The following is a 72,089-nucleotide window of genomic DNA, read 5'->3' on the forward strand; positions in this document are numbered from 1 at the left end:
TTACTGATTTGCTCATAACATATAATAAATGTCAAGGTGTTTTATACATCTAATTAAGTTTTGTCTCAGCACTGAAGTAATAAATACAGATCTGTAATTCCTTGGATGACCCATGCTGACATTTAAGAAAGAAAAAAAGTGAATTTATTATTTTTAGTTCTTTAATGGAGGTCTGAAGCTTCTTTTTCAAAGACATTTTTAATGCAAGATGTACATTACTTAAACGAATAGCCCAAGAACTATTTAATTTACTAATGGATTTACATGTTAATGCATCCTCTTTTAATATTTAACTTTCTGATTGTTTTGTTAGTTTAACTACCTGAAAGAATGTAGTCAGAATATTTATCTACTATTTTCCTGTGGTGAAGACAAATACTTGAAAACTTAATTTGTTAACATTTCATTCTTTTTCTTTCTTCTGATAGATTAAACAGTATTTTATATTGATTCCTTTTAGTCATTCACATTTGTAGGTTATAGGACATTGTAAACATTCTCTTGATTTGTTTTGCACTTCAAGCTTTTGATGAGCCATCTTGCCTAGGGACATTAGCATTGTGTGTTATTATACAACATAAAACATTCAAATAATTTCATAATCTTCATCTTTATAACAATGTTGTGACACAACGCAGCCGCGCGAGCGATGTGGGTGCACCTCGGTACACCCACGTTACACCTATCCTCCGCGAGCTGCACTGGTTACCGATCAGTCTCCGGATACGCTTCAAAGTGCTAGTCGTAACTTATAAAGCCCTTCATGGTATTGGATCTGGGTACTTGAGAGACCGCCTGCTGCCAATTACCTCCCACAGACCCATTAGATCTCACAGGGTTGGCTTCCTCTGGGTTCCATCTGCTAGCCAATGCCATCTGGCTACTACCCGGGGGAGGGCCTTCTCTGTGGCAGCTCCGGCCCTCTGGAATGAACTCCCCGCAGGGATTCAGACCCTCACCTCTCTCCAGGCCTTCCGAAAAGCCGTTAAAACCTGGCTTTGCCGGCAGGCCTGGGGGTGATGAGTTCCCTCCCCTCTCGACTTGTATGGTTGTGCGACTCTTGCTTATTTTAATTATTTGTACTTCGTTTTATGTTCCCCTTTTCCCCTTTTGAATTGTTCGCTGCCCTGAGTCCTCCCGGAGAAGGGCGGCATATAAATAATAAAATTCAATTCAATTCAATTCAATAGACACAATGTGCAGATGGAGAGTTAAATTAGACAAGGTATGATTTTTGTAATAATTACTAGGTAAAAAGGGAACATGAAAACACTTGAAATTGTTTTCATCTTCATTGGAACCTGATGGATTACATCCCAGAGATCTAAAAGACCTGGCAAATGTGATCTCAGGACCATCGAACCATATTTTTCAAAGATCCTGGACCACCAGGGAACTACTAGAGGACTGAAGAACTGATATAGCTCCCATATTTAAAACAGGTAATAAAACATATCCAGGAAACTACAGACCAATCAGCATCATATCAATACCTGGGACAATCCTGGAAAAGATAATCAAGCAGCAGATCTGCAAATACCCAGAAACAAGCAAAAACAGATCATGCCAAACAACTCTTATTTCATTCTTTCACAAACTGACTAAATTAGTGGACCGGCAAAGTGCAGTGGATATAGTATACTTGGATTTCAGCAAGGCATTTGACAAAGCAGACCATAATCTAATTCTTGGTAAGCTAAAAAAAAAAGTGAGATAAACAGCATCACCACCAGATGGACTTGTAACTTGCTGACAAATCACACTCAAGGTGTAGTCCTCAATGGAACTGTGTCTATATGGAAGGAAGGAAGCAGTGGGGTATCCCAAGGTTCCATTTTAGGCCCAGTACACTTCAACATCTTCATAATTGATTTAGATCAGGGAATAGAAGGAGAACTCATCAGATTTGCAGACAACACTATACTGGCAGGAATAGCCAACACTCCAAAAGACAGGCACAAGATCCAGATAGATCCCAACAGACTTGCGCACTGGGCCCTATCTAGCAAAATGAAATGCAATGGGTAGAAAAGTAAGATTTTACACTCGGGCAGGAAAAAAAATGAATGCACAGTACAGATTAAGGGAAATCTGGCTCAAAAGCTGTAACTGTGAGCAGGCTCTTGGGTTCCTAGTGGACAATCATTTAAATATGAACCATCAGTGTGTGACAGCAGCCCCAAAAGCCAAAAAATCAATATAGGTTGCATTAATAGAGGGATAGAATCTAGATCATGTGAAGTATTAGTAGTACTTTATAAGGCCACACTTGGAATACTACATCCAGTTTTGGCTACCATATTATAAAAAAGATGTAGAGACTCTGCAAATAGTAAGGAAGAGGGCAGCAAAGATTATTATGGATCTGGAGGCTAAACACACACATATAAAGAATGGTTGCAGGAATTGGGATTGTCTAGTCTCGAGAAAGATGAGGGTGATAGCAGTGTTCCAAAATTTGAGGAGCTGCCACAAAGAAGAGAGGGTCAAACTATTTTTCAAAGCATCAGAAGGCAAGACAAGAAACCATGGATGAAAACTAATCAAGATGACCTAGAACTAGGGAGAAATTTCCTAACAGTGTGAACAATCAACCAGTGGGATGGCTTGTCTTCAGAAGTTGTGGATGCCACATCATTGGACGTTTTTAAGAAGAGATTGGACAGCCACTTGTCTGGAATGATATGGGGTCTCCTACTTGAGCGGGAGGTTGCACTAGAAAACCTCCAACGTTCCTTCCAAGTCTGTTAATCTGTTAAAACCCTCCTGTTCTTCCTTGTTACCAATGTGATGATGCCTCTTCAGTTGTGAGGTTCCCCTTTGATGGGCTTGTGACAAAGCAAAGAAATACTGGGGTAAGATTAGGGATGGTATTTACTTACCTTCCCTACCGGTTCACAAATGTGAGCACATGTGCATGCTTGCTTCATTTGCTCATGCCACCTCCATGCATGTGCTAAGCGTTCCGCGCATGTGCTTTTCACTAAAAAAGGCCTAAATGGGATGCCATAGAACTGGGGTGGGTGGGCACGTCCACCCACGATTTCTGCTACTGGTTCAGGTCAGGGGTGGGTTCTGGATTCTTTTACTGCTGGTTTGCTCATGGACATGCTTTGGGCATGCACATGCTTGATGTGGACTATGTGCGCATGGACAGTTGTGAAAAACAAGATGGCTGATAGAACAGGTTCGAGGTTATGTGCGGCTGAGTTACTACCTACTCGGCCAAACCGGTCCGAACCGTTAGCAAACCATCTCTGGTTCAGGTGAACCAGTCCAAACAGGTAGAATATCACCTTTGAGTGGGATTAATCTTTTAATACAGAAAATTCTTAAAGTGAATATGAAAATTAAACCAGAGACTTTTCTTTTTGGCTGGCTAGACAGAGAACTTGACAAAAATCTGGAACCTTGCTGTTTTATATGTTGACAGCAGCAAAAATGCTTTATGACAAAAATGGAAAGGTACTTTAATTCCCACAATTGATGGATGCTGGAAAAACTGATGGGACTCACAGAGATGGTTAAATTAACTGCTCTAATAAAAAAAACCCTTCATTTCCAACTTTGTTCCTACTTGGAAACTACTTCTGGATTTTGGGCCTGAGACGGAGAAAAATGAAACGTTGACTTTGGATTTTGCTGATTAGGTAAGTTTGTTGTTATAGAAATAGCTAGTACATGTTAAGTATGTAAAAGTAAAAGAAATGAAACTGTAATGTTATTTTATTCTAAAGTTGGAGTTGGAAGTCAATGCTTTTCTTTCTTTTTCCCCTTTTCCCCTAGACATCTTTCTCTCCCCATTTCCTCCATCTTCTCAATATTTTCATTTTCATTTGTATTTTATGCTTTGATAAGCTTGAGAAAACTATTTTAAAAACCGCTGAGGGTCCTAGAACTAGAAGATATATAAGTTGCTTTGGATGTATGTAATCCTATTTAGGTTTGCAACATTTTATGAAGGAGGTTGACAACCTATGACATGCCAGAGTAACCTATGGCACTGGTGCTGGAAGTGGCACACAGAGCCAACTCTCTGGGCACACGAGCCATCGCCCGTTGCTCTTCTGGGTTCTGGTGTGCTGGGCAGCTGGTTTTCATGCACGTGTAAGTGTTGGAAACTGGAAGAACAGCTGCCCGGTGCATATGTATGTGCTGGGAAAATGATCTTCTGGTTTCCGGTGCACGCTTGTGCATCAGTCAGCTGGTCTTTGCATGCATATGCATGCCAGAAACTGGAAGACCAGGTGGCCAATGCGCATGCATGCAATGGAAACCAGAAGATCATCCTTCCGGCACATGCATGCACACCCGCCAGCTGGTCTTTGCATGTTCATGCATGCCAGAACACTGGCTTAAACAAAATTATAAGGAAAGGATTGGTTATGTTTAGGGTGGAGGAAAAATTAGGAACGATGTTATCAGTCTTCAGATATTTCAGTGCAAAAACTGCAGTGAAAGATGCAGCTATGGCTTTTTGTTGTTATGCCGCTTCCTGTATCTGTAAACATGGAGGGGATTGAAGGAAGAAAGGGCACTTCTCACTCAGCCACTGCATTAATGGTGATCCTGGGAAGCCACTAGATACCAGCAACAACACACACAAAGATCAACACTCTTCACTTTAGTTGTCTGGATTGTTGGCCTACTTATAGGCTATCATCTCCCAGCTTTCTACAAGTCAACAAAACACCAGTGAAATGCAATTGAGTCAATCAGAGGGGAAAAGGAAACACATAAAAACATCTGCCAAGACCAGAGGCTGGTTGGCAATCCTAAAGGGATGGAGCTTCCAGCTCTTATATCAACCTTCAGTCTAAGTTGAATCACTGTTGATGCAGCAGCCCTGTTATAGCTCCTAGCAGTAAGATGAAACCTTCCTCAATCTGCCAGTTAGCTATTCAGCTTCTACTTATATACTTCAGTGTGAAATGTGCTACTGTCAAATGCATAAGTGCCAGAAGTGGCATGCAGAGCCATCTCTCAGGGCATGCGAGCTATCACCCGTTGCTCTTCCAGGTTCCAGCATGCCGGCCTGCTGGTCTTTACACATGTGGGAGTACCGAAAACCAGAAGAGCAGTCTCCTGGGGCATATGCATGTGTCAGGAAGATGATCTTCCAGTTTACAACACGTGCATGCATACCAGCTAGCTGGTCTTCATGTGCAGATGTGTGCCAGAAACTGGAGGATCAGGTGGCTGATGCACATGCATGCACCAAAAACCAGAAGATAATCTTCCCAGCACATGAATGCACACCTGGCAGCTGCTCTTCTGGTTTCTGGTGCACACAAGTGCACGAAGACCAGGTGGTCTTCAAATATAAATGCGCGCCAGGAATCAGAAGACCAGGTGGCCAGTGCAAATGCATGTGTCAGAAATGGAAGGTTATCTTCCCGGCATGTGCATGTGCACTGGGCAGTTGCTCTTCTAGTTTCTGGCATGTGTGCACGCTCCTGTTTTGGCACTTGGTGCCAAAAAGGTTCACCAACACTGATATAGGCAAAGCTGCCTATTGATAAGCAGCTGTTGCATCCTATAACACAGCATAGGGAAAGAGTTGAAGCACTGAATTAGATAACATTTCCATAATTTACAGTTGATATCTGCCATTGAAGTAAACTTTTAATATAGAACTACAGCAATAACAGGAAAATAATCTTTTTCTTTAATGGAACCTGCTGTTCCATTGTAAAAATAATGGATGTAGGCTTGAAAACAACTCAGCAATTTAACTAGTAACAAAATGTGCAGGGCCCAGCAGCCATTTTTCCTGCTACAGATTTACTTCCTTAATTCAAATATTGTCTGCTATTAGAAAGAATTTTGCTTCTTATTTAAAATACCAACAATAACAAAAGCCAATTGATTTTTTCTTTAGTAGTAATGGATTCATTCTCTGCAAAAAAAACCTTAGCTGAAAAATAAGTTTTTATTGTTCATAAAAACTTGTTTGGCTAAGTATCTTGGAAGGGGAAGTGCAAAGAAGAAGAAGAAACTGCTTAATAAAGAGCTAAAATCTTGAAAACTTTGTAACATTTTGTAGGGATCGGTCTTCATCGCACTGATCCATGCTATTAAAACTGTATACTATTTAGTCTTTTTAATGTGATTGCTAGCAGCAATTTATGCATCATTAGCCAAACTGCCACTTGATTTATTACATACGAAGATACACATTCACCGGTTCCCATCATTCTGCTCAGCAGCAAGATCAGAGCCAGCTGACAAGAACTCTGAACTTCAGTATTGAGTGAATGAACTTCCTTATTAACATCGCAGCAGGTATTGGACAGAGATTTGTGTGGAATTATTGAATGAAAGAGGTCCCCCATTATGATGTACTCATCTATTGGGAGGAGTACTGAGAGTTTATGACAATAATGTGATTGCTTAATCCTTAATGGGCCTTTGCCTGGGTCAATAATTTTGGTGACTATTGTTGCTGTTGTTAGTGGTGGTGGTTGCACAGTCAGCCAGATGTTTAGATTGGATTTGGCATTTTTGTCACGCATCAAGTCCTTCTGAAGACCTGAGATAGGTTGCTGTTTCATGGTGTTAAAAGTATTGTCACAGGGTATAAGCTATACTTGTCTATTTGAATTTTAAAGACCCACAACACTTTCACATCTTTATTTTTTGTTACTTTGTTTTGTGGTCCCATCAGCTCTTGCATGCGGGCAAGTATTTCTTGTGGCTATTCCAATGCATCATCGTTGCTCTTGCATGCCATTATTGGTAATCAGTCTGTGTGATCTTCTTGCAATTATTAGCATTATGTGAGGAATAGCAATGTTACAGAACTTTATGTTGCACAGAAAAGTCTCAGTAGACATTGAACTTGCCCTGCCTCCTAACTGTCATTCTTGCCACCTGGTTGCTGAACAGATAGAATAAATCAAATACAGCAGCTTACATAGCATGTTATCATCTTGAGTGTGCCTGCCACATCCCTGTTTTGATGTGAAACAGAGAAGTGGAATGAAGCATTTCTTATTGGACAGCAGGTGAGTCCTGACCAGTGGAGAATAATCTGGGTAAAATTTATTGGTTAGGAACAGCAAGTTCTGATTGGCTGTTCCAACAAGCATTATAAATTTGAAAACAAATAATTCTATCCCAAAGCATTATGGTGGTTACGTGATTGTGGAATGAAAGGATATGGGTGATGATGGTCTCTTAAAAGTGTCCATCTACAAGTATCTAAATGTTACCAGTGGAGGTGGGTGGGTGCGTTCCACTTTTGAGAGCAGATCTACTTTTATGGAACTTGACATTAAGAAGCAAATATTTTGAGCTTTTGACAGCTCTCAACTTTCTAACAACTGAAGAAGTGTGAGTAAAGAAAATGGTCAAGGAGCACTCTTATTTGATTTAAAAAAATAGAACTAGAAGAACAGATAAGATGATGATGACAAAACATAGGAAAATTGGGAGATCAGAAAGTTCTTAAAAATGTTTATTTCAGTCATGACATCCTTTGACTTCAGGTTGTGCCCCGAAGCCTTTCATGTCTTTAAAGCAGAATGCATTTGCCATGAATCTTTCATTGCTTCCTTTCCAAAACAAACAAGTCAAGGCTTTCACACTGAGACAATTAGACAGAAAACCTTGCAGAGTCTTTCCTCTGTCTCAAGGGTTTTTTTCTCTGAGACCAGCAGAAGTAAGACAGGGGTGTTGTCATTGCTTAAGCATGCCTATGATCCAGTACTGCTGCTCAGTTAACCTTGGACTGCCTGTATATGCATTCTTGCAAACTCACTGAAGTTAGTTCCTCTAGAAGTGGTAAATAAGCAAACAATGGGAAGGCTACTCTCAGAAAAGGTACAACAGCAGGGATGGACAAATATTTTTGTCCTCTTTTGTTTGGCATAGTCAGAATGAAGGATCTCTGGTGCTCTGATGATGTTACCTAATTTGGTAATGAAACATCTGCAAGAAAGCAACCAAGCTCAGAGGGCACCAAGGGCCCCTCATTTCAACCCTGAACTACAAATGATCTCTTCTATTGATATATTGAATTGTTTATCATCCACTTTTTAATGCCCTCGTAAGGGGAATTATCCCAATAGAAAAAAAGCTACCGATTTTCAAAAGGAACTTCCTTTGATTTATTTTTATCCTAGAGTATCTCACAGGAAACATTTGATCTTCAAAGTCATATCATGTTCATTATTTGAAGTGGGGAAGAAGGAAAAAAAAGGTCAAGGTGGAAGTTATGGAAGTGTGATTGAAGCCCAACTCCTTTGGCACATTTGTTGATATTGCTCGTACATCCAGAATGGAACTTTCATCCTGCTATTAGGCCATGTTGCTTCTCCACCCTCACTCCTCCCGCTGCCTAAACCACTATGCTGGAATGCCTGTTTGTTGAAGTTGTCATTTAAAGATATATTTTTAACAGCTCTTGGAAAGATATTAGATTATATTACTCTTTTAACTTTAACTGCTATAGATTTCAGTCAATATCATGCATTGAAAAGTAGTATTGGAAGTAGCATTGAAAAAGTAGCATTGGAAAAGGGTACCCAAGTTCTGCTCCTTAAAAAGCATATAGAAACAATCTGTACCCATGTTGCATTTTATTCAAAAGTACCTAGAGGTCAATGCACGAATGCATAAATACTTTATACAGTATTTTTCTTTTTTAATAGATATTTTTATTTGACATTTTCCAAACATTAAAACCACAATGACACTTTTACAGCTTTCTGTTATTGGTATTTCTTTTTCTCTTCTGATTTTGGGATTTCCATTTTCCATTCTATTATCTTATACATATTCTTCTTTGTTTCATACTTTCTCATTCACCATTCTGTTAAGAATGGTGAAATACAAGTGAAATATAATAGAAGGGGAAACAATATAAGGTGAGCGATATCGATTGGCAATTGCTATTAGAAAGAACAGGAAGCTCCTGTTCGTATTGTATTGTGTAAATGTGGTGTACGTCTAAGTTTTGTGTATGTGTATTTTACATGTTTGTAAATAAAATTTAAAACTATTTAAAAAAACCAAAAAAATACAATATTTCCATCTCTATTGCTTTCTAAGTATACGCCATCTTTATACAGTACTTTACAATATTCAAAGCACTTTGACACGATGGCAATGGTGACACGATTCTCGATAAGTGACTGTAATATTATTGATAATGTATGGAATCATATCTCTCCTGTTATGTAAATGATTTGTCAGACCAAGAAAGCAAAAGCTATAGTAACTGGAACATGCATGTTTGAGTGTGCTTGCTCCCTCTGTCACTCGATGTTCTTGTGAATCAGGGAAAAGCTTGTCTGAGGTGTTTTTTTCTCAAATAAGTTGCTTGTAATGAGCTTGAGTCCCGCTTATTTGATTGTGGCTCTTCTCCTATCTTTCAAAGATGTTCCCTATGCTGAGCCATGGATTAACCATAAACTAAATAAGCATGTACTTAGTGCTTACATCATCAAGGCTAATGGGACGTACAGAGTTTTCCCCCTAGCAATCGTGGCCTAAACACTTCACTGCCACACTTGACCTTAGCTAAACTTTTGTAATTGTCCTTATCTGCCACGTACAACTTTAATTTTCATTGTTAAAACATTATTTTCTTTGGCATGGTGAGTAACTAAGTTTGGAGTCTTGTCAGTTAAGCAATAGAAATCGGCCTCATTTTGGTTCTACCTATGCCCTCTATATTATCAATATTTTCTTTTTTAGGGCTTTTACCCCTCTCTCCCAAATTAAGTTCAAAACAGTCAACGATAATGCAGGATTTAGAGCAGGCTGGAAAAATGGACACCTAACATCAAAAACTCCATCAAAAAAGCACAGCAAAGAATGTTCTTTCTGCGCCAACTCAGAAAGCTCAAACTGCCCAAAGAGCTGCTGATTCAGTTCTACAGAGGAATTATTGAGTCTGTCATCTGCACCTCCATAACTGTCTGGTTTGGCTCTGCAACCAAACAAGACAAACATAGACTTCAACTGATAATTAGAACTGCAGAAAAAACAATTGCTACCCATCTGCCTTCCATTGAGAACCTGTATACTGCATGAGTCAAAAAAAGGGCTGTAGAAAATATTTACAGATCCCTCACATAAATTGTTTCAACTTCTACCCTCTACGCACGTGATGGTGAACCTATAGCATGCTTGCCATAGGTGGCATGCGGAGCCATTTGTTAGGACATGTGAGGTGTTTCCCTGTCAGCTCCAGTGTGCAATGTGTGTACTGGCACCTGACTTTGGCCTTCTTTTGAGGCCATTTTTCACCCTCTGGAGGCTTCCTTGAAGTGACTTCCGATATGTCCGTAGGGCCATTTTTCACCCTCTGGAGGCTTCCCTGAAGGCTCCAGAGGGCAAAAAACGGCCCTATGGACAAACCGCAAGTCACTGTTCCTGAACATATGAGTTTCCCCTAAGGCCATTTTTTTGCTCTCTGGAGCCTTCAAGAGGCTTCCCTGAAAGCTCCGGAGGGCCTCCAGGGGAGCGAGGGAGGCTGATTTTACCCTTCCCAGGCTCCTAGAAAGCCTCTGGGGCCTGGGGAGGAGAAAAAAGCATGCCAAAAGTGGGGGGGGGGGAGAGAGCACTGGTCATGCGCACATGCACACTGGGGTTGCATGCCCATGCATGCTGGGGTCGTGCATATAGCATTATGGATGTGGCACGCTCATGCACAACCCTCTGCGCTCTCCCCACTTTTGGCACAGCAGCCAAAAAAGGTTACCCATCACTGCTCTATGCCATAGGGCACTGCACACCAGAACAACTAGACACAAAGACAATTTCCCCGAATGCCATCACTCTGCTTAACAACTAATTCCCAGAACATTATCAATAATTTACTAAGAATGTATTACTATTATACTTCTCTTCCTTCCTAGTACCTATCTCTCCCCACTTATGACTATAACCATGTTGCTTGTATTTTTCGATTTGTATGGTTTTTATTTGTTTCCTAATACGATTTGATAGCTTATTAGTAACACTGACTATTACTAAGTGTTGTATCTTTTTATTTTTGATGAAAGTATTTTATTCTCCTTACAGAATGTACATCGGCCACAGGGGTGGGTTTCAACCGGTTCGCGGCGGTCCCCGCGAACCGGTTGGTCGGCGAACCCGGAAGTAAGTAACTTCCGGGAACGGCGAAGGGCCCACCCGCCCACCCGCGCTCCTTACCGGTCTTTGAAGACTTCTGCGCTTCCACGCAGGCGCATGGCACATACAGCGCCTGCGCGATTCTCCGCGAGCAGCTGGATGGCACATACAGCGCCTGCGCGAGTCTCCGCGAGCAGCTGGAGCATCGCGCAGGCGCTAAGACGCATGCGTGAACTGTGCATGTGCACGAGGACGCCGCCGGCCCCGTTCCAACCGAACCGGTTGGAACGGGATTAGCAACCCACCTCTGATTGGCCAATAAAGAATTCTGTTCTATTCTTCTTTATAAATATCCACGTTTCTGTTGCTGAAAAGATTTGGGGTGAGAAATGAAATGCAAAAATGTGCTAAGCCTCCAGTAGGCTTTACTCATTTAAAAACATGAAAACCAGCCTATGAAATTATCACTCTACTGCCTCAGGTGATGTCACTGCACTGCAGAAGTCCTTCAGGGACTTCTTAGCCTCAAAAAGTTCTTGCCTTTGATTAAAAGCCTGTGATAACTAATAAACTCCACTATAATGGTTGAATTCCAATTATTTTAAAAACTATCACAAGCTATAAATTTATTGAGGCCAATAGCCTCAGAAATAAAAGAAACAATAGTTTACAAATATCTTATCCAAAACTGGTTATCACGGCATTGTTTCTACTTTTTGGTAAAAAAATATGTGCCCTTTTGACAATGTCTATTGCAATAATTTTCTATGAATCATATTATCTTTGGTAATAATAGAGATTTTGTCCCCTTATCTTTACAGACCTTACAGCTTAGTTTCCTGTTTGCAACTTGCTTTCTAATTTATTTACAGCCTGATCTCTATCATGTTTTCTGGGAATTCGTTGTGCCATATGATCATAAACATGTTTACTCAGAAAAAAGTTATTCTGAGTTCAAAGTATGCATTTTTAATTAAGCAGATGTAACAACAACAATAGAGCTAGCTACAAGAAGCTGGTTGCAAAAATCCAGATGCCAATTAGATGGCAGCCAAGGGAAACAGAAAATCCAAATACAAACACACACACACACACACAAATGCACAAACACACATACAGACACACAAGTGAAATCACAGGTGATATTCAGCCGGTTCTGACAGGTTCTAGCGAATTGGTAGTGGAAATTTTGAGTACTTCGGAGAACTGGTAAATACCACCTCTGGCTGGCCATCCCAGCTGATCTGTGTGGCTGGTCTATTGCTGCCTCCCAGCTTCCCAGCTGATTGGCTGGGTCTTCTTTTGTTGATCTGCACAGGAGAATGGAGCTGGAAAGCAGGTTAGTGGGGTGGGAAAGGAATGGGGATTTTGCAGTAACCTTCCCCAGGAGTGAGGAGGGAATGGAAATTTCGTCTGCCATGCCCACCAAGCCACTACACCCACCAACCCATACCACATGCACCAAACCATGGCCACAGAATGATAGTAATTTTTTTTGAACCCCACCAGTGGGTGAAATATACTACACAGTGAATTATATTATGTTTTCACATCAAAATATACCCTGGTAGAGTCACTTAAAAGGGTAACTTTAGTTTCTTGCAATTAGGGAGCAATCAAACAAGGATTTGGGGCTGTTGTAGTGCCCTTAGAAAGGAAACAGAAAGTAGTGGAGACCTGCTGATGGCAGTAGCATAATTTAGGTGGCCCAATAGACCAACAGAAAGACCCATGGATCTGAACTTTGCAATTAGTACTATAATAGATTTTGAAATGAGATGCTCCTGGGATCGGATATTTCAGGTAGATTTCCTTGAACTCTTTCAAGTAGTCTACCTGGAAGCAGCTAGTTTAACCTCCTCCAAGTTGCAGAGCTGAGTCAATCAGAATGATAGTAGATACCAGAACAGTTTTGGGAATATAAAAAATGCACCTATATATTCTTGACCTCTGTATTTTTAAATTAGCTTTTCAGCATACCATATATGACGTTCACAATATGCTCTACAGCTGTGATGGCGAACCTATGGCAAGTGTGCCAGAGGTGGCATGCAGAGCCCTCTCTGTGGGCATGTGTGGCATTGCCAGCTGCTCTTTGGGATTCTGGTGTGCGCATGTGCACCGGCCAGCTGATTTTTGAGTGTGCCAGAGCCCCGGAAATCTAAAGACCAGCTGGCCAATGCTCATCCGTGCGCTGGCCACCTGGTCTTCGGGTTTCTAGTGCTCTGGCATGTGGAAAGACCAGCTGGCCAGTATACATGTGTGAAGACCAGTTGGCTGACATGCATACACATTGCTGGAAACCCGAAGACCAGGTGGCCAGCGCGTGTGCACGCACTAGCCAGCTAGTCTGTGGGTTTCCAGGGCTGTGGTGCGTTCTGGTTTGGGCACTCAGTGCCGAAAGTTTCACCATCACTGCTCTACAGTATTTTCATGTTTCCATTCAGACTTAAATAGTGTTGCCGTTGGAACTGGTTTCCTTGGATTTTCTTTTTTTTATAAACATGATCTTTTTAGGAGGTAATATTGATCTTTTGAATTTTTAAAGTAAGCTACTAATGAAGATTTGATTTACTTAAATTTTAACACTATTGTGTAATCTTCCTGGAAGTCAATATGATTGAAGCAGAGGCAGCATGCAATCATCAAACAACTAATCTAAATGAACTATAACAAGAGACATTTTCTCCAGTATAAATGCTTATCTATTTCATATTTGCAGCTGCATAAAATTTGTATCAGATAATTTGGGCTTGCTTTCTTTCCCCTACATCTCCAAATTATATAATATTAAGGACTTCCCTAAAGCCAAGGTATTGAACTGAATGGGATATGTTTGCTGTTTACTTAAAAAAAAAGAAACAATGCAATGACTGAGATACCATATGGAGTTTCACCCACTGTAATTTTTCTGAAGGCTTGAAAAAATGAATAAAAAAAAACACTTCACTATGCTTAGTTCTAATAGAAAAAATTTACCAGCACCTACTTCCATTTATAGGCTGTTCAAAGGTGTAGGTTGACATAGGCTTGTCAAAAAGTTCAAACTAGAGATAACTCAATGACAGGTGTACGCTGGCCAATTTTACCTAGGAGAGTTGCTTGACTTCCACCTGAGGGTAAGTGACACAAAATGTCTGGCCAGCACAGTGCAGTCCAATCTCTGACAAGGATTCCAACATTTTTGGATGACAATCAAGTGACAGTGAATACTTGTTTGTCAGATGCCTTATTTAGACAACCTCATTCATCCTGATTAAACTGATCACTCTGAACTTGGCCTTTATTCTATTGATCTTCATACTGAGGCTTCTCAAGGAGACAATCAGTTCATGTAAGTAGACTTTTATGATCTTATAATGAATGTCCTCATCCTGACTCTCCAAGGTGCTGAGTGCCATTGCTGGAAGAGGAGGCATATGGCATTTTTTCAAGGTGATATTTTAGTACATCAGACAATATTGCCAGATGTTGCAAATTATGTCAATGTCCTGCTTTTTCTTGTCTTTATAAACAGTCACTTTCTTTGAATAATAGCCTTCCTCTTATACCAGCTGCTTATGAAAGTGTGTGTGAGAGAGAGAGAAAGAGAGGGAGAGAGGAAGAGAGAGGGAGGGAAGGAGAGAGAGAGGGAAGGAGAGAGAGAGGGAGAGACAGAGAGGGAGAGGGGGAGAAAGAGAGAGGGAGAAAGGGAGAGAAAGGGAGAGGGAGAGAGGGAGTGCAGGGACACCATAATGAAATAAATTCTTGTTTTGAATTGTAGGGATTTCAGATGGTTGCCACAGAGGCAGGAGTGGGTTGCTGCCGGCATTACTGCTGGTTTGCTTTGCGTGCATGCTGCTCTCTTTGCGTGCATGCTGCTCGCTTCACTCGTGGGCGCGCCCACCACACATTGTTTGGCTTTGTGCAGTTGCCTATAAATTGTTCTGCTCATGCGCAGAACATTATAAAGTGACTTTAAAACATGCTGGCAATGGGATAGGTGACCAGGGAACCGGTTCAGGGGTGTGGCGAGCCTATCATTGCTACCAGTTTGGTGACCCAGTTGCGATTTCCACTACTGTTTCGCCTAAACTGGTGCAAACTGGTAGCAACCCACCTCTGCACAGATGGTAGTGGTACTGGTAGTATGCTTTCTTTTTTAAAAATGTTTTGATACTACTAGTTGGCAATATTCTGCTGATGGAAACTAGGATGTTTTAAATGTTATATTTAAACAAAAGCACTTGCCTGATTTAAATCTCTACAGGTATAAAATAGAGGTAATAAGAACAAGCAATACAATCATTCCAAACCAATGTGGATTCAGAAGTGTCAGACCATTTATTTTTAATGTGATCGGTTTATATTAAGTGTGAAATCTGATTTCGATTAACTGTCTGTATTTTTCAGAATAGCATTGAGAAAACTTGTGAGAATCAACTCTAATCTGATTTAAAATAGAAATCTGAGATTCAAAGAGATCATGATTCAATTTCAAGAGCAAACCAATTTGATTCAACCCATTTCAGGATATAATCTTCAATCAAGCTTCAATCACGTGGAATTTAAAGATAAGGCTTGATCCAAGTGCTGAGAGCTGAATTTGAACTCTTATTCATGTTGGACCTACCAGCCCAAAATTATATCATGTCATTAGCATAAGAGAGAGCAACATCAGAGCTTGTAGCCATTAAAGCTGTTGAAAGCTGAGAAAGGAAATGAAGACCAGAACTCTATTAGCTTTGTTATCCCAAAAGAACTCTGATAGGTAGACAATTTAATCAGATTATTAAATATTAACCAGTAACATGTGAATCTAGAATATTTTTTCAATATCCCAAGTATTCCCCATGTATGAAGATCAAGTTCAACCATTATATACTGTATTGTTATTAACAATTCTAATAATTGTAACGTGATAACGTGGGTTGATTTAGCATTGGCCACAATTCACGAAACAGGAAGGTCATCACATCTACAAAGTGCTTTAAAAGACTACAGAGAATTTCTTCACCATCTGAATTAAAAGCACGAGGTTCCTGTTTTGATTTGAGATGCCTTCCATGGGATGCTCTATTTGAAAAGCTTCAAAACACTCCCAGCGTTTATGAACAGAAAGTAGGCCAATGTCAGGGGAGCTCCTGGTAAGTCCACAAAGCCTCAAGATCTAAGATCAATTTTCATCTCCTCTGTTGCCACCTTTGAGTCCTCCCCTCCCCAATAAAGATATGGGAGAGAAAATGATCTCACTCTTTTCCCTCAGAAAAAAGATATCCTAATCAGGATTTGCCTCCAAAGGACTGTCTCTTTCAAACTGTTGGAACAGGTCACTGGTGCTGTGACACAGGCTTGGTTGTTCTTCCTGTGGTTCTCCAAGGACTAGACCTGATAACTGTTGTGTTATACTGTAGTTGCACGGTCATTTTTCTTCTGTTATATGTAGGATTTAAAGCTGGAGATTTTGTGCAGAGAGGGACCAAAAAGACTTCTAAAAAAATGCAGCAACCTCTTAATATAGGAAGTGAGAATTTCTCCATTAAATGTTCTTCAGTTCACCAGCACTGTCGTACTGTGATTTTCTTAACAACTCCACAAGTGTTGACCTGGAGTCAACTTGGGTGGGCTTCCCTGCTGAGCCAAGGAAAGCAACAGCTGATTATTGTGCCAATTTCAACTCAGCAATGATGAGGAGTAACAATTATGCAGAATTGAAATGCCCTTGTTTGTGCTGTCCCAAGTGCATTCCTTACTCTTCCGTATGCCAATCATTTCCTTTCAGTTGCTTTTCTATCAAGGCTTCATTTAATCATTTCTCCCCCAAATTAAAAAGCTCCTGCCTTCACAATCTTTCTTTATAGGAGCACATTTTCTGTTATCTATAACCCTTCCCCTGGTGTATCTTTGGGCCTCTTCTATTTCCATGATAGTGTATTCATAATTAAGTTCAGCCTTCCATGTATAACAATGATTAATATAATAAGCTATAATGTTGTCAGTCTTATCCCATGAGTGATTACTGTTAATTTAAATCTCCAGTTTTAGAAAGTACAGCATTGTACAGATGGGTCTAGAAATTAAAACACACGCATGCGTGCTCACACGCGCACACAGACATACACTCAAAACGTAACTACTATCATAACATTTCTGAAATCAAAATTTCTCTATTGGTTTCAATTAATTTTGGATGGTAATCAAGGAGAAAGAGGAACGAAGGGAGGGAAGTTATGCACTAATTGCTTGAAAAAGAACAACACAAATGTCTTCAAAAATAAGAAGCTCAATCTTAATACACATTTACACCCTCCCCCTACAAATGCTAAGGAAATAATTCAATATATTTCATTAGCAGAAAGTGGAATTTTAAATACTGGCTTTGTTTGAACATAACTCTAAAGGAGAGATCATAACTTCTTCAATAAATTGATTGATTGATTGATTCAGTTTGTATGCCGCCCTTTTCCCGAGAGACTCAGGGTGGCTAACAATCAAAAAGGGAGGGGGATACAGAATAAAAATAAAAAGACAAACACATTTAAAAACCACAACAGTCATAACCTCGGATGGGGCTGGAAAATTCAACAGCCCCAGGCCTGCCGGAACAGCCAGGTCTTAAGTGCTTTGCGGTAAGCTGGAAGGGTAGTGAGGGTCCGGATATCAATGGGGAGATAGTTCTAGAGGGCCGGAGCAGCCACAGAGAAGGCCCTCCCCCGAGGAGTTGCCAGTCGACACTGGCCGGCAGATGGAATTTGGAGGAGGCCTAGTCTGTGGGATCTGATAGGTCTTTGGGAGGTAATTGACAGGAGGAGGTCTCTCAAGTACCCAGGTCCGATACCATGTAGGGCTTTAAAAGTAATGACTAGCACCTTGAAGCGTGTCCGGAGACCAACGGGCAGCCAGTGCAGCTCACGGAGGATAGGTGTGATGTGGGTGTACTGAGGTGCACCCACAATCGCTCATGCGGCTGCATTCTGGACAAGCTGAAGTCTCCGAATACTCTTCAAGGGCAGCCCCATGTAGAGAGTGTTATAGTAGTCCAGTCTTGAGGTCACGAGGGCGTGAGTGACTATTCAAAGGGCCTCCCGGTCCAGATAGGGTCGCAATTGGTGCACCAGGCGAACCTGGGCAAGCCGACAAATGGTGTTCTAAAGTCAGCTGCGGGTCCAGGAGGATTCCCAAATTGCGAACCCTTTCTGAGGGGCGTATAATTTCACCCCCCAGGCTGAGAGATGGAATAGCTGGACCATCCCTGGGAGGGAGCATCAATAGCCACTCGGTCTTGTCGGGATTGAGCGCAAGCTTGTTCGTTCCCATCCAGACCCTGACAGCCTCCAGGCACTGGCACATCACTTCAACTGCTTCACTGAGTTGGCACGGGGCGGACAGATACAACTGTGTATTGTCCGCGTATTGATGGTATTTGATCCCGTGCCATCGTATGATCTCATCCAGTGGCTTCATGTAGATGTTAAATAGGAGGGGGGACAGGACCGAACCCTGTGGCACCCCATACTTGAGGGGCCTAGGGGTCGATCTCTGCTCGCCGACCAACACCGACTGCGACCTGTCCGAGAGGTAGGAGGAGAACCACCGAAGAACGGTGCTTCCCACTCCCACCTCCCGCAACTGTCGCAGAAGGATACCATGGTCGAAGGTACCAAAGGCCGCTAAGAGGTCAAGGAGCACTAGGATAGAGGCGTGGCCCCTATCCCTGACTCTCCATAGATCATCGATCAGCATGACCAAAGCAGTTTCTGTGCTGTAGCCAGGCCTGAATCCAGACTGAAAGGAATCCAGATAATCGGTTTCATCCAAGGACCGCCAGAGTTGAAAGGCCACCACTTTCTCAACAACCTTCCCTACAAAGGGGAGGTTGGAGACTGGACAATAGTTACTCAAGATGGCTGAATCCAGAGACGGTTTCTTCAGGAGGGGTCTCACCACCGCTTCCTTTAGGAGGAGCGGGAAGGACCCCTCCCGGAGAGAGGTGTTAACTATCGTCTGGATCCAGCCGCGTGTCACCTCCCTGCTGGTCGAGGCCAGCCAGGAGGCGCACGGGTACAGTATACAAGTGGAGGCACTCACTGCTCCCATGGCCTTGTCCACTTCCTAAGGAGCGACAAGTTGAAACTCAGTCCATAAACTCCGCTCAAGACCTTTCCCCGGTACCTCGGCTGGCACCGAGCAATTGGAGTCCAGGTCCGTCCAAATCCGAGCGACTTTATCCGCTAAAAACTGAACAAATTCCTCAGCTCTACCTTGTAAAGGGTCATCAGCTTCCCTCCCTTTCAAGAGGGAGCGGATTATTCTAAACAAGGTGCCTGGGCGCGATTCAGTAGACGCAATAAGAGCGGCAAAATGCGCACATTTCGCCGCCCATATTGCCACGAGATAGGTTTTGACATAAGCTCTCATCAGTGCTCGGTCTGACTCAGAGTTACTGGCCCTCCAGCGGCACTCTAGATGTCTCTTTTGGCGCTTCATCTCCCGGAGTTCCTCGGTAAACCAAGGAGCCCTCCTGGATCCGCTGTCTCGGAGAGACCGTAAAGGCGCAATCCGGTTTAGAGTCCGCGCCGCCACTGTATTCCAGGCAGCGACCAAGGACTCCACCGGACTGTGGACGAGAGCGTCAGGTATTTCTCCAAGCGCCGTCTGAAATCCCATAGGGTCCATCAGGCTCCTGGGGCGGAACCACCTAATCGGTTCCTCTTCCCTACAGTGGGGGATTGGTTTCCGAAAGTCAAGCCTCAGTAGGAAGTGATCAGACCATGACAAGGGCAAGATCTTAATACCCCTCAAATCTAGATCACGTCTCCACTGCTTCAGGAGAAATACGAGGTCAAGTGTGTGACCCGCTCAATATGGACAACACTCACACAAAATATATTCCTTTTACTTTACATATAATTAAAATGGAGCCTTGGGTCTCAGATGATGAATCTAATCCCTGATGTATTTTAATAGAATAATACTCAGTTTAGGAGAGCTTTCTATGAACCCCTATTTGATCCCAATCTAATTGTAGATGTGTGGTGGCATTGTAGTGGAAACTTATTTTTACGTTTAATTAATTAATTGCTGTAATTTACTGGCATGTCTGAACCTGGAGGAAGTGTGGTTAGTTCTCTTGCTTAAGATTTAGTAAACCAATCTAATCTTCAATTGGCTTGTTTCTATAAAGCACAGATAAACGTATATGCAGGTCACAGTGCTAACAGTTTTGTTAGATTAACAGTTTTGTTTAAATTAAAATACATTGGTCTGGTTTCGGCAGTTATGATGTACTTGGAAGGTAGTGGCTTACTGAACTTCATTCAGTTAACAATAAACCTTAATGAAGCACAGTCTTACTCATTAGGGAAATACAATCTGAACACATCTGGAAAGGAATGGACAAAGGGGGGCTGTATTAGCACAATGTCCATATGGAACCAATGATTCTTTGCAATTAAACTGCAAGATCCATCAGTAATTGGTTACTTTCATCAATACTAAATGTCAAAGTTAAGAGATAGAAATGCACATTATTTATCCCCCCCCCCCAAAAAATAAGAATCATGGGACTTGTCCTGGGAACCTTGGAGATGAGAGGGAGAACATGAACAAGATTTCCATGAACAAGATTTCCATGATGAGAGGTCAAAAAAGTCAAGAAATTGTCCATGGCTGCATGATATATGATGCCCAAACAAGCCACGTTTCTTGTTTTGTTAATCTTATATAAAAAGGGGCTAGTTGCATTTGCAATCTTCATTTTTTTGATATCTCTCTTTCTACTGTGGATGCCTGTTGTCTGTACATTGGGAATGGATTGCAATAAGATGACTAGCTAGTTAGAACTGGGACAAGGTTGTGGCATTTTGTTCTGAATAGTTTATCTTATTTTTATCCTCCCCACCTGCATATAACCAGAACAAAAAGAGAATATTCCTTCCACCTAGGAGTGAAACTACTGCAAAAATATAGCAAAAGTCATTCATTTGGCTCAGCCACCAAGAAAGCAGCCTTATTAAAAATCCACAAAGGGTTCCTTTAGAAACGTGTGCATGTTAATGCTCTTTTCTATTCTTTAAATAATCCCTATGGATGCTTTGGCCTGCATAGAAAGGAAGCCTCACTCCATTAGGAAATGGAGTTTTACAACAGAGATGTCCTGATATTTACTATTAAGCCCTGTCATATCTTTTGTGTGGTGATGAACAGGTGTTAATCTGCTTTGAGAAAGAGGCCGAGAGTTTGGCTTTGTTCCTAATCAAAGCCATTGGCAGTCATGCAGCAATTCTAGCCTCTTCTTTCATAAATTGGCTATGAATATTTAAGAGGAACTGTTCTTTTTTGCAGCACTTCAGACTAATGTGCATCTCCACAACTATTTCTTAATAAAGTCACCACACCATAAAAACAAGGTGGTTTTTTTCCAGGTCACTGTTGAAAATCACACTGAATGCTGAATGAGCTAAGAGAGAAGGCAGAGAGGGAAAACACTGTGTGGTTCGCTCTTATATCAGAATCATCTTTCCAGATCATGATGCTCTTCACAGACTTGGGTTTAACTCCTGCCATCCCTTGCCACCATGGCTTGTTCATCCCACTAGTGATGTGGGAGGGGATGCAAATCAGCACATCTACCAGGTTGAAAGATCTGATCCAAAGGATCTCACAGCGAGCAGAATACTAAGACCAATTCAAGCTTCCAGTATGAAGCCAGAATGGATTTGCTGCCGACATTTTCAGAATGCAGAGACGGAGGAATGGAGCTTTGCATAACAATTGAAGCCTCAGGACTCCTGCTGACTGCATCCCAAATCATCAAGCACTGAACACAAAATATAAAGGGGAGTGTTGGCATATATGGTTGAACAGGTTTAGAATTCCCTATGGCACTATTGGCTTAGCTGCATATGGAAAGGAAGGAAGAAAATAGTGAAGAGAGCTACATACAACCACAAGGTCCACTTCTGGGCAAGGGAGCAGGGTGTTTCTCACCAATCAGTCTGGATTAGACATTGGCTAAAATGTTATCTGGATATGGATATTGTGTGCACAATTTACATGTGGACATTATCAGTCACTTTGGGCTATACATAGGTAAGTTTTTTGGGGAATGCTCATTTTTTCCTTCTGGCCATTAGGCATACTATGCTTTTTAAAATAGAGGGCATATTATTTTAGAGCTGGAAGCCATAAATAAAGTTTTATTTTAAAGAAGCATTCTTGAATAGACTGAAATGTAGAATAAAAAGAACCATGGGCTTACAATAAGCTAGAAGACAAATGGAAAGAGGTGACTGCCATTAGGGAAGAAAATATAACAGGCTTGGGTAAACATCTTAACATTGAAAGCACATATGAATTGACAACTGTTGAAAATCACAAAAAAGAAGAAATGAATGGATAGTAAAAAGAAACATCTGGCCTTATCTGAAATCTGTTGGCTCCAGTTACCAAATGTACAATTGACATCTAGAATATTAAAAAAAATTTGTATGTTCCACCAAATTACAAAAAAATATATTAAAATAGCTTTGAAGCTTTTGGGGGTAAAACATTAATTGGTCTAAATTTTTCTGAACTGATGTCAAAATAAAAATTCAAGATATACTGGACATGTAACTTGAAAACAAGACCAGTTTATATTCCTTAGCAACTTCTATCAAACCATGAATCATACTAAGGACAGATATTAAGGATTCAAGATGATAATCCAAAAACAAAAAAGACCACTTAGCTGTATGCTTTTTTCCCCTAGAAAATAAAACACAATTAGTACTAATTTGTGTTTTTGGAGACGAATTAATGGCATGAATTTCTAAGGAAAAGAAACTCTTAACAAACAATGTTTATGAAAGGTCATCTCTGCTTTCAGTGAAATAATTTGAACATATATACTTGATCGAGATGTATACCACTTGCTGCTACTTCTGGAGTTCATTAACAAATATTTCAAATAATATTTTAACCAGATTCAAACACTATCCTTATCAAAATGCTAAAATGTAAGAATCAAGATATGGGTATACAGTATACTCTATTGCATTCTATAGAAAAAGTATTTGACCCTAGCATTTTAACATTTTTCATAGTTTTTGTATTTTGATTTTTGTCACCTAAATAGAAGCTATCTAATTTTGTTGATTGTTCAAATACAGAAGATTCAGTATTAATTGGAAGAAAATTCTTATTAATGGAGCCATGGTGGCACAGTGGTTAGAATGCAGTATTGCAGGCTAATTCTGCTGACTGCCAGCAGTTTGATTCTCACCGGCTCAAGGATGACTCAGTTTCCATCCTTCCGAGGTGGATAAAATGAGGACCCAGATTGTTGGGGCAATATGCTGATTCTGTAAACCACTTAGAGAAGGCTATAAAAGCACTATGAAGTGGAATGTAAGTCTAAGTGCTATTGCTAATTCGTTCAAACATTTATCTCTGAGGAAATTTTTCTTCTGTGCAACTGGATCTTCATGCATAAGTCTATTTAGGTTTGCATCATGCAGATGAAATCATGCATCTTTGCTTAGGGCATAAAATATTTTCTCCTTGCTTCACCTTGTAATCAGGTTAGGCTGGTACTTGGTTTTGACTAGAGCAGAAAATAACCATTAAATTTCAGTTTCTTGAAAAGTTAGCACTGTGATGGCTGACCACTTGTGTCTCAAGTAAGTTGAAAGCAATGGGTTATGAATTTTTAAAGCAAATAAAAAAAGAAAGAATATTTAAAAGCTTTGTTGGACTGGGCCAGATCTTTCCCAAAGCAACAGAGTAAGTATGTAAATGTGACATGCGGTGCTTTCTAAAATATAAAATCCAAAGAAGTTCATTCTGTCTCAGTAGTCAGGCATGAGATGTATCTAAAAACATATAATGGGAAGCCATAGGGAGTCTGTAATGAAAATGTGAAACTGTGATATTTTGCTGGACCAAAGAACACCGAAGTTGGTTTTCTGAGTTTCCCCTGACAATGAGTTTATTAGAAGCACCAGGTTTATTGATTGATATCACACTGGCTTACTGTCATCTTTAATATTATGTGAAACAACTAAAATACAGTCAATGGTGCAGACTGTGAAAGACCATGAAACCTGATGCCTACAACTGGTTCACTCAGCCTTTCCTCTTTTGATTGCTTAAAAAATATTTAGCAGCAAATACATAATTGGACTTTGGTAGAAATCACAGGATCTAAAATGACAAGAAGAGGGGGCTTTGAAACATGCTTCAGTAACATTGGATTTATGATTGTGGATTTGTCCCTGAATTTTCCTCAAAATGCATGAATGATTTGTTAGCCTTTTGGACTAAAAACATCAGTTTCTAGATACTGTAAGAATGGAATGGAAACTGAGAAAGTGTATGTGGAGAAGCTAAGCCTTGTGAGAGAGTAAGTTAGTCTTTCAGGGGCCAAAATACTTTCTGTTTTTAATACATGTGAATCAGTGGCTAACATGCCCTCTAGTTCTTCGCTTTGTGTACTGAAATGGGACCCCTCACATTATGAATTTCTCCTGAAAAGTATTTTTTTCTCCAGGTGCAGACTTCCTTCTTTTCAGAGCTGAATTGAATTGAATTGAATAGGTTTATTTATAGGCCGCCCTTTTCCCTGAGGGGACTCAGGGCGGCTAACAACTCATAGGAAGGGGGATACAGACAATAACATATAACATTACATATAATTAAAAAGTAAACAACATTCATCCAACATTCGGGTGGGGGCAGATCAATCTCTACCCCCAGGCCTGGCAGGATAGCCAGTTCTTGAGGGCTGCGCGGAAGGTCTGAAGGGTGGTGAGGGTACTGATCCCCACGGGGAGCTCGTTCCAGAGGGTCGGAGCTACCACTGAAAAGGCTCTCCTCCGCGTAGTGGCCAGCCGGCACTGGCTGGCAGATGGCACTCGGAGGAGGCCTAATCCATGAGATCTAATCGGTCTCGAGGAGGTAATCGGCAGGAGGCGGTCTCCCAAGTACCCAGATCCACTACCATGGAGGGCTTTATAGGTGGTAAGAAGCACCTTGAAGCGCACACGGAGATCAACAGGTAGCCAGTGCAGCTCGCGGAGGATAGGTGTTATGTGGGTGGACCGAGGTGCACCCACAATCACTCGCGCGGCCGCATTCTGGACTAGCTGAAGTCGCCGGATGCTCTTCAAGGGCAGACCCATGTAGAGCACGTTGCAGTATTCCAGCCTAGAGGTCACGAGGGCACGAGTGACTGTTGTGAGTGCCTCCCGATTCAGGTAGGGTCGCAACTGGCGCACCAGGCGAACCTGGGCGAATGCCCCCCTGGTCACAGCCGACAGGTGGTGATCAAAGGTCAGCTGTGGATCCAGGAGGACTCCCAAGTTGCGAACCCTGTCTGAGGGGTGTAAAATTTGGCCCCCCAGCCTGAGTGATGGAATGCTAGCCAAATTGTTGGGAGGGAAACACAACAGCCACTCGGTCTTTTCTGGGTTGAGTACAAGCTTGTTAGCCCGCATCCAGTCTCTAACGGCCTCAAGACCCTGGTTCATCACGCCCACCGCTTCATTGAGTTGGCACGGGGCGGACAGATACAGCTGTGTATCGTCCGCATATTGATGGTATCTTATCCCGTGCCTCCGAATGATCTCGCCCAGCGGTTTCATGTAGATGTTAAATAGTACGGGGGACAGGACCGACCCCTGCGGCACCCCATATATTAGGGGCCTCATGGTCGATCTCTGTCCCCCGACCAACACCGACTGCGACCTGTCCGAGAGGTAGGAGGAGAACCACTGCAAAACAGTGCCTCCCACCCCCACCTCCGGCAGTCGTCGCAGAAGGATACCATGGTCGATGGTATCGAAAGCCGCTGAGAGGTCAAGAAGAACCAAGATGGAGGGATGACCTCCATCCCTGGCTCTCCAGAGATCATCGGTCAATGCGACCAAAGCGGTTTCTGTGCTGTAACCAGGTCTGAAGCCGGACTGGAAGGGGTCCAGATAATCGGCTTCCTCCAAGGACCGCTGAAGCTGGTAGGCCACCACCTTCTCAACAACCTTCCCAATAAACGGGAGGTTGGAGACTGGATGATAGTTGTTAAGTACAGCTGGATCCAGAGATGGTTTCTTCAGGAGGGGTCTCACCACCGCCGTTTTAAGTGTGGCGGGGAAGTGCCCCTCCTGAAGCGAGGCGGTAATAACCGCTTGGATCCAGCTCCATGTCACCTCCCTGCTGTTAGCTACCAGCCAGGAGGGACACGGGTCCAGTACACAGGTGGAGGCACTCACAGCCCTCATGGCCTTGTCCACGTCCCCGGGGGTAACGTCCTGAAACTCAACCCAGCGCTGGTCTACCAAGTTGTCCACTCGTGCCTCGGCTGGGTCTGCAAGGGTGGAGTCCAGATCCGACCGAAACCGAGCAACTTTGTCCGCCAAGAACTGGGCATAGTCTTCAGCCCTACCCTGCAAGGGGTCCCCCGTATCCCTCTTATTTAAGAGGGAACGGGTTATCCTAAACAGGGCGGCTGGACGGGACTCGGCGGACGCAACCAAGGAGGCAATGTATGCTCTTTTTGTTGCCCTAAGTGCCCTGATGTATTCCTTGGTGCAGGTTGTTAAAAGTGCTCGGTTCGATTCGGATCTATCGGACCTCCACAGGTGCTCTAGGCGTCTCCTTCGGCGTTTCCTCTCCTGGAGCTCCTCGGTGAACCAAGGAGGCCTCCGGGATCCACCACCTCGGAGTGGCCGTAGTGGCGCAATCCGGTCAAGGGACTCCGATGCTGCCGAGTGCCAGGCAGCAACCAGAGTTTCTACCGGATTGTGGGCGAGAGTGTCAGGAATAACCCCAAGCTCCGTCTGGAACCTCAAGGGGTCCATAAGTCGCTTGGGGCGGAACCACTTGGTCGGTTCCTCCTCCCTACAGTGGGGGTTTGGTCTCCGGAAGTCAAGCCTCAGTAGTCAGTGGTCTGACCACGACAGGGGTATGATCTCATTACCCCTCAGACCAAGATCACAACTCCACTGCTCCGAGAGAAATACGAGGTCGAGCGTGTGACCCGCTGAGTGGGTAGGGCCCCGAATTATCTGGGTCAAGCCCATGGCTGTCATGGAAGCCATGAACTCCCGCGCCCCATCAGAGTGTTCACCGAGCGTAGGCAAGTTGAAGTCCCCCAGGACCATAAGAGCTGGCATAGTTGTGTTCCTAAGTAGCTTGCAGGTTCCTCAGGTGGAATAACTTGCTAGGTTTGCCCTTGAGAAAGAAATAGGAACATTGTTCTCTAGAGTGCATTTTGCATTTGTTGTGTTATAGAAGAGTGTAGGTTAACATTCTTCTATAGCCAAACTCTATAGAGCTTGAGATCCTGAAAAAAAAACCAGGAAGGTGGTCAGATACAGCACTTACGTTCCAGTTGATCAGCCTTGGCCCAAGTAATCTGTGTAGTTCCTTGTGCCCATTCCCTTCTTATCTGCTCGGCCATTATCCCTGATCCCTTTCCAAAATCTAAAAATGCTGCTTGTTGCTAAAATTTCCGGGTAGAGAGGAAGAACTAAAATTAATCTCAGTATAATGGGAAGAACCCTCTAAACAAAAGAGTACTAAACTATGTCTTATCTATCGCTTGGTGTTTGGAAGTGTGCATTAGTGCTGTTACTATTATTGTAGCTATGCATTCAAGCATGTTGCTAGACTCACCAGGATGCTGTTTCATTAATATTAATCCCGAATCTCTTTTATATTGGCATATTTTCTCTGCCAAAGAGTGTTTTTAATAACGGGGTAAATTAAATCCAGAGCACATATTTTCTCACTATTGGTCCAATCTACAATGTGTGTTCTAAAGTGCACAGCTTGTTTCCTAGCAAGGGTTGGGATTTGCAGACATCTGTAAAGAAAGCCGCTGGTCTCTGCTCCTCGTTACAGAACAACACGTCTCTCTTCCCCAGGAAGTTCACTTGGAGAGTTCATAATTTGATGAATTTTTAAAACTGCTTTCCTGCTGATTGGCACTGCAACTCTTCTGGGGCAGTGAACTTTGCATGCATGGGTTTGCTGGGCCAGCCTTCCCTTAGAACCTGGCTTTTTGTAAAGTCTGTTTTGGTATCGAAGACTTAGTTAGTCATCTACTTTGAATCATGCCTCTTGTGTCTTCTGGCAACAGGAAAGTAGCTATGTGGGGAGAAGATGAAACGTTTTTGGTGCTTCAGCTTGAAGAGACTAAACTCTTGAGCAGACAACTGCTGTAGCCCCCAAAGCTTCAGCTGCAACTTACTGATACTCCATTCATTTATTTAATAGCAAGTTACTTGATCTGGTTGCAGGTCTCAGGGTGACATAGAAAACACAAAGCACAGTCCATCCAATGGCATTTATTTCCATATTTTATCAAGGCGTATGGCCATTTAACTGACCTGTTGTGACTCTGGGCACTGGGCAGGATTAAGACATAACATAACATAACATAACATAACATAACATAACATAACATAACATAACATAACATAACATAACATAACATAACATAACATAACATAACATAACATAACATAACATAACTAACATAACATATAACTGCCATCACCAAGAAGGGAACAAAAGCCATAATACAACCAGTGCTAATCTCTCATAATATCAGACCTTTATAAACCTTTATGGCAACTCTGATGGAGGTACACACTGGTTACAAACTACCGAAGACAGGCAGTCCTTTACATAAGTGATCTTATGCCATGAAGGATTTTATGGTTATCAGTACTTTGGATATTGTGCCTGAAAACCCACTGGTAACCAGTGGAGCTCATGTTACATGGCCATGACATGACATGCTCCTAATAGCAATAGCACTTAGACTTATATACCGTTTCACAGTGCTTTACAGCCCTCTCTAAGCAGTTTGCAGAGTCAGCATATTGCCTCCAACAATCTGGGTGCTCATTTTACCAATATCGGAAGGATGGAAGGCTGAGTCAACCTTGAGCTGGTCAGAATCAAATTCCTGCAGTGAATAGTGACAGCCTGCAGTACTGCATTCTAACCATTGCACCACCATGGCTCAATGGCCTGTGCCACTGCATTTTGGATCAGTTATAGATTTTAAGTGATTTTTCCAGACAGCACAATATAGACCACATTACAATAGTCCATATATGAAATGGACAAAGCTTGAGTCAATGTTTGAAGCATACTGATGGTATTTAACCACATGTTGATTGATAATCTCACCTAACAATTTGACATATATGTTGAATAGGAGAGAACAGGGATATCTGAAAAAACTTACTAACACTTAATGGAACCAACTTTAGAAGAAAGAGAATTACCATAAGACCGTATCTTCTGCTCCCAACCCTCTTAAGATGGAACTGCAGAGAAATTAAAAATGGTAAGGATGGGTGCACCAGCCTCATCTTAGTCCTGCCACACAAATGTAATGAATACTATCTCTATAAAAGGTAAAGATTTCCCTTGCACATATGTGCTAGTCATTCCTGATTCTAGGGGCAGTGCTCATCTCCGTTTCAAAGCCGAAGAGCCAGCCCTGTCTGAAGATGTCTCCATGGTCATGTGGCCAGGTGACTAAATGCTGAAGGCGCACAGAACACTGTTACCTTCTCACCAAAGGTGGTCCCTATTTTTCTACTTGCATTTTACATGCTTTTGAACTGCTAGGTTGGCAGAAGCTGAGACAAGTGTTATGCAGTGCTAGGGATTCAAACCGATCAACAGTGCTAGGGATTCAAACCGATCAACAAGGTCAGCCACTGAGCCACTGCATCCCTTCAGCTATCACTATACCCATGCTGAAATTGAAATGAAAAGAGGCCAAATAATCAATTCCCATTAGGGCTCTCTGAAGCTATAAACTGATCACCTCCCTAAAAACTTTCCCTAGGAAGGAACAGTTGGAAACCTGACAAAAATTATCCAGCCATGCTGGATATGGGCATGGTTTATTTAGAAAGAGATGGACCACTGCCCATTTAGGAGCTAGCAAAATCAGTCACTTCCCCTTCAAGGATGCATTCACCATCACTTGGATACAACTACACATCCTCTGCCCAGAGGCCTTGGCCAACCAGCAGGGACATGAATTTAATACACAAATGGTCTCATTTATAGTTGTAAGGATCCTGTCTACTTCCTGAAGACCAACAGACACAAACTCTTCTCAGATGACTATGCAGTGCATCAGTCAGTTCCAAAGGACTTATTCAGCCACAGTCCAATTCAGAATGGGTCCAAGTGATTGCATCTGACATATGCCTTGCAGAGCCCCCACAGATGTTTCGCTGGCCCCTCCCTATAGAGAAAGGATTGGTACCTTAAACACAGTTATCTGCTAGAAATCTATAGATGCAGTGAGTGTGAAATACAGTTAACTTTTCTGCTATTTCCATCATAAGGTAACCTTTAATAAATACTCTTACCCAAGCGCAATTAAATCTGAAAGAAGAGTCCACACAGACCTTAGCATTGGATAAACTTAGTCTCAGATATCCAGCTACTACCAACCAAACAACACGTAAACATTGTGCAATCCTTGCCATGCTCTCCCCATGTAGCAAGACTATAATTTACATTCCCAAGCCCTACTGAGATTCCACCCTCTCCCCATCTAGGAACAGACATCCATGATCCAATTGAAACCATACACTCAACACTAACAACTGAACTCCTTTCTTATAAACATTACCAGCCTGGTTCCTACTATTAGACAGTTATTCAAAATGATGGACGGGAACTTCTACTAGTGACTTCCGGTTTGCTCGTAGGGTCATTTTTAGTCCTCCGGAGGATTCAGAGAAGCCTCCTGAAGGTCCCTGAAGCCTCCGGAGGACTTAAACCGACCCTACGAGCAAACCGGAAGTCCATTCCTGAACTTCTGGTTTGCCCATAGGGCCGTTTTTTTGTGCTCCAGAGGCTTCAGGGAAGCTCCTGAAGCCTCCAGAGGGCCTTGGGTGTGTGTTTAAGGGGGAGGTTCTTTTCACCCTCCCCAGGCTCCTTTCAAGCCTCTGGGGAGGGCGAAAAATGCCTTTAAAAAAGGCTGAACTTAGCTGGCCAGCGCACATATGCACACTAGCCAGCTGACAGGGCAATGCCTTGTGTGCTCTGACAAATGGTTTTGGGTGCCACCTGTGGCATGCATGCCATAGGTTCGCCATCCTGGTCTATAAGATCCTCAGATTGAACAGGAATGGAAATTCTGTTGGGAGAGCAGTTAAGAAGCAAAATGAGCACATTAAGTCTTGAAGTCACTTCAGAGACCCATTTCCTTTTATAAAACTACCAAGGAGGGTAGGTCTTGACATGCCACATAAAGCTTCCTGTTGCCCTCAAACTGCAGAAGCATCATTAGTTAGACCATAATGCAGATTGTTTGGTTTTGGCTTAGTGAGTCTGAAACCAATTGCTGGGTTGATTCAGGAAGTCTATGCAAAGCATTGAAGGGAAATTTTGCTTCTGTGCTTTGAGCAGCTGTATTTGAATAGACCTCAGGAAATCCTGGACATCCTACTGGAAGCACCAGAAAAACTTTCTCTGCAAGGGTATCTTTGAGAACTATAGAATGTCCTGAAGAAGGGAATTGGTTGCCTCAATTTCTCACTAGGGAGAACTGTATGCTCTCTGTGGCAAAGCTGACTTTGCATAGTAAAGTGAAGTGATCTTGCCCTGCCCTACTATTTCAAGCAGCAAAGTTACATCAAATATGTCATACCATAACAGAGCATGGCTAATAAAGGAACAAAATCCTTGGAGAATTAAAAACAACAACCTAGAGAGATACCCCTCAAATGGACTTCTTTAGTAAATGTAAATGCTGCTCAATCTCCAGAATGCAACCAGATATCATTCTGATAAAATCCAAACAGGAAGTAAAATTCTAAAGGTTGGAATTCTGTTATATATTAAAACTGACACAACCAAAAAGTCATCAAGTGCTACTCACTGCAGTGCTGGCAGAATTTCCCCTGCCAAATTTCTTCTCCCATTGTACTAAGCCAGGGGTGTCAAACTCACATCATCATGTTGTTGTCACGTGACGTATAGTGACTTCTCCCCTTTGCTAAAAAAGGGGTGGGCGTGGCCAGCATGTGATGCATCTGACCTGCGGGCCATGAATTTGACACTATAGTATTAACCAATGTGAAACATTTGGGCTGCCATGAAAAGGTAGCAGTTTTTAACATTTTATTATTATATTTGATTTGGGAGGTGATACAGTGGGGTTGCTGTTTGTTCCCAATCAAACATTTTCATTGGTTCTTTCATGTCCAAGTAGCAGAGGTGGTATTCAGCAGGTTCTGACCAGTTCTGGAGAACCGGTAGCAGAAATTTTGAGTAGTTCGGAGAACCAGTAAATACCACCTCTGAGTGGGCCCTCCCCCATCTATTCTCTGCATCTCAAGTCCTTAGCTGATTGGGAGGGAATGGGGATTTTGCAGTAACCTTCCTCTGCCACGCCCCCCCCAAGCCACGCCCACAGAACAGGTAGCAAAAAATTTTTGAATCCCACCACTACCAAGTACTGTTCAAGAACCTAGACTAGGAAGCTACTGATAATTTTTGTCTGTTTTATTTCTATCATGAGAATAGAAGAGATTTTATTGATGGGGTGAAGGGAAAAAAACCAAATAGGAAGAATGTCTTTTTATATAAACTATGAACATATTGGTAAAGCAGTCCTTGTATTTACCTTGAACAAACTTAACATCCTCAGCAAATGAATAGAAATGTTCCCTAAGTGTTATTCATATTGTGGTGCCCTTTGAAATGCACCACAGTCCTTGAAAAGACTTCTTGTTTCCACTTACATTTCCTGAAATTGTTCTACACAATACCAGTTGTTTACAAAGGCAACTGGGCTTGAAGCAAAGTACATGGTGCTCAAAAAGCGATCAACCAGCCAATAGCAAGAAATGATACTCGCCGAAGGAGAGAAACAGGATTACAGCACATTTTGTTCCAACTTAATAAACAAACAAACAAAAAAATCTTAAGGGTTACTGCTTAGATTGTTAAGTGAAATGTTGTAAAATATGCATAATTTAAGAGTTAGGCAATCAGGTCCTTATTTCTGTAACCTTTTTATTTTACAGTGTGCTTTGTGCACATGACTATTCTTCCCTTCCAAAAGTCTCTATAAACAGATAAAGAGCAACCACAGTTTTGTTAGTCTGTTAAAAAAATGTAATAAGAGTATATCATGAAACTATATTTATTTATGTAATATGGGATAATATAATTTGAGGTAGCTTTGTCTAAGTGGTTAAGGCACCAAGCTAGAAACCAGTTCTAATCCCACCTTAGTCATGAAGCTGGCTGGGCGACTTTGAGCCAATCACTCTGTCTAGTCGACTATGTCAAGCTCTTGTGACAATCCAATTGGTCAATTCCTGTCACAACAACTGATAAACAATAAGTTGGTTTTCTCTTCCCCCAGAAAAACAGACCTTCCACTTCTGGAAAACATCAGGAAGAAAAAAAAAAGAACATGCAATGATATAAGAATATCTCCAAAATAAGTCCACCATAAGGTCTGCAGGTGGAGGGCTGTCTAAAATGGAAGATTATGGATTGAATGCTTTCATCAATGATGGAGTTTCAGATTACTTTTGGAGAATGAAAACACTGCTTTCTTTAGGTTCTAAAACCAAAATTTATTTTTACTTCTTCATCATGGGCAAAAGTCACGAATTCCCAGCCTGGCTGAGAATAGTACTCAAGGAACATAGGTAGCACTCACACAACATGCTTAATTAGGCTAATTCCCAATCTAGGGGATGCTATTTCCTTGTGGCTTAGCATGTCATGGGCTTCTTATGATCCAATGTCTTGCACAATTCCAGAAAATGGATTGAATTAATAGCCAAGGTAATTGTGTTGTGAGAATTCTGTTATCCAGTAGTAGCTCTATACTTTTGAAATTAGCAGCACACCAACATGGCAATGAGGTCAAAAGTCACAATTTGGGAAAATATATTGCTTTCATATCACTTATATTCAAGTGGTGGAAGGTCAATTAGCAATGGCAAAGAAGGAAAAGTCATAAGTGGAATGGAGGATGAGCTAGTATACCAACCTTTTAATGATTGTCCCCATAGAATTTTATACTTTGGCTGTCAGAAACTCTGAAATTGTTTGAATTTTGAGAGAAACTGAATATATGGGTATACATGGTGAGGACTATGGAGAGGATGCACAAAAGTTTTGTAACCAAAGATAAACAATTTTATAAAACATGGGACTTATCAATGGTTAGGTAAAGAATTTTATAAAGATGTATTGTTACTGGATGAATTTAGGATGATGTAATGAATTGCCATAATATAAATTTACTCAAAATTTAGAACATCTCACATAAAATGAAACAGCGAAGAACTGGCCTCTGCCGTTGAAAATGGATCTTGGGAGGGTTGCATGAGCTCTGTTTTCGCTGGCAGAGGGTTGTAGGAGACCATTGCAGCCAAAAATGGACCCCGGAAGCCTATTTTCTCTGGCAGAGTGCTCAAGCCACCACAGGCATCCCTGACATGAGTGACATCAAGCTGGCCACACCCACCCTGGCCATGCCCATTCTCCCAAGGTCAAACATAACCCTGATGTGGCCTTTAATGAAATTGAGCTTGACACCCTTGCTGTAACCAATAAGAGGCTCACGTTTCTTGTTTCATTCTTATTGGAAGTTGTTAAGCACAGGAAGCATTCGAGTAAGAGGTCCTAGCTAATGGAGACTTCCATCAAGGATGAAAGAAGTACCATAGTGCCTCTTATTGGATCATTAGCATTATATTGAGAGAAGAGAGAAAGGCTTTTAAAAGGTGGTAAAGGAAAGAAAAAGAGAGAATTGGAAAAAAATAACCAGGAAGGAGAGAAAGAACAGATGCCACTCTGTCAAGTGGTGTGTAGGCTCTGAATATTGTGCCAGACTGAGATTAATGCAATTTAGACTTTAATGTTAATATATCCAATTTGCATTTCCCAAACCTATGTCTTAACCGGAATACAATTATCTTGTTTATGTTTCTGTTTTCCTGCCTCTGGATATGTACTATGTACATAATAGGTGTGTGGGCAAACTGATCATAGGATGTTATTTGGGGACCAAGTCTGGAGTGTCAAAAATGGCCTGCACTTAGACACACATTTTCCTGTTTCGTCTGGATCTTAAACCAACATTAAAATAAAAAATATATTAATTAAAATAAAATGAAACTTCTTTTATCTCACTGTCTGGCATATGTAACAGGCAAACAAGTGTTTTAATTTTCAGCAAAATCAAATGAAAGTAACACATTTCTAAGGAAGATGGACAAAATTTCATAGAAACTAATGCAGATTTTTAAAAAAACTATGTTTCTTTGAAAATTGATGCTTTGGGGGCAGGAAAAAGGTACAGAATGGCTGGTTAGGGCACTGAGTACAACCCCCTGTTCATTGTAGGAATCCTGCAACATTAAGGCCCCACACAAAATTATGGCTAATTTCCAGATGAACACCTCCAGTGAAAAGAAGCTCTTGTGATGATATGTGGGAATGAATGACCGAGGGAGACAAGGGAAAGACCTACAGCCAGGGGAACAGCAGTTTAGCCTGCAAAAGGAACATGGACAGGTCAAACATCTCAGAAGGGACCCTTCTCTAATTTCTTGGCCTGCAAAGGTGATGAGGGAGGAATGTACTTTGAGTCTGGCAAGGTGTTGTTGCTAAACTTACATTATAAAACAGGCCTGTCAAACTGGCAGCCCACGGACTGGATGGGTCACATGTAGGTGATGCCCACCCTAGCTTCACAAAGGCAAAAATGTCGCAATACGTCATGTGACATGATCGAATTTGACACCTGTATTATAAAGGTTACATTAATTGTTACATTCTGGGTGAGAATGGAGATGAGTGTTAGATCGGTTAGATCGGTTGTAGGAAGGAACGGAGACGTCTGAGGTAACAGTAACCATTTATTCAAGCAAGAACGGTTTGCAACAGTAACTGTAAGTAGACCGGGGAGTCTCCGATGTTGGACAGCCTTTTATACTCTGCTGTCAAACTGTTTAACCAATAGCCTCGCGTATGACAGCCCGGCAACCGGCAGGCGCGTCTGATTGGCTAAGATGTGCCTGGCTGCTGCCAAGCTGTCATTCGTAAGTGTGAGGACTTACGAGGCTTCAACAATGAGGCCAAGTGACTTTCAGCAAAGCTCTTTTATTAGTTCATTCTAACAACAACAAGATCAGCCTGGCTCACAGCGTTTCTTTTATAGGAGGCTATCAGCCGGTCAACCAACCAAGTTAAAGTATTTTCCCGCTTCAATAGCGGACCTGAGTGAGAACTTCAGCAACTAGTTTCAGCTACTTATTTCGAAACGTAACATTGACAAAGTACAATTAGGGGGAAGTTCATTTGGTCAGGCTTCCCATCTAGACTACCTTGTTATGTTGACATCAAGTCTCAATGTATGTTACTTCCTCCTTGGAACTCTAGCTTTCATATCTTTAATTTCAGAAATTCCCACCCACACTAAGTAGCTTTTCCTATCAATTTCTTTTGTTTATGGAATCCTACTTATCATTGCCCTGAGTTTATTAAAATTGCACATTTTGAGAGTCCAAAATAAGGTCCAGCTGTATTTAACTTTACTTTCCCAACATTCCTGCTCCTTACAGTTTGTCGATTAAGCTTTTCCTGTTAACCTATTGGTTAATGACAAGTCATTGTGTCCTTCTCTCTCCCCCTCCCCTTTGAAGGAGAAAGTTTTCAGCAAGACAAGCCAGAAATTTCCTGAAGGGATCATGTTTGGCAGAATTTGCTTCCCAGCAGATGCTGAGGTAATTAAAGTCTTCATCACTTATTCATGCCTCTGTGAAGGATCTGCAATTTGCTTTAGAAAGCATCTTCTATCTCTTTTCCTTAATTTGAGGAGGGCCTAATACACAGCAGTCACAGTAATGCTTTTATTTGTTTCTTCACAAATTTTACCCCTGAAGCCTCATAAATTATTGCCAATTTCATTCACTTGGATTTATAAGCAAATGTAAATATTTTAAACATAAAATGCAGTCCCTCCTTCCTTTCTATTGCTTTTGCTCTTTTTGGGGGAAACTATATCCTGGAATGAAGACATTCAAGCTCTGGAAAAAATACAGAGAAGAGCAACAAAGATGATTAGGGGTCTGGAAGTTAAAAAAATATGAATAATGGTTGCAAGAACTGGGTAGGTCTAGTCTCATCATCAAAAGAAGGACTAGGAGTAGCAGTGTTCCAATATTTGAGGGACTGTCTCAAAGAAGATGGGACGGGGGGGGGGGTCAACTTATTTTCCAAAGCACCTGAAGGCAAGATAAGAAACAATGGATAGAAACTAATCAAGGAAAGAAGCAACCTAGAACTAAGGAGAAATTTCCTAACAATGTGAACAATCAACCCGTGGGATGGCTTGCCTTCAGAAGTTGTGGATGCCCCATCATTGGGAGTTTTCAAGAGGAGACCAGACAGCCATTCGTCTGAAATGGTATAGAATCTCTTGCTCGAGCAGGGGGTTGGACTAGGTGACCTCCAAGGTCCCTTCCAACTCTGTCATTCGGTTATTATGGAATTCATGCCATCTTTAGTATACCAACTAAATAATACTTTTCCTCTATACAAAATCTTGTTCTTCAGAGTACATAGTGATATAGTTGTAGCTATTTCTGCAGTATTGTTTCCCCTGTATGCTTTAATAGAAAGGGTTAACTGTCAGTTTATAAACCTTATAAACTATATCACATCCTTGCTTCTAGCAAGCAACCACACAACATACTTTAAAAGCTGATGGGTTTAATCGCAACACATTTGTTTCGATTCTCATTGTGGATCACCAACTACCACAATTTTTCTTTCTGCCTTTCAAGAACCTTCTCTCTAATCTTCTGTCCCCCAATGTTAACTTTCATTCTCTTCAGGCTTCAGAGTCTATTTCTTTACCAAGCACCTGAAATCTGATTCTGAATTTTAATGGGGCTAAATGTCATCAACAACTCTTCTTTACCATTCTTCTTCATTGTGCTTTTTCATACTATTTGATTCCCTTCTTTACAGAGAACTCCTTCCTCTATTGACATTCAATATAGCAGTGATTCTCAATGTGTGGTCTGTGGACTTCTGGGAGCCCCACAATGTCATCACAGGGGGTCCACAAAAGCTTCAGGAAATATTATGATCTAAATCTTGAGTAAAATCTTGGGAGTCCGTGGCCATAAAAGATATTTAAAGGGTCCATGGTGAAGAAAAGGTTGAGAACCACCATGGTATAGCTTTTCTTTGACTTAATAAAATCTTGCATTAATCAAAGTGTCACCTCCAATATAGAAAGGTTAAAACAGGTAAGGCAAGAATTCCAAACTAGAGATAATTGTCAATAAAAACATGCAATAACTACTCCCATTCAAGGCTATCATAGATGCCCTAGGTAGCTGTTAATTAAGAAGTTGGGAAAAAGGCTAGAGTTTAAAACTTTGAAACTATAAAAACCTTTATATTTTGACACTAGTAGTAGATAATCAATGTAGGGCTTCATTTTTGTCTACAATCATGTCTAATCTAGGCATTCTGTAAATATTCAGCAAGTGCCTTATGGTTGGGGAAAAAACAGCCAAAAGTTTTTGGACTTGAATGAACAGGAGGAAATGGCTTAAAATTTAAATGCTGGGATTGACATACATACATACATACATACATACATACATACATACATACATACATACATACACACACACACACACACACACACACACACACACACACACACACACACACACACACACACTTACATACTTAATTTCTATGGTAGAAGGATCTTCTGCATATAAATTACTCTTTCTTTGTGCTACATAAAGCAAGTAATCAAGCAATGTCAAGCATCTGAAACTTCTGATGTAATCTATTTCCAGACCATCAGGTTGAATTTCTGGAAAAGCAGAAATTACCTGGACCTGAATTCTGATTCCATCAGTAGAAAACTTTTATTTCCTCTTGTTTTCTCCTCAAGTCTCAGGTTATACAACTACACATTGCAGCCCTAGGAAAAAAAATAACCCTCTTAAATTCTGCTGAACTGTTGTTTGCTATCCTTGTTTTCTATTTTGACATCAAATTTGCATTACATATTATCCCTTTTGTGTGGTACCATAATGCCAAGGATAGAAAACAGGAAAAAGGCTAAGTTATCAAATACAGTTTCCTGACATTGTGGGTTTTATAATTTGTTAAACAGAAGGACTCAAATAGCTATGCAGTAGAACAAAGCTAACACTGGGAAATGAGAAATTGAATGGCATTGAACTTGTCAGATTCATTCATCTTTCTGAACAGATAGATTCACAGTGCGCTATATAGCTGATGTCTCTGCATTAAAAAACAAAAACACAAAGATAAAAAATCCAAAATAATGGACAGGAATATACACTGCTCTGTTCTTGAGGATAATTCTGCTGTTCTATTGCCATGGAGAACCAACACAGTGATTGAGTTTTAATGTAGATGACATTTAAAAGGTTTTTTTTTTAAAAAAAAATCCTTTCACAGTTGTCTAAAATTCTGAAATGTGTTGACTCATAGAGAACAGCAAAACAGATGGTAGTTCTCAGAGTTGAAGAACCCATAACAGCTTTCTTGATAATCTCATAAGTCTTTTATCTTTATTATTATTTGTATCTCAGATATTTTGGATTGCTGAAGGTCATAGAAGAGTAAAATATACAATGTAGATTCAGGAGAGGGAAAGCTGCTTTCTATATTTCACCTGATTTATAAATATGCCCATCTAATGATACGACATGCTGATTTGTATCTGTTTTAATCTAGTTTCTGTTCATCGGGAGAAAATATTTTAATATGTATATTTTTAATTTACATGATTTCCCAGTAAAATGAAGTGGTGTTGGGAAACTCACATATCTTTTTCAAAGTGGCGAGATGGTCAAAGCTTACAACGGCTGTACCCTTTTGAACATCTCTTTCAATGAGATTGTCAGTATTTAAGATAAGAACTGTTTGATCTGCTGCTATGCAGAAGGAGAATTCTTTGTTCTTTTATATGCAGATGAAGTACTTTTCCCTTGTGAACATCAATATTACTATACCATATCTTATCTTACTTCAGTTTTTATGAGCCGGAAAACATTCATGATGGAAAAGAATTTATGAAAGCCACTGGCAAGAATCTCTCCAGTATCAAGTTGATTTCGGATAAGCAGAGAGAAATGCAAACAAAAAAAAAGTTGTCAATTTTTTTGTAAGCAAGGTATTGTAAACAAAACATCAGAGCTGTCAAATTGTATGGTATCAAAGTGTAGCTAAGTTGTTCAGATGGATTAATGAATTATAATAATCAGTCTCTCTTCCTCTTGCCAAAATTATGTTGGGGGCTCATCTAAAAGCAGAAATGGAAATGAATTTAATTAGAATCCAGGAGAAATCTGATTGTTATGACCTTTATGACAAATATTGGTGTTAAAGTGAGGTTTTCCACAGCACATATCTAGGAGATGCCACATACACCTGCTGACATCTATTAAAATGATTTGAAACTGTCAAGGTTCACATATGCATATCTGAACAAATCTAATGTATATTGTAAAGTAATGTAACATAATGCAAAGTTTAAAAAATGTAACATAACACAACAATACAACATCATAACATAACACAACAAACAACACAACGTAACATAACATAAAACAACACAATACGCGGACGATACACAGTTGTATCTGTCCGCCCGTGCCAACTCAGTAAAGTGGTTGACGTGATGTGTCAGTGCCTGGCGGCTGTTAGGGTCTGGATGGGTGTGAACAAGCTTGCACTCAATCCCGACAAGACCGAGTGGCTTGTGTTTTTTCCTCCCAAAGATTGGCCTTGTATTCCATCTCTCAGGCTGGGGGGTGAAATTATACGCCCCTCAGACAGGGTTCGCAATTTGGGAGTCCTCCTGGACCCACAGCTGACTTTAGAACACCATTTGTTGGCTGTGACCAGGGGGACATTTGCCCAGGTTCGTCTGGTGCACCAATTGCATCCCTACTTGAACCGGGAGGCTCTCAGAACAGTCACTCACGCCATTGTGACCTCAAGACTGGACTACTGTAATGCGCTCTACATGGGGCAGCCCTTGAAGAGCATTCGGAGACTTCAGCTTGTCCAGAATGCAGCTGCACGAGCGATTGTGGGTACATCCCGGTACACCCACGTTACACCTATCCTCCGCGAGCTGCACTGGCTGCCTGTTGGACTCTGGACGGGCTTCAAGGTGCTAGTCGTTACTTTTAAAGCCCTACATGGTATCGGACCTGGGTACTTGAGAGACCACCTCCTGCCAATTACCTCCCTACAACCAATTAGATCCCACAGATTAGGCCTCCTCTGGATACCATCAGCTAGCCAATGTCGACTGTCGACCCCCCGGGGGAGGGCCTTCTCTGTGGCTGCTCCGGCCCTCTGGAACGATCTCCCCATGGAGATTCGGACCCTCACCACCCTTCAGGCTTTCCGCAAAACCGTCAAGACCTGGCTGTTCTGGCAGGCCTGGGGCTGATGAGTTCCCAGCCCCACTTGAATTGTTGCGATTGTTGTGTAGTTTTTAATCTGTTTCTTGTATCTTGTTTTTGTCTTGTTCATTTTTTTTTGTATTTCCCCCTTCCCCATCTGTTTGTTAGCCGCCCTGAGTCCCTCGGGAATAGGGCGGCATACAAGTATAATAAACATACAACATACAATATATATTATGTCTAAACGCTAGAAAAATGAGTAAAAATGTTATAAAAGAGACATTATTACCTTTCTGAGGAATGCATGGTAGTTGTGCTCTAAGTAGTTTGCTGAAATTCTGCTGTATACTTCTGAATTATTTTTCTTATGTATGTCTAATAGAAGAAGCCAAATGTTTGAGAGCTATGTAATATCCAGTTGGGTGAAAAATGCTTACTGTATAGAGAATTGCAGTACTTATTTTGCCAACTTCAACATTTTAAAAGTATAATAGTCTCATAAACAAAGCTTTCTGCCACAGGACATGGCCACAATGTTCTCCTTTAAATTGCATATCTCTGGGACAAAAATTTCTTTACTTAAGGCTGTATTTGAAACCAGCTCTTTTTCTTAATTTCTTTAACAGAATGACAGAAAAGCAAAATACATGAAAGAAAATAAGGTACAATAAGTCAAATGGCATAAACTAACATTTAAAAAAATCATCTAAATCAAATACAATATAAATATATAATAATTAAAGGTAAAGGTAAAGGTTCCCCTCGCACATATGTGCTAGTAATTCCCGACTCTAGGGGGTGGTGCTCATCTCTGTTTCAAAGCCACTGTCCGAAGATGTTTCTGTGGTCATCTGGCCTGCATGAGTAAATGCTAAAGGCGCATGGAACGCTGTTACCTTCCCACCAAAGATGGTTCCTATTTTTCTACTTGTATTTTTACATGCTTTTTACAAGCTGGGACAAGAAGTGGAAGCTCACTCCCTTATGCGGCAGTAGAAATTCGAACCGCCGAACTGCCAACCTTTCTGATCGACAAGCTCAGTGTCTTAGCCACTGAGCCACCACATCCCTAATGTAATAATTATGTCTATATAAAAGAAGTTCCAACTCATTTTTTTAAAAAACAAATGCCCAGAATCATATTGTTCAATCTTTTCTTTAGTCACCCTAGTAAGAAAATTCAGCCATAAAATTCTGCCAGGAGACATGATTAAAGCAGGAGAATAAATGTAACTACAACTTAATTGTACCTACAACCCAAGAAGATCAATATCAGAACTTTTAAATATGTGTTGAGAATCCCAATAGAGTCCCTAAATATTTTTCTATGAACTAACTTTGTTTTAAGATGATAAGAACTGTATTTCCATTCAAACCTACTGATCCAGGGGCCTCTCTAGATTATGTAGATTCACTTGTGACAAATATCTCCTTGCACTGTTAGAGGCAGAACTAAATCCTTTGAATAATTATAAAACATCATAGGAAGATTTATTCTCTTTAAAAACTATCCATCCACTCTATTGCTATTTGTACTTTCAACTTTAAAGATGCATATAAAAATGGACATATTAGACCTACACTTAAATCCTTATGCACTGTCTTGCTGGAGCATTTTTATGGGTATGACTTTATGTTGTTTCAATTATTTCATTTGACAAGTTAAACATTTGTCTTCTAACTTGTCCCCCTTTTCAAAATATATCCACCTAATCTGCTATAGTTAGTATTCCATGTTCAAAACATACAATTGATACAGGATAGATTTAACAATGCTATACAATTCCAAAGTATACTTTCTTTCTATATATATATTTAAATTCTTTATTACAGTAAATTTATTTCCTTTTTTTCTTCCATGAGGCATCTATTATGTTTTTTTTGCGGGTCCTTGAATCAGCATTAGTTCCTAGCCACTGCCTGCAGTTTTCTTGGCAAAATATCAAAAAATGGTTTACTATTGCCAACTTCAAGGGCTGAGAGAGGGACTAGCTTACAGTCACCCAGCTGGCTTTATGCCTAAGGTGGAACTGTAATTCATGGTCTTCTGATTTCTAGTCTGGTATCTCGCCCACTATACCAAACTGGCTCCATATCATGGCCTTACAAAAGCTTTAAATACATGCCAATCAGTGGTGAAATTCCATTTTTTTTGCTACAGGTTCTGTGGGCATGGCTTGTTGGGTGTGGCAGAGGAAAGATACTGTAAAATCTCCATTCCCACCTCACTGTGGGGCCTGCCAGGGGTGCTTTTGCTGGATCTCCAAACTACTCAAAATTTCCACTACCGGTTCTCAGAACCTGCTGAATTTCACCCGATGCCAATGCATCTTCACATTTATTAATCATAAGTTTATTATTGAAAACATTGGAACATCTTTATTTTATTTTATCAAACAGCAAACTGGGGGTTATTTAATAATAATAGCAATAACACATATTTATATACCAATTCGCAGTGCTTTACACCCCTTTCTAAGTGGTTTAGAGAATCAAAATATTGCCCTCAATAATCTGGGTTTTCATTTTACCCACCTCGGAAGGATGGAAGGCTAAGTCAACCTTGAGCCTGATGAGATTCAAACTGCCAAACCTCTGGCATCTGGCAGTCAATAGAAGTACTGTATTCGAAGCACTGCATCACCATGGCTCTTAATACTTGAACCATGATGGCACAGTGGATAGAATGCAGTATTGGAGTCTAACTGTGCCCACAACCAGGAGTTCAATTCTGGCTGGCTCAAGGTTGACAGCCTTCTATCTTTCTCAGGTCAGTAAAATGAGGACTCAGATTGTGGGGGCAATATGCTGACATTGTAAACTGCCCAGAGAATGCTATAAAGTACTATGGAGTGGTATATAAGTCTAAGTGTTATTGCTATTAAAATATCATTGTCAAGGTTCCAACTAATGAACCCAATCAACTCGGCACTTTGAGACGAAAAGCTTTCTCAAAGAACTGTTTTATTGAGTATGTTATTACATCACATATGAAAGCAAAATCAACTCTAAAGTCTTTCCCACAGTTTTAGAATAATTAAAGAATAGATAACCCCCCTCCCTTATTATCACAGGTCACATTGTCTAATTAGGTGTTCTGGCATCTCTCTGGAAACTCCTCCTAGTCTTTGGCCAGCATCTGTTGAGATGACCTTGGTTCCCACGGGATGATCTGTTGGTCTAGTCTGACATTCCAGCCTCTCCCATCTCTCATACTGTGTGGCAAGCTGAGAAATGGAAAGATGACTGTGGCAAGCCTGATCCTTTTCAAAGTTGACAATCATTGGTACCACTTGGACATTTCTTACAAAATACTAGTACCATAACTTCTAGAGCATGAACAATTGTTATAACAGAATCTATAGAACATTTTTTTAAAAAATTCAAGAACTTATTCCTTGGTCTCTTTTGAGATGCTTTGATTGCATCAAGAGCATGGAAAATATAATGGTTTATATTCTGTAAACAGAGAGATGCTTAAAAACTTCTATTTCAGCTGAACATTACATGTCCTAATAGGCCAGCGAGGAGTTACTTTGAATTGTCTGAGGACCTCTGGAGTTGTATGGGTAATTCTCTTGGTTGAGAGAAAGAAGAAGTGCAATTGATGCTGTTGAAGCACTTTGTGTCGTCTTGCAGATTGCCTGCTTCTTCCTTCCTTCAGGCAGCATTCTTTGACCCTTGCAGAAATTGGAAGGGATTTCTTGCTTTGCCCTGCTCTGCATCACCTGCTTTCTCCAGTATTTCTCTGACACTTCTGGTTGTCCATAAGTGTCAAAATCTACCAAATCTTATACAGCGAAACATTAAATAATAATGCCAGGGAAGTACATGTGCCCCGAGGAGTCAAAAAGCAAGCATATTCTTATTTAGTTTAGTTGTCTCCATGTAACAATCAAATTAATGCTTGAATATATGAACAGACCACACTCCAATCCTGTAAATGATTCTTCTTGCAAACTTTATTCCAAGCCACAATTATAAATGAAAATTCTCACATTTGTATTTGCAGAACAATTATGTGAAGTATCCTGTATTTCTATGATTGGGCTATAAAATGTGTTAGAGCCATCCAATTATCACTTTGCTTACAGCCAAATTAAATAATAACCATCCAGAAGTTCTTATTCAACTATAACATTTGAAGAATGCTTAATTATTATAGGTAGTCCTCTGGCTATTTCAGAATAACCACTTGTGTTATCTGATCAGCTCATATAAGTCGATGCTTTTTGTCAGGCAAATATGAGTTTTTTGCTAAAATGCTACTTTAGGTTCAGGGTCTTCAATTGGTAAAAAAAGTTTAACTTTTCAGATATACCTCTCAGACTTTTCTTTTTTAATGCAGAAAATGACATCATTATAGAAACCAAATCATTTTCCATTGCAAGGATCTAACACAATCCTGAGTCAAGGTCAGAATAACAGCAGCACAATATTTAAAAAGTTGAGGCATGCTTTTATTTATGAAACAAAGGTAGTCCTCTACTTACACCAGAGGTGGGTTCCTACCAGTTCGCACCAGTTCGGTAGAACCAGTTTGTCAAATCTACCGAACCGGTTAGAAGAGGTTCCACCAGTGGACCCGGAAAGCAGGCCACACCTACAGAAGAAGTTCCAAAAAATTTTGAAACCCACCACTGACACACACAAACACACACAAACACGCACACACAGACAGACAGACTCACACAAAGAGAGAAAAAGAAAGAGAAAGAAAGGAAGAAAGAAATAAATAAAACAAGAAAAAAAGAAAGAAAAAGAGAGAGAGATGAAAGAAAAAAAGGAAAAAGGGATAGAGAGACAAAAGGAAGGAAAGAGAGAGAGAGAGAGAGAGAGAGAAAACACATGGCCACCAAGCCACTCCCACTAGGTCACATGGCCGGCAAGCCACTCCCACAAAGGAGGCCACACCCACAGAGTAGGTTTGAAATTTTTTTGAAATCCACCACTGACTTACACCATTTGTTTAGTGACTTTAACAATTTCATAACTGCTTTCTTTAGCAATGGAGAATCTGGCCTCAACTGTAGTTGTATGTCAAGGACACCTGTAGCTGCCTTAAAAGAAAAAAGGCCATAATAAGGTAAAACAAAGATACTATAGAACACTATAGAAGATTCCACAGTAATATAAATAAGGGAAAATTGTGGGGGGGGGGAGAGAATAGTGGAGCATTTAAAAGGGGGAGAAGGGGAGAAAAGAAATATTATAATTAAAAATATACAAAACCCATTTTTACAGAGATTCCATCACAGATACACTTATATTGAAGATTTATTTATTTTTCCTTTTCCTAAACTGAAAATCTGGATTACTTTGAAGTAAACAAAACTTTAAGTGCTATATTTCATAATTGGTTATAATGGCTAAGCAATTATTTTGAGGATTGTTGTGCTATTCTTTTGTTGAGTTCAGGCTTTACTTTTAGGTAATAGGCAGCTATGTGTGCACTTTTACTTTCCATAATAGAACATTGGAGAATACAGGAAGCAGGATTTATTTGTTACTTCTTCTAATATGATGTTCTTAGTGCTTTTTTATTTCCTAGAAATCAGTTCAAGAAAGACTTTTTCGCTGGCATATTCCAAATCTTTTGCTTACTTGGAAAGTTGCAGGAAGTATCACACACAACTCTGAAAAAGCACCATCACCAAAGGTTTTGGACCGTGATGATTGACATGTGGATGGAAGTGCAGCAATCAAAAATTCTCCACCATCCTATTTAAAACACTTTTGGCAGATGTTTCTTGATGAAAAGCTACTCATCATTTTTTGCATAAGGTAAACTTCTAGAATGGTTACAGTTTACCTGACAGTAAACACTTTTTTCAATGTTGCCTTTCAAATACCGAAATCCTTTTTCATGAGATTCTAGCCTTATTTTTTGTTTGCATTTTTTTCAAACCCCTCTGCATTGCCCCACTATTCTGTCAACCTTCAAGTCATATTTTGAAATCCTTCTTATTGGTTGCAGCATGACAGCAATTCAAAGATCGTAAGTTCATTTAGTTCTACACAGAAATTCAGGAGAGAAAGAAGATTCTCTGGACATCACCCACCTAATATTCAATGGGGCTATCAGCCAAAGCAATTCATCCACAGAAGACATCAGGTAAAATTTATTGGTAGGCCAAATACTAGTATACATGAAATTCTTTCCGGAAAGATTTAGTGATAGCTACTATTTTAAGTTGTTTTTTGACAGGTTTTGGTCAATTAATGGAAGGGAGGTATTAGAATTAAACCAAATCTTAATATCCAGCTTTCAGCTTAAAATGGGACAAGGGAAAAGTTTTCTTAAATGCCACTCAGTCCCCATTTCTGCTAAAACATATTTTGGATGAGGCTTAAATCAGCCCCTATGGGGGGGAAAAACACCTCTTAAATGACTGCTGTATCATTAAGAAGCACCATAGAGTTTTTTTTTTTTTTTAAAGGAGTCATCACTGGAATTGAAAAACACGATTCTATTAGTTAGGTTTGGTTTAGTTTTCCTCAGTTTTGAAAATCACAGTTAAAATGAACACATGGTGAGGAAATTAAATCAAAACCCTCACCGTTGACATATCTGGCCTATGGAGCTTTTCAATCAGATTTCTTTCAGGAGTCTACTTCTGAGACAATTTTTCAGAGGGCACTACAAAACTCTTTACGTGGCGCACTTGTCCAATTTATAAGGAAGGGAGATGAGTTCAAGTTGTAAGGAATATCTATCTAGTAATAGATATTCCTCACATCTTTTCCCTCCCTCCCTGTATGTGATGTATGGAGTATCTGCAGCATACTATTAATGCTGGGCTGGAGATTGTCTTAGAAATGATACAGTGGCACTTCTTCTCAGTAAATGCGTGTATGAGAGTAATCAAAGGGACTTTCTGGCACATAAGGCTATTTTTGAATTTATGGGCTCTAAAAAACATTGTTGCCAGGTGATTCCAAATTTATGGAAAAAGTATAAGGGACTCATTTGTTACAAAATACTATAGTGCAGTGATGGCGACACTTTTAGCAGTTAGATAGCAATAGCAGTTAGACTTATATACCGCTTCATAGGGCTTTAAGTCCTCTCTGAGCGGTTTACAGAGTCAGCATATTGCCCCCACAGTCTGGGTCCTCATTTTACCCACCTCGGAAGGATGGAAGGCTGAGTCAACCCTGAGCCGGTGAGATTTGAACAGACGAACTGCAGAACTGCAGTCAGCTGAAGTAGCCTGCAGTATTGCATTTAACCACTGTGCCACCTCGACTCAGTTTTAGACACTGAGTGCTCAAACTACGTGCATGTGCATGCCCAAACTGAAAGGTGCGTGTGCCCAAATGCTGTATGCGTATACATGTGTATGTGCACATGCACATACATGGGCATGCACAAAATGCACATGTGTGAACATGCATGGTCATGCACACATGCACAGTAGAGACCCAATGACCAGCTGGCCGTTGGGAGGCAGGGCATCCTAACACGGGCAGCGCAGCAAGACGCAAGATTTTTTTCTTTCTTGAGCTTTTGTTTCATTGTTTGCAGGGAAATAGAAGCTCACGAAAGAAACGCCACGGAGATCTAGCCTGGGACAATGGCGCGCGTGCCAGCAGAGAGGGCTCTGCATGCCATCTGTGGCACATGTGCCATAGGTTCGCCTCATGGCTATAGTGATTCTGAAGAAATAACTTGAGAGAAGAAGAGGTCCTAAAATTACATGAATCTGACTTTTTGGCTTTATTTTGTTACCACAGTTTCATTCTTACAACATCAAGCTTCAGTGCTTTGAATTCAATTTGCTGACCTCTGAGTTCATTTCAATGCATTGTCTTGTATCAAGAAAGAAATTTAATGATGGCAATATCCCTCCCCCCCCACCGGCCAAGTAAAACTTTCACATGCACACCCAGAGCAAGGAAATTCTTCATTTAAATTTCATCGTTGATTAATATTCTTTCCCTCCCTCCCTCCCTCCCTCCCTCCCTCCCTCCCTCCCTGCCTCCCTCCCTCCCTCTCTCTCTCTCCCTCTCTCCCTTTTAATCTCATGCACTTGCAAGATGAAAGGGCAATTGTTGAAAGACTTCCTCCAACAGAAGAGTTTACAAGTGATTATTTGCTATGCAGGTTTTTTTAAAATAATATTTTAAAATGCTTTGGATTTATTGTTCAGGGTTAAATACACTCCCACATAAATACCATAAGGACAGAGTCAGGGAATATTAATAAGTAAGTAAGTAAGCAAGTAAATGTATTGTTTAATTACAGGTCATAACATATCATGTCCCATAAAATACAGTAAAATAACAGTAAAACATTGCAAAACAAAGTAATAAAAGGAGTATTGGATTACAGCAAAAGAAAGTCAATGCTACAGCTAAGAACTTAAGTATTTCTTTCTGAGTTTAAATGACAAAAGAGCAAACAGCAATTTGATTTCTGACAGTTAGAAATACATCTGCAAGAAAATAGTTCCATTTTTCAAGATTAGAGCCCCTGAGTAAGATCCAATGGTACCTTCTGTGTTTTTTCCCCTGCACAGCCAGAAAGTGGGGGTAATTTTGAAGCTTTTCAAGTTCTTTGTTTAATATATGAAAACTTTTATATATATATATATATATATATATATATATATATATATATATATATATATATATATATATATATATATATATGTGTGTGTATGTGTGTATGTGTGTATGTGTGTATGTGTGTATGTGTGTATGTGTGTATGTGTGTATGTGTGTATGTGTGTATGTGTGTATGTGTGTATGTGTATATGTATGTATATATATATATATATATATATATATATATATATATATATATATATATATATATATATATATATATATATATATATATATCTTATATATATTGCGCTTTCATTGCGCTCCAAAAATCATCCTATTTTTATGTTTTGAAAGCTATGAAGCTATATATATATATATATATATATATATAGCTAGCTTCATAGCTTTCAAAACATAAAAATAGGATGATTTTTGGAGCGCAATGAAAGTAGTAGCAAGAGTTATACTGGTAACTTATGGCAAGAAGGAAATGTTGTCCCAAGCATCCAGAGCATGATGAGGACCAGCAGAGGTTGGACTGAACTTTCTAGAAATCAATGACATTCTCAATTTCATAGCCTTCAAACCAGACAATGAAATTGCTGGTGTGTGTTAGCCCAGCCCAAATAATTATTCCATGCCTCACTATGGAATCCTGGCATTTCCCCCTGCTAGCTTAGGAATCTTTCCTTATATTTCTCAACTTGGAAGCATTTTTGAAACCAAAGGGGATTTCAAAACAACAGATTTTATACCAGGCTAGTGAGCTGTCAAAGAAAATAAATTCCCCCAAATTTCTACTGGCCTGCGCAAGTGTACACCTCTGAGTGTGCCAAAACAACTCTTTGGATTCTGACCAAGGCCAGGGTTCCAGCCCCATTTTCACAGTTCAACATGTCTGGTCTTATTTTTAATTGTTTCCTTGTAATCTCTCCTCCCTGCCAAGCTGTAGATTGTTTCACAGTTTGTATGGGTTATCAGCATTCAATGGTTTCCTTTAAGGAACATCCTGACTCCTGAAAGTTGCTTCTTCCAGAAAGTTGGAGTAGTTATTTTGAGTGAAGCTGAGTGCCAGGGACAAGATGGGACAATGGACAGCCTGTTCTCTTACTGAGGAATTTTGAAATTGAAGTGTGACTTGATAAACAGCAAGACGAAGATACTGCTTCTTGATTTACTTATCAACCAGTCTTATTCAGATGGATTTTTTTGCCAGAGAGACTTTGATAATGACCTCCAGAGTTCAATTCAATAACTTTGTACAGCTGCGAGCAATGAAACTGATCTCAAGCCATTTTGAACTATGTGGTAATGAATACACCTACAAATGGTACCCACATATGAGTTGGCAACCAGTGGATCATAAGTGATGTTACCTGCTTCGGTTGCCTGGCTCCACTACAAACTTTGGAAAGGTAGCCCTAGATACAAATAGAATGTATTATATTGGCAAGGTTGACTTGTTCAAAATGAGGATAGCTGTCAAATCTCCAAACTTTTCAAAGGCATTTCTAGCCAATTATCTATCATTCTAGGTGGCCTAATATACTAACTGATGATCATTAATTATCATCAAGTTGGTGGTGTTTCTTAAAAGAAATATATAAACAATTTTTTTCCAGAATGATCCATCTTCGAATTATTGTTTAGATCTTCCAATGGTACATCCATTGTCAATGTAATTTTTACATCCATTACATTGGATGTAATGGTACATCCATCGCCACCCACCTTACTGCTGCTCATCTTCTTTTTCATCCTCTTTCCAGCATTCTTAAATTCACAATATGTTCAGAACATATGAAGGAGTATGCATTAATAACAAAGCATATAGTATCTAAGAAATGACTATGTTTGAAGATCATTCCAATACAATCATGGTATTATCACACAGTATGGCGATTACAGAACCTGCATTGATTGCCAATATATTTTTGAGTTCAGTTCAATGTTCTGGAAGTATTAGAAGCCACTTATTTCAAGTAAATTTTGCCCAACTGATTCAGATAAAGAGTGAGTGTCTGTTGAAACTCTTCTCCTATCAGGAACTACAATAGGGGGAAGCACATTATTGGTAGCTACTCTTTGAAAGAAAAAAAAAGGCTTTATTATTATAGCCTTTTGCGGAATAGTTAAAAAATCTGTCCCCTCCCCAGGAGGATTTCAATAATTAAGTAGCTGGTGGAAAATTAGCACCATTATTATTTGCTATTATTTACAAATAATAATTATTTAGGGATGTGGTGGCTCAGTGCTAAGACGCTGAGCTTGTCGATAAGAAAGGTTGGCAGTTCAGTGGTTCAAATATCTAGTGCCATGTAACGGAGGGAGCTCCGGTTAGTTGTCCCAGCTTTTGCCAACCTAGCAGTTCGAAAGCATGTAAAAATGCAAGTAGAAAAATAGGAACCACCTTTGTTGGGAAGGTAACAGTGTTCCATGCATCCTCAGCATTTATTCATGCCAGTGACCTGACCACAGAGACATCTTTGGACAGTGCTGACTCTTCAGCTTTGAAAGGGAGATGAGCACCGCCCCCTAAAGTCAGCAATGACTAGCACATATGTGTGAAGGGAACTGTTACCTTTACCTTACTGCTTATTTGTTTTTATTGTTTCTTCTGCTACATTTTGATTCTATACACTGCCTAAAGTCTCTCTGATAGGTTGTTTATAGAATGGATGGATGAATGAATGAATGAATGAATGAATGAATGAATGAATGAATGATTCCTTTGAATTGTGCTTGATTCTTGATGACTCCATGGGTGTGTCCATGATGTTGTTTTCTTGGAAAAACTATGGATGGTGTTTGTCATTCCTTTTTTCTGGGATTTTTTAATGATATAATCGCAGTCTAGTCCACACCACTGGAATTTACTTATTACTTTCCATCCAAGTGCTAAGTACTCCTCACTCTGCTTAGCCTTTTTAAGAACCAGGTCACCTAGGCACTGGGGAGTCATAATTAATTTTATGTAATATAATAGATATGAAGACAAATATAGGGAGTTGATATTAGATTTTATATTGTAGCAAAGCCTTATTTATAAAGTCAGGTTTTCTGTTTGCATTAGGTGCAAGGAACAATAAAATATGAAATATACTTGTTAAAAATGACAGTTCAAAATTATTTGCATTTCTAGCTTCCCCATACACTTGCTGAGATCATTAAGATGAAGTTATATGTGGAAAAGGTCATGTTGGCAACAGGACCAATTAATTAAAACTAGACAATACTTTAAGGGCAGGTATCTTGCCCATTTGGTTCAGGTGTACAGTAAGTGTCTGCTGAAAGTCTCTTCCTATCAGGAAGTGCAATTCTCAGAATTTTATTGGGCATTGATACCAGTGTAGACTCAGTCAGTGAAATGCAAAAACAAAGTGGAAGGATAGTTCCAACTCATTTGTGGAGTCCACCACATGCGATAGAAAATTTGGAATATATCCTGGTAATAAAGTAATGCTCTTTGGAAGGTTTAGGAGAGATTTCTTTGAGTTTTGCTAGGTGATAGGGATCTGATCTTCTGTTATTGCAAAAATACTGAAACACCTTCTGGAGATCAAAACTGAAGTATTGTATGATTCAAAATTAGTTGTGTATATTTTTGGGCTCATCTTGTCATTCTAGGAAAAGATGCGCTTGCTTTACACAGTGTTGCAAACAGGAGCTGTATTCCTGCTCTCATGTGCTGTCAAAAAACTTTTGGAATTCAAATCCAAAATGCTGTATTGCCAGGGGTGAGCTTCAAAAATTTCAGCAATGGGTTTTCTGCCCAGTTGCTGTGGGCATGACCATGGTGGGCGTGGCTTAGTCGACCTCCTGTACCATGGTGGGGGACTGTTTTTACCTTCCCCATGCTCCAAATGCTTTCTTCGACCTCTGGGAGGGCAAAAACTGCCTCTCCTGGGCTCTGGAGGTCCTCCTGAGGTCAGAAACAGGCCCGTTTCCGGCATTCTGGAACTTCCAGGAGGCTCATTTTTCCCCTTCTCTGAGTCTTTGTGCAGACCCTGCACTTACCTCACATCCAAAATGAGCCGCCTGAAGTCTCCTGGGAGTGGCGGGGTGGGAGTGGCAGGGTGGGGTGGGCAGGACCAGCCAGGGGTGGGATTGGAGGTTCTCCAAACCTGGGTGAACCCATAGCAGCCCACCCTTGTGTATTGGTCAAAAAGGAGATGCTTTGGTGTTCCTGACGATCCATGACATATTTGTTATCAACAGGCTTAATATACAGAAAAACTTTATATCAACTCTCAGTGTGTTTCATATTCTTGATAACAAACAATTTCATGGATTTTAGAAATGGGAGTTGTTTCTAATTAATAAATACGCTTCTATCTATCTCTGTCATCTCAAGCAGAGGGCAGGGCATCAATTGATTCCATGCTAAATCCTACAGAATAATTCTATGGAAAATAATTCTGAAAAAGTGAAAATAAATATTTTTCACCCTAAATTCCCCATGCTTCTCTACTATACCAAATCTTGGAAAAATCTAGTGCTACACAACAGATCCTTTGAAAGGAAAGTAACCCTTTTACTAATCTCAGGAGGATCTATCTATCACGCCTCATTTTCAATCAGCATAATTTAAAATTGTGGGATTATATTTCTTGGTCATGAACAAATGACTTTTTAAAGCCTCTTAAACATGGACCAATCATTCATATCTATTCTGATTTTTCAAAACTTTTGCTAAAACAATCAAACCTGTCAAAGCATAAGAAGTAGGAAGAAGCAATGCTGAAATGTTTAATTCAAATTTATAGCTATGCCATTAAAAAGACAGGAAACCTGAAATGTGTTTGGCAATACTTAACATTTTTTCAGTAGAATATTTGGTAAACTATTTAACTACCATAAGATCTCTGTTATCCTTCAACAAGTCATTATGTGTAGTCTTATTAAGTGATTTATAGATTTTCACTTTGTCAAAATTGTTTCCATATATATCATTTGTTGTTATAATGTATATATATAAATATTGAAACTTGTGTTGATTTGATATGCATTTTTCTAATAACTGTTAGCTAATAAGCCAAGAAAGTGTGGAGGAAAAGTGTGCTAAAATCTGGGTCATATGCACATTTTATACAAATCAATGAATAATCAAAGTCAGATTAACTTTGACTGGATAAATTTTAGCTTCATTGTCCTATCTCATATATGTTTCTGCTTCCCTTCCTACCCCCATCTTTATTAGTATTGAACAATTTATAATAAGAATCAGAATAATTTGTTTTCAGAACTGTTCATGTCACCTGGAATACCTACTTTATAATTTCTGCATTAAATTACAAATTACCAGATGTATATCTCTTAATTTAAATTGAGCTCAACCATTACACCACCTCTATACTAAAGGAAGCATAGATAGAAGAAAGCATAAAAATATACAATAGATTTCTCTCTTTCATAGGAAAATCACTGTCACACAAAATAACAGTATACACACCTAGACACTTCCCTCACTAAATTTTAGCAGAAGCAGTGAAAAAAGATGAAAAGCAAATTAAAAAAAATTTGATAGTAGCATGGGGAAGAATAGAAAATAAACAAAGGATTGAGGCAAGAAGAAGATGTAACAGGCAGAAAATGAGAAAAACTGAGAGCAGCAATAGTTAGACTTTTGAAAAAAGGTTAACTTCAGCAGACAACTCGTGTTGCCCAACAATGACAGTTCAGGTTACTCTTCAAAAGCCTTTATGGTTTTCTGCTGCAATTTCTGCATCCCTTTGCAACTCCATCCCAACAACTCTTCAGTTCTTCTCACGGAATAGAAAGTAAACTCCTTTTGAAAAAGAAATTCCACAGATAATTATTGAGCCAAGATAAACCCCAACCGACCATGCTTAAATCCAACAACTACAAAAAGGTTTGAGCTTTCAGCACTGATGATGTTACCTAGTTTGGGTAATGAAGCATCTGCAAGAAAATAACCAAGCTCAGAGAGCTTCAAGGACTCCTAATTTCAACGAACTACAAATATTGTCCTTTATTGGTTCTAATATTTGCCTGCAAGAAACTTACTTTAGCTTGTTAATGTCTGGTTTTTAAAGCTTTCTTTCTTTAACTGGGGAAGAATAAATAATCCTCACACGTGCATAGTACATGAAAATTTGAATTTTTATGTTCAGCATCAGAGGATCTCTATTTATTCTGCCTCTTGAAATTTATGCAGACAGCCTTGTACCTGCTTTTTCATCTGCTGCTTTCCCATAAATTGCATTGGTCAAGATAAGTGTACTTCTTGCTTTCTTTTGGTTTTAGCCAAATGATGTTGCCATCCCACCCACTGTAGACTGTACAGTCAACAATCTTTCTTCATACAATTAACATCCTATGAAGGGGAGATGGATGACACTCAATCCTAATAGTCTCTCCCACCTGGTCTGGTTGGTCATGTGACAAACAAGGGTTATACTTGGTTTCAGGGGTGGGTTTCAACCGGTTCGCGGCGGTCCCCGCGAACCGGTTGGTCGGCGAACCCAGAAGTAAGTAACTTCCGGGAACAGCAAAGGGCCCACCCGCCCGCCTGCGTTCCTTACCCGGTTTTGACGAGTTCTGCGCTTCCATGCATGCGCAGGACGCATACAGCGCCTGTGCGATCCTCCAGGAGCAGCTGGAGCATCGCACAGATGCTAGTACGCATGAGTGCGCTGCGTGCATGCATGAGGACGCCGCCGGCCCCGTTCCAACTGAACCGGTTGGAACGGGCGAGAAACCCACCCCTGCTTGGTTTGATGGGCAGATGTGTAGAAATCTCTTGAAAAATAGCTAATTTTGGCTTTATTGCTTTTGCTGTACAGAGTTTAGCATTTCTAGCTCCCCAAATTCATGTTGTCTTCCTCAAATCCATGTTATCCTTTCCAGCAAGGGTGGAAACGCTTCAACTGCTTAGCATTTATTTGTGAATTTTTAAAACTTCTTTGATTTATTTTGTATTTTGTGTTGAGTATGTATTTTCTCATTTTGGGGCATGTTTATTAATTTTATGTTGGCCGTTTCTGATTGTAATAAACCTTATCTAACAAGTGGTTCTTTTCATCTCTTGCATATGCCAGAAAGGGTTTAATTTTGGAGAAGCAAAAGATGATGGCTGAGGGCAAGATTCCACAGATGGTATTCAATTTGGAAAGCTGTTTAGCAGTGGGAGCAAAAGAGAGAGCAATAACCAAAGGCTGTGAAAAAATATGTATTTTGCATATGTGTGAAAATATTTTTTCTTTTTCATTCAAGTTTTTTAAAAAAATGCACTGTCTTTAATTATGTCTGTGAATCCATCTTGAATATGACAATATTCCCTTGCTTCCCTTTTCTTTGGGATGGAAAACCTTATGAAACTAAATTGGGGAAATGCAAAGCATTATGGTGTCATACTATGATACCTCAGTATCAATTATATTGCCAGCACAAGAAATCAGGAATCAGGGTTATTCAACTGAGTACAAATTTATTCTATGCTACCTCTAAACAAGAATCTGAATTACCAACAGTCAAGTGGTAGATAAGAGCTAATGCAATTCAAGGAGGACTTAGATCACTTGTGGGTAAGAAGGGACTCCAAATTGAAGAGGTGCTTGACTCTTCCCTCCAGGCTCAGCCTGATCATCTCCTACATCTACATTTATAAATGTTTGGCTACTGCATGACATAGCAAGCTGAGAGCCATAAAGTGGGTGGGGTCACATCACACAAATGGGTGGGGCAAGAATTTAAGGTAGAATTTGGGAAGGTTTCTATGCATTTTAGAACATGCCCTACAGTTTTCATTTTTTTCTCACTTCAAAATGGTGAGAAATAGTCCTGTTAGTTTTCAGTAATAAAGATCGTTGAGATTTATTGGCCATAGAAAACTATCAAGAGGGCCAGACCCCAGGTCTGTGGTTACCAACAGTATAATAATATTCCAGCTTCAATTTTTTTAACCTGGGCATTTGTGGAGTTCTCTGTGTTAATAACATCAAAATGGCTGTCCATGGCCAGGTGATCAAAGCTCTGCTCTTTTATATACACACGGTATGCATGGTATACATATTGAAAAGAACTGAGGATTTGATTTCCCAGTTGTGCCTGCCATTTTGATATTGTTTACTATCCACAGATGCTTCTGATATTTAGATAGCCATACTAGCACCATCCATATATAAGAAAGAAATGTCAACAGGCTTTGGATCACCCAGAAATTTTCAGAAGCATATCTGAATGTGTTTTTAAGGGAAAATTTGTGAAAACCTTCATTCCTTTGCCCAATGAAGAATAAGCTTGTTCATAGACTCCAAACATTAATAATATAAGCTGTGTGTAAGCATGTGTGTGTAAAACTTGAGGAAATGAAATGGAAGAAAACATGAATAGCTGGAATACTAAAGAAAATCATTCAATAATACAATATTTTATTATAGGTCTTAGTTGCCAAAGTCAAGTGCTGTACATTTAATCTTAATATCTGAGCCCAGGGCTGGAGAAGATATAGAAATATATGGTATCTCAATCATTCTATGAGTTTAGCCTTAAAATTTGTTTCCTTAAGAATAATTAATAAGGTATGAATGCCTAGGAGCAAGATTCTCCAGTTAGTAATGTAAGTCAGAAGTTCCCCAACTAAAATAAGTGTCCCTTTAAAAATTCATAAAGCGTTGCTAAGTGTAGAATATGGCCACTTAACTAACCCAAGCCGAAACAAGGGAGAATGGAAAATAAAGGACTCAATTTACAATCAATTTGCATGGGACAATTTCCATAAATTGCTCTAATAGAGTAACTTACACAAATTCTCATAGTGCATTCAGGACAATAATTGACAAAATCTATTTAGAGTCATAAACTAGCGTGTTTTGTTGATAAAATGGCTGTGTTTTTAAATGGCACTTTTTATGTATATAAAACAATTTGTTCCTATTCATGGCATATTATGTTAATAGTGTATTACATTAGTCCCCAGGATAGACATGTACAAATAATGAAAGACTGTTTGTATTTTGGCTATAGACGGAAATGGTGGTTTTTCTGCAGATAGTAGATCTCATCTCAATGGAACAATAATTCATTGGACACTGCAGCTTTTAAAGTGAAAATTACAGAGAGGAAAAGATTTTCTAAATCTGTTCAGCTTGTCAGCAGAGGGATATGAATACATTAGAACATTAGATTTGGAATAATTAAGCCAACCATTGGAATGCTGAAAAAAATTAATGGGCTGACATTATAGTAACAGCATGTAGCATTAATAATGTATCACAGTATTTATTGGCGTATAACATGATATTATCGAAATGCTAGTTACAGGTGACAATATAATATACTAAGATGGATATAGTGTTTAAATGCCTGAGTCTTTTCGTCTCTCTTTGTGTATGGGAAGTCATGCTGTTCCACTTTGTAAGGAAGCAGTGCCATATAAAAGCACAGCATGTTCTTATTTACTAGGCTGAATTTATTAATGTGCTTCCAATAACCCTTCTGGAGACCTCTCGCCTGTGATTATTTCTGTAACATTTTGCATCTTGACTATTCTAAAAGCTCTTCAAGAATGGCAATGCAAACAGATATTTGAATCAAATTAGGGTGTGAGCATTGAAGCGCGGAGTCCAGTGGCACATGTAGAGGGGTCAAAATCTCCAGATGGCAGGCACAGTCTTGAAAATGAAGTCCCGAGTCCTGTATCCCCCCCCCCAAAACACAGGCCCAGTAATAACATTCCATCTTTCAGTAACGTGCGGTGAGGTTTATGACTGTTGAGGCAGCAATTTTTTTTAGACTTGTGGACTTCAACTCCCAGAATTCCACAGCCAGGCATGCTCAGTTCCGATTTAGAGCAACAGCATTTGTTTTTCTCCTTTGCTAAATAAGTTTCCTTCTTTCTTTTTCTTTTTCTTCTCCCTTCCCCTCCTTCCTCCCTCTCTCCCTCCCTCCCTCCCCCCCTTCTCTCTCTCTCTCTCACACACAAAGTTGGATTGGAGGGAGTCAGGGAGACCACAGGAGGAGGCAGGAAAGCAGTCAAAGAGCCATACTGGAGCACACACACTTTGCCCCAGCACGGAAGGATCCAGCCCAGCTTCACTGATTACAGGTTTGAAAAGACAACGTGGCTCTGCCTGCAATCAAACTACACTTGGGGAGGGAGAGCACTTCCCTCCAGCCTTTGCCCAAAGCCCCGCACCAGGAGGATGAAGTTTGAATTCCTATCCCTCCCTCCGACCCACACGTACCTTTTCCAGTTGTTTCAGAGAGGATCTCTGCTCTTGCCTGCCATTATGAAAATGAAAAAAAATGTAAAAGGAAAAAGGCGAGAGCTGAGGTCAGGCTGAGCTAGTTGCTGCCAGAGTCACCATGGATGACTCTGCTTAATTGTTTAAAAAACCATCTTAAAAAGTGCCCTCTACAGGAGGAGGCAGAAGAACGATGTGCCTCACCTGCATCAGGAATTTTAGGCTTTTAACCCTTGCTTAAGTGATCATAAAATGCCTAAAGTCAGACAGACTAGATGAGGCACATCGTTCTCCTGCCTCTTCCCATAGAGGGCACCTTTTTAGAGGCTTTTTTAAACAGTTAAGCACTAAACAGAGTCATTCATGGTGACTCTGGCAGCAACTAGCTCAGTCTGACCCTAGCTCTCACCTTTTCCTTTTACATTTTTTTCTTTTCATGATGACAGTGGTGAGGCTCTGCCTCCCCTGACTGCACGTCCCTGCCATCTTTCCAACACTTCTGTGGAATTGGGTTGATTTGAATTGATTCCAAAGTCACCCATTCTTCTGAACTGTTGAGAGAAGATCAGGTCAGAAGCTGAATTATATCAGTGGTTGATTTGGCTTTCTAATTCCATTCAGAAAGTCAAGCTGATCTGGAAAGTCAGTCAAATCCACTTTGAAGCCAATGGCTGAATGGAAACTCTGCACAACCCCAGTAAATAGGATGTCAAGTGGCTCAATTGTACACAAGTGGCTACATTTCTTTCTTGAAATAACTGGGTTATAATTAGAAATTAGGCACCTTTGAGAGGATACTCTGCTTAATTAATTGGTTTCAAACTTTTTGTAGAAACAGTGGCATGGAAAGAATGATTAACTCAGCCTACCCATATATTCAAGGGGAAAACTAGATGCGTTGATTGCTGTTGACTATGGTGCTTGGTGTTCCTTTTCCATGCTGCAAATAGAAGAATACTGCACTTGCATGTCAGTCTGCATCAGTGGTGGGTTCCATTTTTTTACTACCGGTTTGTTCGTATGCACAGAAATGTCCGTGCAGGTGGGCAGAGCCTCCCGCCGCTGCCACTACCAGTTTGCCGATCCGGGCCGAACCAGCAGAAACCCAGCTCTGGTCTGCACGTAGAGCTTCTTATATGTGATATGGATTTTGTAGTTCTTCACCTGGCTCCCTTTCACACATGAAGGAACCCAGATGAATTCTCATAAACGCAACTTCACCAATCCAAAATAATCTTTTTGAACTGCTTATTGTTCTCAGCCAAGAAAGATGTCCAAAGTTGTTTTGTATACAATGTACCTAAATTAGAATAAAATAAAATAATAAAAAGTAAGCATGCAGCTATGATTGCTGACCTGTTAGTAATATGTTCTAATTCCAGCAATGTGAGAATTTTTATGTACAGCCTGAAATTTCATTTATTGAGACTGAATTACAAGGCAGAGATGAGATTTTCTTTCTCAGATGGGGCCATATTATCTCCAGAATAATTGATGAATGACTCATATGGCTGAAGGAGGATGCATATGTATAGAACCACCAATTCTCTTTAGTTTTGCAATACATCAGTGTCTCTCTCCCTCCCTCCCTCCCTCCCTCTCTTCCTTTCTCTCTCTCCCCCACTTCTTCTTTTACTTCTAGGGATGGAGGGGTTTATAGCAGTTAACACAGGTCAAATCAGTGATTTGTAAAAGAGGCCAAGTGTTGTGTGAAATTAGGCTCAATCTACTTCTTGCTCTAGGAAATGGATTGTCCATCCTTGCATGATTTAGAAAATAGGAACATGGTGTCTGCAACAAGCAAGAAACTGCCAACTATATTACATAAGTCTTCCCAATCTAGTGCCCTTTTTCAGGATTACAATTCCAGTCAATACACCCATTATCCAGGCTCCTCTCTCTCTGATTGCTTTGTGCTGATATTCATGGAATTCCCCCTTCCTCCCTCTCTCCCCCCCACTCTTTCCCTCCCCACTTACTTTATTTTCCCCATTCTCTCTCTCTCTATCCCTTCCTCCCTCCCTCCCACATCAGAATTAGACTCCTAACACTAACACATGTGGAGGATACTGGGTCAGAAAGTTGCATTTCTTTAAGGATGGTTGGAATTGTGCTCATTTGCAGCATTGAAGTCCACTGAAACCAGAAATCTATTTGTGTGTGTGTGTGTGTGTGTGTATGTGTGTGTGTGTGATTGGTTCCAAAAGCCTGGAGAAATAAGGAGACGGGAACATGTCATGCCTAGTAGGACTGGCTACTGACCAAAAGGAAAGCGAGACACAGAACACTGATCAGATCTTTGGCTTGTTCAGAGGAATTTAGCAAGGCAAGGTGGAATAAACAAGTACTTTCTTATAGTGAGGCATGAAAGAATTGCCTAGCCAAAACAGGAAAGAATTAGACTGGAAGGGTGGTAACTGTTAAAACAAGAGAAACACACCCAAACCCAGATGGTGAGTTTCCTTAATGTGATGAAAACCAATTGAGCATGCAACTAATAAATGCCAAGCATAGAAGCACATAAGCTTAAATACACATTACACATCAAAACACATTAAGGCCCCCCCAAAGGTTCCTTTTTTTTTTTAAAAAAAAAAGCAAATTGAATGTATTAATCATTAGTCATATATCTGGGACTGGATAAGCAAAGTGTATTCTAGGCCTAAAGAGCTACGCATTAAGAAAGTTTTTATAAATATATCCAGAATGATCTACCAATTATCTACACTTGGAAATACATGCATATCTTGGGGGAATTCCATATGTGACTAGAGGACACTTCATAATTTCCTTTTTCCAAGATTTATGTTCATGAATCACATTCAGATTTCCTTTTTTATTGTTAGCTGGTTTTAAAATGTTCTTTCAAAGAAAAAGTCCATGTCTGAAACAAAAGAAAGCATGCTCCTTCTGTTTAAGATGGAGATCTGATTCAGGCCCTCCAGTTTAATGAATGCAGGGTGTTGAACAGCAGCAACAATATTGTTACAGGATACATATGGCACAGATCTGGGAAAGTTAATTATTATAGTCCTCACTGTGTGCAAGTCGAAGCAAAATACTATTTGAAAAATAATACAGATCAAGAAAGTAGTTAATTAATTTCAGCAAGATTGAGATGCATATTGTTGCACTTCCAACCTGTCAATTATCCAGATAAAAGCTGATTATTAGCAATAAGAAATTCATCCTAACATCTGGGAACTTCCGTAGAACTTAGAAACAACCTTAGCTAAGTAGCTGAAAGCAAAGCATTGCTAACTTGGTAATACATGATACATATGTATTGCACATATCATTTTCTGCATTGTTACAAGGGTCCTTTGATCTATGGCAAAACAATATCAAAATTTCTTGCAGTTCTAGAACATTCATATCCATTGATGTGGTGAAAGGAAGGAGACATCTAGATTGGTTTGACAATTGATTACCTGTGACATTGACCCAAAGGGGATTAGAGAGAGTTTTATTTTGAAAGACTACTGGGTTTCCCCCAAAATAAGATAGGTCTTATTTTCCTTTGACCCCCAAAATAAGCACTTGGCCTTATTTTGGGGGAGGTCTTATTATTTTTGAGGTACAGGTGGGGGCAAGCATGGTCACCTCATGGCTGCTGCTATGTTGCAATATTTTCAGGGAGGGCTTATTTTCAAGGGAGGATTTATTTTAGCGCATGCACTCACAAGCCTGATTGGGTTTATTATCCAGGGAGGTCTTATTTTCGGGGAAGCAGGATAGCAACCAAGATTATTCATGTGCATAAAGCATTGTTAGTATAGCTGTGCAGTATTTTGGATTTTATATTTTTTTTAAAAATGTGCTACAGCACACCTCTCCCTTTTCTCCAAAAAGTCTAAAGTGCTGCAGAGCCCTAATTCTCAATAACAAAAAAGAATGCTGAATAGCTTAGATATTCCTCAGAGTATCATCTTGCCTAGGAAAATGTTCTTATGCCCTTTCTAGCTGTCTGGTCAGAAATTCTGAGCATTTTGTATGACTTCGGTGTGCTAATGGGATAAGATGCACCAATCATCTAGTCAAACTCTTTAAATGATCCTTTTGTTAAAAATAACTATATCATTTGGTTTAAAAGCAGATAGTAGTATCTAGCTGATTTGAGAAGTTGTGCAGAGTTACTTCTGGTTAGTATGGGGAGGGGGAATCACTTGGGAATTACTGGATTATTGACTAGACTAAATCTTTCAGAAATAGAAACAGTAGAACTGTTTATTTTCTGCTAAATAGATTAAAAATGGTAACGGGGAAAAAACCCAATGCAACTGAGTATTTGTTTCAGACACTTTATTGATTCCTTGTATAGCATCTGCATTCTGGTTCCCTTGCCTTTAGAAGCAATGTGGGAGAAATTCCTCACATTCCACAGTGAGTGACTGTCACCAAATCTGAACAAGTTCAAGGTCCCTGGGAAAGTATCTCAGGCAGAACCAGTTCCAGCAGGATTTATTCAGCCATATTTTCTCCTCTTCCTTAAGAAACTGTAATCATCATAAAAATGAAGGTATAAGGGTAACGTATAAATATTTGAGTTAAAATACTTGACTTAATTTGAATTATGCTTGATAACTGTGGAAGAGATGCACGAAAACCTTTTGTAACCAACTGATACACTTTCTACAGTATGTAAAGAAGGAAGATTTTATGATATATTTGTGTTTGTTATGAAAATAAAAATAAATTCTATTTTTTAAAAAAGAAACTGTAATCATTTATACTATGTGATTATTGGTTCTTACATGTCAGAAATTAAAGCACATTTACAATAATCCCCCTGGATTAGTGAAATAGTGAGAGCTAAATCCCTCACTGCCACACAAATGCTTGCAGTGAATAAATAGCATTAAGCACTTTTGTGAGTCAAGTGCTGTTACACTTTGAAAAATGACTGAGTGTGTAGAAGGCATTAACACTTCCATCTTCATTTTGCCTGAGTCTTTAGTCCCTCAATTTGAACACAGAAAAATGCTACTCATAATAAATGTGTGCACATTTTCAAAGTAATTAAATACCTTGTTGAGAATACATATATCAGAAATGATGCAGTTCATGCCTGGTTATTACAAGGTCTATATGAGAAACAAATATGGTACATGAATAATTATTATTGTAAATAGTCCACTGTCCTCCAATCCATATCCATACTGGTATTCAGTGATTTGAAGGATGCCAGAAGGATTTTCATATATGCAACCTTCCTGAAACACATATGTTGAAGCAAGTGGATATCCTTGTATAGAATAGAATAAAAGAATTGGAAGGGACTTTGGAGTCTTCTAGTCCATCCACCTGCCTAGGAAATCCTTCACCACTTCAGACAAATGGTTATCCAACATCTTCTTAAATGCTTCCAGTGTTGGAGCATTCACAATTTATGGAGGCAAGCTGTTCCACTGATTAATTGTTCTGTCAGGAAATTTCTCCTCAATTCTAAGTTGCTTCTCTCCTTGATTAGTTTCCACCAGTGGTGGGTTCCTACCAGTTCGGATCGGTTTGGCCGAACCGGTAGTGGCTTGGCAGCCTGGGTTGCTGGAACCAGCAGCACTGTTTCCTTGGCAGTGCTGTAGGCACTGCCATCTTGTTTTTCAGTTCTGCACATGCGCAGAACAATTTCACTTGCACTGCGCATGCACGCAGTGTTCACACAAACAAACCACCAGTAGTGCCTGCCGGAACCCACTCCTGGTTTCCACCCATTGCTTCTTGTTCTACCCTCAGGTGCTTTGGAGAATAGTCTTATTTGTGGCACACCCTGAGATATTGAAACACTGCTATCATGTCTCCCCTAGTCCTTCTTTTCATTAAACTAGACGTACTCAGTTCCTGCAACCGTTCTTCATGTTTTAGTCTCCAGTCCCCTAATCATCTTTGTTGCTCTTCTCTGCACTCTTTCTAGAGTCTCCACATCTTTTCTACATCGTGGTGAATGCAGTATTCCAAGTGTGGCCTTACCAAGGCGTTATAAAGTGGTATTAACACTTCATGTGATCTTGATTCTATCCCTCTGTTTATGCAGCCTTTTTATGCAGTTTGTGCAGTATGGATGTATTCATAGCATTTCATAGAAGTTGCAGTAGGAAAGTATCTAAAATAACTTAGCTTTGTATTTAGAACAATGGCATTTGTCCCTGCTAGACATGGTCTTTTTTATTTGACCTGACCTTGTGATTTGAAGAGCAACTGGACATGCAGAAACCTACAGATGAACCTTTCTTGGAAGGGTATTCAAAGCTCTGAAGAATATCTGCCTTCTTCATCTCTGCATATTGATAGTATTGTAGATTATTTCATATTTGTGAACTCTGTGTTTAAGTTTCCTTTAATTAAACAAAATTAAATGATTTTCAGTATAACCTTTATTTTTAATGTGCCCCTAAGACCCAGATGGGGATCTGAACTGTCTTAGAAAATTGTAGTATATTCAACCTACTGCTTGGAAATCCGACTGTATATGAACCGTGATGGTGCAGTGGTTAGAATGCAGTAATGCAGGCTACTTCTGCTGACTGCTGGCTGCTGCCTCCTGCAGTTTGGCAGTTCAATTCTCACTGGCTCAAGGTTGACTCAGCCTTCCATCCCTCTAAGGTTGGTAAAATGAGGACCCCGATTGTGGGCTGTAAATCGCTAATCAGTATATAAGGGCTATTGCTAATGCTATATATTAGGAAGATAAGGACATAGTGAAATTGGTGGTTATTACTAAGCATCCTAAAGAGAACACGGGAAAAAGTTCACAGATTTTACCTTTGGTGATTGCTGTGCTGTTACCATGTTAGACATTTATGAAAGCACCTACATCATGATATCAAATTCTCAGAAATTCCCATAGCCTGCTCAAACTGGCATAGATCTGCTTCTCAAATGCATGCAGTTGATCAAGTTCAGAAAAGCAAGTAGAAGGCTATCAGGTTATTTTTAAACAGTTTTGGGGAGTGTTTATTTTACAATAAATTAGAATATGATCCAAATGGATTCAGCATAATTCTTGATAACAGAACAATTTGGAATGACTGTGTGGTCTTTCTCCATCTCTTTTATCTGTGTCTTTAAAAATACAGGTATTTAAAATGTATTATGGGAAAAACTTGGAGGTATATGGCTGAAAAAAAGGCAAAGTTAATGTTCTCTAAACAGCCCTCAATTGCCATTATTTTCATCCTGTTCTTCCTCTCAAATTAAGAAATTGTTTTCATTTTGATGTTTTTCATTATAGGCTATGGACCAAACACCTTTCCCAATTACATTCTGAATCTTAGCAAATTAAAACAGTTTGCCTTGAAACACAGACATGAAACTAATGCTGTCTTTTAATCTCAAATACAAATTAATTTGAGAGTTGTAGAAGTTTGCTATGTGGTGTCCACACAATTTCTAATTTGTCCTCAATGTTTATTACACATTGTCTATTTTGTCAAATGCTAATGTGGGGATTAGTATCCACAGTTATATGTTGCAAACAGCAATCTGTCCCCACTTTCAGTTACAAATGCAGCCAGTGTTTGCAAGGCATACTGTACAATCTTGTGCAGGAAATTAGCCTAATACTCCAATGGAGTCAAAGTGGTTCTCCTGGATTTATGTTGTGCTACATAAAATAATGATATATATCTTTGTGGAATTCTGAAACTATCAGCAAAGGTAATGCTCTCGGTGAACTTGTCCCTGCTGGTAATTATCTTGCAGTTTCCATGTAATCTAATTCCTCACCTTAGGCAATCACGACCTGCAGACTGCATATTCCGCACTTGATGGAGGGCAAGGTGAATCCTGGGTTAGGAAAGAAGAGTATTCTGAAAAGAGAATGGCCCAGTGCTTTTGAAGCCTCCTGTGCATATAATAAGGCTTGATGTTTGAATAGAGTCTAACAATCATGACAGCTTGGCAAGTAATGGGTCTTCACCTTGCAGAGATCATTCACCGTTTGGCATTCAGGGAAGTCATTTTCTTACTCACAAATTCTAGACCTACCTTCTGCCATTAGCTGTCAGTCTCAACTAACTTAAACACGTCATATTATCCCATAGACCAAAGTTCAATTCCCCCGCAAAGTGACTTGGATACTGTATATCTCCCAGAACCCTTTTGAAAAGTTGTCTGGAAATTTTTAATTTTTAAGTTAACAGAAGGAGAAAATTGTTAAGTTATATGGAGGACTAATTATTTCAGATGAATTTGATGGTTTTAAATTTTGTATTGATCCTTGTATCTTTTCTGCTGATGTCAGCCCTCCCTGATAAAACAAACAGGAAACACAACATGATAAGCTAAATACATTTTATTGCAAGGGTACAGAATCTGTATCCTTGCACAGAATCTTGCAAGTCTTAAGGTAGAATCTTCCTGCTGCCATTTTTAATTCTGTTCAATTAGGATGGGTGCTTCCTAAGGTTCTTTCTCTGACAACTATGGGCAGTGGTGGGATTCAAATAATTTAACAACTGGTTCTCTGGCCTAATGACCAGCTGGGTAGGTGTGGTTCCATGGTAATGTGACTAGATGGGCATGGCCCCGTGGTCATGTGACTGGGTGGGAGTGGCCAACTCAACATCACTCAGGTCGGTAGGCGCTTCGCCTTAGCTGTTACAATGTAATGAGGGTTAACCAGAGAGACAGTTTCTGTAAGCAAGGCAATAAATATTAGGCTAGAAACAACACCAGAATGTTTCCTTCCTGTCCTCCTTACAGGATTAGCCCTGTAAAGTGAAAAAAAACAAAATGAGATTTCTTCCAACAACTGATTCTCCGAACTACTTAGAAAGTTAACAACTGGTTCTCCTGAATAGGTGCGAACTGACTGAATCCCACCACTGACTGTGAGTTCCTCCCTATTTCTCTTTACCATTCCTTAAGCAGTGGCTCTTTCTCTTCTTCCCCAAGGTCATCTACACATTCCATTTCATTTGACCAACAAAAACCACTAGATTCAGAGATAGGTTTTCTTTGCAAAATCTTCTAGAAGAACTAATTCTAGTGAATTCACAAATAATAAGATAATTAAATTGGGATCACCAGCATGACGAATCCGTGGAGAAAATTACAAATGAATCACTACAAATGGACAGGATTTTGAGGTATGGGAAGGACTCGAGATAGCTGCATTCTTCCACTCATAACACTTAATCTTTAATAGTTATGAGATGACTGAAGTGTATGTTTTTAATCCATTTAAAAGTATTTCTAAACATAAATTGATAAAGATTATTTTAATAGGAAAAAAGGAATATTTCTCTAGTATGTTTGGATCCATGCTTTATTGTCTTTGCATAGACATTGTGGGTAGCAGCAGTACCTTGTAGTGGCCACCATGAAGTTGGGGAAGCAAAAAAAGTCAAAATGCATAGTTGCAGCTACCATCTTGCCAGAATCTCCTCTGGACATTTCTCATTGAACAGCTTTGATGGAGTGGTTAAGTCACCAAGCTAGAAACCACAAGACCCTGAGTTCTAGAGTTGCCTTAGGCAGGAAGACAGTGACTTTGGGCCAGTCTTTTTATCTCAGCCCTAAAAAGCAGGCAATGGCAAAAATCTTACCAAGGGAACTGAAGATATTAGACTAGACAGGTGTCAAAATTTCATTTGAAGTCAAGTCTTATGAAAATATATTCATTTTTCTTTTAAGATAAGAATGTTTTGGTACTAATGCCCTTCTTGGGCATTGTGCAACTTAATGGACTGTCTTCTCTTGGACAGCCTGGAAAATATGAAGTTGGAAAAGCTGTACATTGCTATGCAAGGTTTTTTTTTAATGGTTAAAACAGATGGTCATCACCATTTTGGGCATTTTGTAATGTTATCAAGTTTTCTCCTCTTTTGACCTCATTTCTCATGTCATTCTCACTTATTTTCTGTCATTCTCTTATTCCCCACAGAATTTAGTGGAACATTTCTATTTAAAGTTAGAAAAGCATGTGTTATAGATCTTCTCTACGATTATATTCCTGCCTAAATTCTATTGAAGTCTCTAGTACAGCAGATCCTTGCTACCAAATTCTCAACTGTTCTTCCTGCCTCCCGTAATATCAACTCCTCTATTCCTTTACCAACCTTCTCAATATTTACAGATAAAATTCCAAATTCTGCATAATCAATGTTAAATTTTCCCTTACTTCTCTCATAACTGTTACAGTGCACTTGATGGGTCATCAACATTTAATTTTCTGGCTAATTGAAAATTGCATAGCAATGTCAGCTTAATGGAAAAGCATTCAAACAGAGAGCTTTGGCTTAATTGGATAATTAACGCAATCAATATAGCATCAATTGTTATTCATATTAATATTTAATTTCACTGTGGGTGGTTTTTTTTTCATGATGCACTGTTAGCTTACAACAGAGTTTATCTTGTTCCAGTTCATAGTATCATAAAAGCAGAATGAAGAGAAAGTCAAGTGAAGTCAACCACACATCTACAGACAACCTCACTGTTAAAATTAAAACTGTATGCTAGTATTCCATGCGTGTGCAGTTAACCCACCTAACCTTTTCCCTTCCTATTAATAAAAGGCTACTGAATTATTGATGGTAACATAGAATTGTTATCTCTTGGTGGTTCCTTACCTCATGTCAGTCAGACGTGCAGAGAGTGGAAGTCTCAGAATTCTTAGTCTATGTGACCTTTGCTGACATATAATTCTGCTCAGGAAGCCCTTTACCATTTTAGACAAATGATTATCCAATCTCTTTTTAAAAATTTCCAGTGTTGGAGCATTCACAATTTTTGGAGGCAAGTTGTTCCACTGATTAATTGTTCTAACTATCAGGAAATTTCTCCTTAGATCTAGATCAGTGGTTCCCAAACTTTTTCAGTTCACCGCCCCGTTGGTGCTATAAACTGATCCTCAGTGCCCCCAACCCAGTGGTTGAATTCATTTTTTTTACTACTGGTTCTGTGGGTGTGGCTTTGTGGGAGTGGCTGGGGGGGGGAAGTGACTGGAAGGTTTGCACGATGGAAGGAAGATAGTAACAGTAAAATTCAAAACTGTAACAATTAATTGCACATTTATTCAAAATCCAATTTAAAAACCTTTTTAGTTAGTCAACAAAATTGTTGAACATGATCCAGTGATACCAGGTTTTCAAAGTCTGATAGTCATTTATCAAGAAACTTAGTAACTAGTAACTTAGTAAGTAAAATTTAGTAACTACTTCACTGTTCAGTAAATTCTTAATGTGATGGATGGGCTTGATGAAGTGATACCAGAAAAAAATGTCTTTTCAAAGGAAGTGGCAATCAGCTATTTCCCAAGTGTAGGCAGAACTCCAGGATGTGGGACCCGGAGGATCCCCGTTTTTAAAAACCTGGTTACAGGCAGAGGAAGAGCTCAAGACTCTGATCCTCTCTTTGTCTGCACAAGCCACAGGGGGAACTTGTAGTACCCAAAACTAGAACCCCTGATTTCTAGATTTAAACCTTAAATATTGAAATGGCCCATTTCTTCCCGACTTCCAATGAAACCATTCCAATTACTGTCACGCAAATCTCCCTTGCGGGTACGACAGATTCCTCCCCCCACCATGTATTTCCCGCCTCCTCAGTTTCCCTGCTATATTTATGATTGGCAGGACGCTCTTCTCTCTGGGGCCAGGGAGCAGCAGAGGAAGGGCAGCGGCAGAAAAATCTGGGCCAGAGGTTTTGGGGGAGGCAGGGCGGACGGAGGGAAGATGTGATTTTGGAGGAGAATAAAGCTCTGTCACCATGCAGGAAGGCCTCTGCCGTTGCATCACTAAGTCTCCCTGCAGCCCCCTTTGCATGCTCGCCTTTCCTCAAAACTTGC

Source organism: Thamnophis sirtalis, unplaced genomic scaffold, assembly GCF_051295495.1.
Source record: "Thamnophis sirtalis isolate CommonGarterSnake01/CBP01778 unplaced genomic scaffold, rThaSir2_p1.2 scaffold_6, whole genome shotgun sequence".
Lineage (NCBI taxonomy): Eukaryota > Metazoa > Chordata > Lepidosauria > Squamata > Natricidae > Thamnophis > Thamnophis sirtalis.